At 37.8% G+C, this 72,089-nt stretch overlaps 5 protein-coding genes across 5 annotated transcripts in view; 4 read left to right on the top strand and 1 right to left on the bottom strand.

Moving 5' to 3' along the window:
* dchs2 (dachsous cadherin-related 2) overlaps positions 1-6,818 on the top strand; it is a 27,351-nt gene extending 20,533 nt beyond the window's left edge. The window contains exons 14-20 of the mRNA XM_043257370.1: positions 33-146; positions 600-811; positions 1,032-1,183; positions 1,343-1,473; positions 1,599-1,885; positions 2,056-2,197; positions 2,367-6,818. Of these exons, the coding sequence (XP_043113305.1) occupies positions 33-146; positions 600-811; positions 1,032-1,183; positions 1,343-1,473; positions 1,599-1,885; positions 2,056-2,197; positions 2,367-4,975 (3,647 nt within the window). The 3' untranslated portion in view covers positions 4,976-6,818. The remainder of the gene's footprint in view (positions 1-32; positions 147-599; positions 812-1,031; positions 1,184-1,342; positions 1,474-1,598; positions 1,886-2,055; positions 2,198-2,366) is intronic.
* Positions 6,819-21,242: 14,424 nt separating this feature from the next.
* On the top strand, positions 21,243-24,959 carry sfrp2 (secreted frizzled-related protein 2). Its single transcript, XM_043241031.1, has 3 exons — positions 21,243-21,852; positions 21,956-22,036; positions 22,769-24,959. Exons 1-3 carry the CDS (start codon positions 21,360-21,362, stop codon positions 23,074-23,076), a joined length of 882 nt encoding a protein of 293 aa, XP_043096966.1. The 5' UTR covers positions 21,243-21,359; the 3' UTR covers positions 23,077-24,959.
* Positions 24,960-31,120: 6,161 nt separating this feature from the next.
* arfip1 (ADP-ribosylation factor interacting protein 1 (arfaptin 1)) lies at positions 31,121-39,400 on the top strand. The gene is made up of 8 exons (XM_043243358.1): positions 31,121-31,188; positions 32,140-32,245; positions 33,432-33,533; positions 34,441-34,553; positions 34,852-35,073; positions 36,434-36,591; positions 36,694-36,868; positions 37,497-39,400. Exons 2-8 carry the CDS (start codon positions 32,209-32,211, stop codon positions 37,650-37,652), a joined length of 963 nt encoding a protein of 320 aa, XP_043099293.1. The 5' UTR covers positions 31,121-31,188; positions 32,140-32,208; the 3' UTR covers positions 37,653-39,400.
* Positions 39,401-40,730: 1,330 nt separating this feature from the next.
* fhdc1 (FH2 domain containing 1) lies at positions 40,731-61,471 on the top strand. The gene is made up of 12 exons (XM_043236644.1): positions 40,731-40,884; positions 49,141-50,038; positions 52,225-52,286; positions 53,917-54,019; positions 54,722-54,807; positions 54,896-54,996; positions 55,648-55,718; positions 55,915-56,022; positions 56,162-56,232; positions 56,322-56,439; positions 56,582-56,746; positions 57,146-61,471. Exons 2-12 carry the CDS (start codon positions 49,598-49,600, stop codon positions 59,270-59,272), a joined length of 3,453 nt encoding a protein of 1,150 aa, XP_043092579.1. The 5' UTR covers positions 40,731-40,884; positions 49,141-49,597; the 3' UTR covers positions 59,273-61,471.
* A 1,903-nt stretch (positions 61,472-63,374) lies between these two features.
* LOC122346953 (protocadherin-8-like) lies at positions 63,375-70,905 on the bottom strand. Its single transcript, XM_043241916.1, has 3 exons — positions 66,324-70,905; positions 66,040-66,244; positions 63,375-65,599 (listed from the first exon to the last, which is right to left on the bottom strand). The coding sequence occupies exons 1-3, from the start codon at positions 68,718-68,720 to the stop codon at positions 65,370-65,372; spliced, it is 2,832 nt and encodes a 943-aa protein (XP_043097851.1). The 5' UTR covers positions 68,721-70,905; the 3' UTR covers positions 63,375-65,369.
* Positions 70,906-72,089: the final 1,184 nt, after the last annotated feature.

The raw sequence follows: 72,089 nt of genomic DNA, 5'->3' as shown, positions 1-72,089 counted from the left end.
TGTGTATGTGTATGCCACTTCTTATTTATAAGGTTCTTGGGTGGCAAATATTGTTGCTCATGACCAGACAGCAGATGAAGGAACAATCAAGTACAGTATTTTCAGTGGTAATGAAAATGATGCCTTCACTATTGACCAAATTACAGGTGAGCACAAAAAAGTGTTATTTAAAAAAAATTCCTATTTTATCACCATAATTTTGCATATAATATGCCCAGATATGCCCCTGTCAACAAAAATGATTATTAATAATGTAACATATTAGTAATCCTTTTAGTGATTGTATTTATTATTATTATTCATATTATTATTATTAGCGTTGGTGGTATGATGATATAGCAATACATTATATATACTTTTATGAATAATAAGAGAAATACGAATAACAATTGCCATTTAACAAATAATTGAATATATCTTATTTTAGCCATTTTGTTGACAATAGAATAAAAAATCAGGCATCCTTTATTTTTTTAGGCATTTAGTATTGAAAAAAGGAAATGTAACAGTTGTTTGTAGAAGAATCAACAGTATCGTACTGCTTTGTAGTAGGAAGGGCATTGTCAAGCCTTTTATTTTCTAAATATTCTCTTTGACAGGTGATATCACAGTTAGGGAGCAGAGACTGGTGGACTTTGAGGTACAGCATAAAATTCACCTAGTGGTTCTGGCTGAAAACAGACTCCAAACAGCCTACGCGAGGGTGGCCATCACTCTACAGGACGTCAATGACAATGCACCAGTGTTCAAGCAAAGCTACTATAAAACAGCTGTATGGGAGGGACAAATTCATAACACCTATGTCATGCAGGTAATAATCTTGCGCTTTTGTTTCAAAATGCCATGATTGTTATGGTAATTACTTTTTATGGAATTACTTTTTATATAAAACTGGCTTACACTTTATATAACTTCAGAATCATATAAGTGGTTACTGTGAATAAAGTTGAATAAAGGTTTGTTTGATCATTAGTTAAACCAAAATGATTTTCATCTTGCATACTAGTTTCAAATTAACTTTAATTTTTTAGGTGTTAGCAACTGATTCTGACAGTGGTGTGAATGGGCAGATCAGCTACATCATTGTGGATGGGAACCACAATAATGCATTTGTGATCGATTCTGTTCGTGGGATTCTTGCCACCAATGCTGTCTTGGACAGAGAAATTGTCTCATCCTACAAGTATGGCACACTTCTTGGCTTCTTCTTCGCTTGATTTTATATGGAAATGGTCTATTGGAAATTGATTAATCAATCATGGATGCACTTTAGGCATCATCATTCCATTTTCTGGTTGCTCAACAGCCTAGCAATTTCTATTTTTATTTCATATTAATACAGGTTAATTCTTAAGGCAGAGGACATGGGAAGTCCTCCCCTTACAGGCACCTGCACTGTCCGTGTCCAGGTTGTGGATGTGAATGACAATAGCCCTACGATTCCATCCATGGAACCAGTGACCATTGCAGAAAGTAAGTACGCCCACCATTTTGTTCTGCTACAATGCCAGCATTGTGACACTTTTCTTATTTAATTGATTAAGTTTCAAAATGTTGAAGAACAACATTAAATGTGTTGTTCCTTTTCATCTGCACAGATCTTCCTGTTGGCTACATCGTCACCAAAGTGACTGCAAATGATGTAGACCTTAGCCCTTCTGCAACATATAGATTCATAGAGAAGAATCAGACCAGCAGATGTTTTGCAATTGACCAGTACTCAGGAGTAATTACCACAACTAAAAGCCTTGACTATGAAGATCAAGCTGTCTATATATTGAGAGTGGAAGCATCAGACTCTGTTCATCAAACTGAGGCTGAAATCTCAGTCAAGGTTTTGGATGTCAATGATAACCCTCCAGTCTTCTCTCAGGAGTCATACCAGGTTAATATTTATTATATTAAACTATTGTAAGGGGCATTGATTACTTTGTGTATGTTTATCTTGCAATAATGACCAACTGGTTTTGCATTATATAATTATGCATATTAGTATTGTTAGATACTATCATGCTCTTTTTATAGCATTGACCATATTTTGCTACACACATCCAGGTTGCATTGCCAGAGCGGACATTAGCAGATTCGTATGTTGTATCTGTATCAGCAACTGATAAAGATTCTGGCCAAAATGGAAGAATTTCTTATAGGCTTCTTTCCTCCCCTGCAAGAGGGTTCTACATTGATCCTGAAAATGGTAATTTTCTACAAAAATTATTTGCTCACAAAATACAGTGGTACAAGGCATTTTAACTCACTAGATAACAGAAATAGTATAAATAGTAGTATTTAGTATGTCTTGATGTAAAAATAAAACAGTTATTTGTATAAAATAAGAATTAATGTGAATTTTATACCGCCTACAGGTTCAGTGTTTACCAACAAGCCTCTGAACTATGTTTCAAATGGAAACATGTTACGGTTACTGGTGGAAGCACGTGACAGTGGTGACCCAAACCTATTTAGTGTCACTTCTGTGGACATAGAGGTGGTGGACTTTAATGATAATGCCCCGTTCTTTACTCAGAACTCATACGAGGTGAGTGTTCCTGAGGATGCATCTATTGGAAGCACTCTCCTCACTCTCTTTGCAGAAGACAAGGATTACTCAAATAAAAACACCCATTTGGAGTATGCAATCGTAGGTGGAAATGATGAGAGGAGGTTCTGTCTTGAAGTTGTTAGCGTTCAAGGTGAAGCCCAAAGCCAAACTGTTGGCCAGTTAGTGCTCTGTGATACTCTGAACCGCGAATCCACAGATACTTACTCGTTAACTGTGACTGTAACAGACAGGGGAACCCCTCCTCTGAACAGCTCAACTGTAGTATCAGTCAAAGTCCTTGATATTAATGACAATGCACCTGTTTTTAGTAGCCAAGAATACCATGCACAGGTCACTGAGAACAGCCCCTTAGGTACAGCCCTTATCTATGTTTTTGCCTATGATCCTGATCTAGGAGAAAATGGAACCGTAACGTACAACATCATCTCAGGCAACAGCAGGGGTCTGATCAGAGTGGACTCTGCAACAGGCATTCTTGAAGTTAATAGTACACTGGACTATGAAGAGGATAGCAAATTTACCCTAACAGTTCAAGCATCAGATGGTAACCCAATAGACAACAAGATATCTTTTGCCATTGTTCACATATTGGTACTGGATGAGAATGACCATTCCCCATTCTTCATGTTTCCCACCCACAACTGCTCTGTGCCTGAAAACTTGCCAGCTTTTACCCATGTGTGCACGGTACATGCTATTGATGAAGATGCAGGAACCTTCGGACTTCTTACTTATTCCATTTTAGCCCCCTGTTTCGTAGATTATGACAGTAGCAACCCAGAGAAGAAAGAAGCCTTTGGTATTGATCCTCTTACTGGAGACATCCATACAAAACAGACTTTTGACTATGAAGGAGAGAGTGAATTCTGCTTTGTGGTAGAGGCACGTGACAAAGGAGATCAAGTGGCAACTTTGCGAGTGCGAATCGAAATTGAAGGCATTGATGAGTTCAGCCCCATATTCACACAGAATGTGTATCATTTCTCTTTGCCAAACAATGTAAAGGTTGGCCAAAGTATTGGCCAGCTGATGGCTATGGATCATGACGGTGGTCTGGATGGCTTGGTGGAGTACTCTTTAGTCAGCCCATCCCCTTTTTTCAGTGTCAACAAAACAACTGGCTACCTATATATCTCAAACTCCGTGTATCAGAAAAGAAACCCCATCTCAAATGAGACGACCGAGGACTTGATTGTTCTAGCAAGCAGCCCCAAACTAGACTCCAAGACATCAATCTGCCATGTAGTTGTGAACATATCCAGTTCAGCAAAGGCTCTGACAAGTGTTGATCTCAGTGTCCACGCTGCCAGTCTCACAGTGTCATTGATAGTGTTCCTCCTACTTTTAATAAGCTTTATTTACATTGTTCTAAGGTACAGGTTCAAAGAGAAATCTGTAAAGAAAGCAACATCCTTATCTGCTAACCTCAACCATGAGTCTGACTCTTTAGGAACAACAGGTAAGAACCTTCACTGCAGTATCAGCGGTATTAACCTCCAGGATTTACAAGAACCATTGGACATGTGGCAAAGAATGGATATCCCAAACCCTTCAAGAAACTCAAACTCCAAAACCTCGAGTGGAAGAGGATCTACAGAGGAAGAGACTACTGAAGATCAAGAGATTAAAATGATCAACAAGTTTGCATGTTTTAAACAGCTCAGCTCTGTCACAGCACAACAGGCATCAAGAGTCTCAGACTCAGGGATTCCTGGGGACTCAGACCAGCTCTCCTTTCACTCAATAGATGAAGACCCATCTTCCAGTAGTAATATAGGTATAGTCCAAATAGTGGACATGCCCAGTTCTGAAAGTCTCCATAATTTCAAGGATGAAGGAGGGGGCGAGGGAATGCTCCCTCAGGTGGTCAATATGAAGGAAGTGGAGGAAGTCATGAGAAGGTGTATGTCTATGTCTGATGACCAAGGTTCAGTTGAGGGCTCACTCACCAATCTGATTTCATCTGAGGAACAGCTACATGGAAGCTACAGTTGGGACTACTTTCTCAACTGGCAGCCACGCTTCCAATCTTTGGCTTCTGTTTTTACAGACATTGGGATGCTTCCAGATGAAGGAATGAGGGCCAAAGGTGTGGAACCAGAGTCTCAGAGTCTTCTACGCCCACCTCCTCTCATCACAGCAGTTGCCCAGCCAGGAATACGTGCAGTGCCTCCCAGAATGCCCTATAGAAGATCACCACTGGTCAGATTGCCCACATACAACAACACTCACACTAGAAACACCGAGTTGACCCATTCAGCAATGACTCCTAGTTTCTCCCCCTCTCTGTCTGTACTTACCGTTAGGACACCTAGTACCTCTCCGGTGGTCTCAGAAACAGGTTTGGGATGCTACACAAAAATTGCAACACTGCCAAGAGACATCTTGGATGAAGCAGAGATTCAAGTCTAATTTTGTATTTAAAATATTTTTGTTTTTTCCAAAACAACTGTAAAAATGCTCACTATTTTAAATTACAATGTGTTTTTGTGTTTTGTGTTGGGGGTTTGTTGTATAAATCAAGATGACTGTAAATACTTTATTTTTGATAAATAATGCTAATAACCAAAGTTATAATCATAATACAACACACAAACATTTGTATATTTTAGGTTTTTATTTTGTTTTATTTTATGTCTTTTTTTTTTGTTTGTTTGATAGTTTTTTGCTAATTCACTAAATTAGATGTTGTTCTCTTTATCTCGTTTTAAATTTGCCAAACATTTGCAGAATCCTGAATTGTGGAGACTAGGAAACAGAATGTTATGCAAGGATCTCTCTAAGTACACTGATAACGTATGTGTGTGTTTATATGTTATCTATGAAGAGTTCAGATGCAAAAGCCTAGTGTTTGACATTTTTTTCCTTAAAATTCCATGTCTTTCTTTCTACAAAATATAGGCTTCTATGTAAGTGCTGGCACTTCTGAATGGGTTGAGGCTGGGATTTAGCTGTGTGTGGAGAGCATTCACTCAGTATCTTTATCTGCACTGAAACTCTTCATATATATGTGTGTGTGTGTGTGTGTGTGTGTGTGTGTGTGTGTGTGTACTAAAAGCACCCAATAAGATCAATACCCATAAGATTATGTTACAATGCACCAATGTATTAACCCAGAAAATGTCCTCAGTAATCATAATTTGTCTTTGTTCTTGCATTATCAGTATGTTAAAACATTGAGCGAGTTAGTGAATGTACAGAAAAGGCCTTAAGCAAAGTATGAACCTCAACATCAAGACTCTTCAAGCCAGCATCTCAAGCTGACCAAAATATTGTGGCCAAATATTTTGTTTATGCGTTCCTTTGAAGAAGTGGAACCAAGGTTTTGTTGGAACGAAGAGACAGATTTTTTTCCCAATAGCTGAGTTGTTAAATGTGGCCACCTGTTTGCCAATTCGAAGTTCCAGAACCATGACAAGGGTCTCCAAAACCACGAGTGAGGTAGCAGCTATGGCTTAGCCAGTTTAACAACTCCTATAATCCAAACTCAGTAAAAGCCTATGACCACATTTCCCACAAATCACCCCACCCCCCACCTCTTACCATCATGTTAACTTACGTGTGTGATGTACTATACTTTACTTCAGTGGCTTTAAGCAATCAGTCTTCTGTCCTTATCAGATCTGTACATTAACAATAATGAACAGCTAACAACAAAGTAACCATGCTGTCATAATATGTTTGGAATATGTTCAATTACTGTTATTTATTTTGATTTGCTTGGTTTGCAGGTCCTTCTTTGTCTTTGTGTGTGTGTGTGTGTGTTCATGGAGCACATCAATAAATGATTTATCATGCAAGAGAAAAATATTATCACTTTCTTGCGCGTTTTAGCAATTGTGTTGAAAGACAGGAAATAAACTTTACTGAAAAAACTTGAGATCTATTTTAGGATGCTACATAGTGCTTAATGTTGCGTCCAAACAAACAAAAAAAACTATGACGCAATACTCTTAAACATGTGCAGATGTTCTCCAAGGTGGACACCATGGATAATTTTCGGTCTTGAACAGACTTGAGAAACAAGTTCAAACATACAGAAGCATCAAAACAAACCATCTGCTAATGCTTCCTATTTCATTTTCCCACAATCCATAATTAGCATTATGCACTACTTCTGAATCTTCTATATTTCTTTTCTTGTTTATTTCTGTGCTTAATATATTGACTAAAAATAATCAAATATTGCTTTTAATAACCAGTATTGTCCCAAAATATTGTGTGATTCTAGAAATGTGTATTTTTTATTAAAATAATAATAAATAAAAGGCCATGGGCAGTGCAGTCTAGATCTTAAACGTGGAGGAAAAAAAATATGCAGAGCTTGGATAAATATCTTTGGCCATTGTTCTGAAAAAAAAGATGAAAAGGAAAAAAGTGTAGAAGTGTGTAAACCCCATACTAAATAAACTTTTTAAACATTTGCTGTCCATCCAATCCATCCACTGAAAACTCAGATTTAATCTGTCTATTCAACCCTTCCTGGAATACCCTGATTTCATTTCAGCTTGTGCAGAAGGCATCAAAATGTATTACACATGAGCTTTGAGCCACTTGCCAACACTTGTTGGTAAAAATCAAATCTCACTATCCCAAATTATTAAATCATTTCATTTGTCGACAAAACTCCTGGGCCTTTAAGACAACGCAGCCAACTTGAAAAGTGGAAACTACACATCTGTGTTAGATTTCAGCCAGCTTAGAGTGATGCGTTAAATGCAGATAAATGACAGACAGCAGACTTTACAGCAGCTCCAGCTCTCTGTTTACTGTCTTTCAGCACTACAGTAGAGCACCGCATAGACGACGGCTGTCTGGTCATCACCACTGAACAGACATTTGGGGAAATAAGGACGGGTCAAAGGTTTGCCCCACAATCCCCAAGTTCATTTGAGCTATATTTTTGTTGGTGCTCTTTGAGCCCACTGCGTAGGACTGCTGGGCTCTGGACTCATTTTGAAGCTGAAAGAAGTCCATATGTAGCCTATTTGTGTGTGTGTGTGTGTGTGTGTGTGTGTGTGTGAATGGAGGAAAAGTTAAATGAAAATTTTTAAGATATGGTTCTTCAAAAAATGTAAACATACAGTTATAAATAGTAATAATAATGCTATTAACTTTTCTTTGCGTCTCATCCTATAATTTACATACTAATGATTCTTGGAATGTTTCTACATTTTATAACCCTTTTTTTGTTTTGTTTTTATTTAATTTCGTACATAATATACATGTATGATTATTACATAAGTTAAAAGCTTAAGGACTTTGGATTTGTGACTGTGAATTCAATCTCTCTGCGTATCCTTTATGACTTTTTGAATGTATTTTTGTATAATGTGAGCTTCTCTCACATTCTGTTGTTTGCATCAGGCCTTATCAAAAACATGTGGAACACCAACTCTATGATTTTCAGATGTGCTCCAAATCACTCTTTGGACCTTGGGAAGATGGCAAGAGGAATGCCTTATTTTTATGCACAAAAAAGGCTTTCAGATTATTTTTTCACATCCAACCCTCAAAAGTGTTTGTCAAACTTGGAAACTTTGGATTTGACAACTAGAAAGAACGTGGACGTTTTCAGATTACATTGTTATAGATTTCATTGTTATCTAAGAGAAGTTTTTCATTTCTTGTCATTTATAGACTGACAGCTATTAAAGACCATCAAGCTATCAAATGGAAAAATGTGATTTTTGTTATCTTGTTTTCTGTGTTGTAAGCTAAGGCCATTTTAAATAGTGGCCAATCTACAAACTGTTGTAAGAAAGCTGTTTTAATGACTCAGAAATGTTTCTTTACGGTTGAGACTCAAAAGACCAGAGTGAGGGTTGTAGACCTGTAGTTAGTCACTGATGATCTGATAAAGTCTGCATCACAGTTATGAATGAGGTGCCGACAGGTTTAGAGATAGAGGAAGATTCAACATTTTCAGCTGTCTCGGAGTAGTCCTGGTCGGCAGCTCTGATTTACTTATCTGGTCCACACTTGTCTCCTCGTTGAGGTTTTATCTCTGTTTTCTGTTTTTGAAAACTAGGGACTGCAACTGTCTTCACGGGAACCTTGATTTATGACTTTATGAAACCAAAAACGTAATAATTCATCTTGTCACTATGGTAACAGTTAGTTTGACAGATTTTAACTTCTGGCTGCATGCTGGAATGAAATGAATTATATTGTGGTCAGAATGTCTTGACAGCATTGCAATAAATAGTGCAATATGGCTTGGTTTATCGGGAGGTTTAGCGGTTGTTTCTCCCTAGTGCCCAACCCAAAGAATCTAACTCAAAAAAGGTACAAAGCTGGAGGAGGTACAAAAGATAAGAAGTATATATTTGTACCCCTATATAAAAGTATCTTAAAGGTGCATACAAGTACATATTATTAATATTAGTACTTCAAGCATATGAACACCATTTGAAATGGTATTTGCCCAGCGTCACTTTTTCCCTTGTGATATATAATAGATTAACCAATACTAAAAATGAGACACATATGTCAAACTGACCTCTGCTGAAGAGCAACTTTTTGGGGTCAGGCAACCAGTGGGGAGGTAAGTTTGGAAAGGTGGGGTATTTGACTTTGAGGAGGCCCGCAAACATTTATCACAGTCGTTCTGTGCTCAATGGAATTCCTAGACTGACCCATGTACTCCAGCCTTTAGCAGTCAGGACGCATTTCAACCAGGGCTTCAGCAGGTCAAGGCCATCGAGCTTTTGATTTACATCCCGGCAGTCTACGGTTCAAAAGGCCTGCCGGGTTGAGCAGAGAGCTGGAGTGTGACTGACAAGGGTAATGACTGCACTGGCCCACAATGCCTAAATTAGGCAGGAAACAATCCATACGTTATGTTCTACGGAGGGTCACAGACTCCATACAGTAGAGGTCAAGTTGTCCCAGTTCTCCCATGGTGACTCCGGGAATCATTTGCCAGATACCGATTGGGACCTGGTGCAGAATGAGGAACCGGTTTCATCTTCTAAAGGCATGTGGAGGCATCAGACCGCAGCTGGGCCGGGATTAATCACTTATGCAAATGCATCATAGAGGTTTTGTTTGAAGTACCATGTGCAATTTCAAGCAAAAAGCTGCAATTGAAAGCAAAGGCGCAGTTATCGTAAGCAATTCATGGTATACTTGATCATTAATAGCTTCTGACTTAAGCAAAAAAAAAAAAAGAGGGTGAAACAAGGGCTTAATTTACCACATGCTCCAGAGCTCAACTATATGGAGAGGAAGTTCATTTTTTGATTGGTTACACATGCACTGTGTTACATAAGCATGGCTTAGCGACCCCACACAGGAACCCAGATCTTTCTTTGTTCTTCAGTAACAAACTTCATATATTCCTTTACCGAATAAGTCAATTTAGCTACAGAAACCAGTGTTCAACCAATAAATCCTGTGACAGCGGACGGCTTTGATCATAATAGGAATTCGATTTGGTTCATAAACCAGGATTCCTGCTGTAAATTAATTTTCCATTAAGCAATGGAAAATCATTTTCATGCTGAACGTGAACTCGGAGTATTTATCAACACGAAAGAGTTGGATTTATTAACGCAGAGATGCAGATGAAGTTCAGCGCATGTTCTCTACATTACTCTTCGTTCCTGCACACATGAACAGCTCGAATTTAGATACGCCTGGAATCAATAAAGCTACACAAAACGTTCAGTAAAAAGACTTCGGGACCAAACGGAGCCTTGGCACACGTTATCGGTGGGTAGTGAACCTTGTGCTGCTGTGGGATCACGTTTCAAACACCTCGGTTACACTGTACAGGTTTTATGATGTGATAGTTGGTCCTCAGTGGATCCACTTTACGCTGAGTTCTTATTAAAGCAGTGTTGCGACTAAACTGAAGTATACACTAAATCAAAGCGTCTCGTGTCATCAGGCTGAGTTAATTTGATCAAAAATGCATGATTTTAAAAAATTACTGCCATTTTAAAAAGCGTTGTGCACTGTATTCTTGATTGTTTTCTGGTTTCTTTAATAAAAGTAGAAAAGAACAGCGTTCAATTGAAATACATATTTCTTTGCGTTCTACCAACATGAAAAAGTCTGTTACTTTTGAACAATTTTGTTACTTTTGATAAATCCACTGCATCTCTGTTAAATAAAATGATTCATTTCTTTAAGTGTTAATTACGTTTACCAAGCCCAAACGTCTGAATGGTATTGTTTTTAGACTATAAGGTGATTTTGTGTACTGCTGGCTCACACGCTTGAGTCATTTCTTTTTCTCTTTGCGTTCACATTGGATTTTCTTTCAGACTGATATTCTTCTTTTTGCTAGTTTGTTTGTGCAACACCGAAGCTGTGCCAGGACTGGAGCTTGTGTTGCCTTTAAAGGGAAATATCTGTCAATGTTGCATTTTATTGAACTAATAAGTTATAATAGGCATATTTATGAGCCTAAATCAACAAATGCTTTGAACTACACTGCAATTAGGAAGTGAATTCATACCACCTTAAGTTTCTGAACGGTTAAAACCAGATGTCTAAAGGAGAAAACCTTGCAGTTAATAGGTATCATTTGTATTATACGTTATACGCTGACAAGCATTTATAGTAAGTAAAAAAGACACCTGTCCCCATGCACTTTTTTTACTTTTTGTTATTTTTTTCAGATTGTGATATTTTAAATAGATTTAATTACATGTTTTAAGCCCTGAACCAGGCCATCAAGCTACGAGCTGAATTCGTTTGAAAATAAGAGAGACGTTACAAGACCATGTACAGATTTAGTAAAGGAAAGAACTACAATCCCTTGAAGCAATTCAATTAAAAACATAATGGTAAAACTTTTAAGTGTATGGAATATTTTCCAATATATTCACTGTTTTATTACAGCGAGTGTCGACTAAAACGTTGTTGGGTCACAGAATGCAGGTTTAAGAGTTTTGTAGGTGTTTAAACTCCAAATATGTGGTTTGTTTATTTGAAAATTTGCCTCAATGTTTCTTAGAAGAGCTTTAGGGTGTCAGTGTTAACACTAACATGTTCTTTTAAGTATATTAAGTGTATTTTTCCTTTCATAACTTTATATTTTTATATAACTTAAATATTATTGTTAAATAAATACAATTTTATATAAATAATAGTAAAAAATAGTATTTCGTATTTAGATGCAGTCTGTGTGTTGAAGGTGATTTGTGATCACGTGCTGATTTAAAGCAACATCACATGGTTTTATTAAAGCACAAACCATCAATTAATAATATCAGAGCACAGTTGATGACCGACATTTAGCAGTTATTGCTAAAAATCCATTCCCCCGATTCGTTCTCAATTGAACTGCTGTCTTTTTCAGCAGCGCACAGAGGGTTAAATCTGTTTTGTTCCAGCCTACATTAAAATTCTGGTGGTGAACATACTCTTTTCCTGCCAAAATGTCAGAAAATCACAGGTATTGAGCAAAACCGCAACTTAATAGTGCAAATACTGCCATGTTTCCAATGGTTTGATAAGCAGAAAAGAATGATATATAATTTATTTAAATGTTACTTTGTGATTCAGACCTAAAAATCCTCTCCAAGTCACAGTTAGAGAAAAACCACAAGATATGCGTATTGTCTGAATCATCCTGTATGTTTTCGCGGTAACACTTTATTTTACGGTTACACATATTAGTTGCTTAGCATGCATATTACCAGAATATGAGCCATTTATTAGTGCTCATTAATGACCTGATTCTACATTCTTCCAAGACTGTGTTTCTTGGCCATTAGCGGTGTATTTATTTATTTGACCTATATTGACAGAAATGGAAAAGTTAGGAAAGTATGATCTCTGTTCAGTTTCTAACCAGTGGGGTGTTAAAGCTTTATGTAAAGGTATCATTTCTCTGCAGTTGGTAGGTATGCAATAAATACATTTCATCTCAATATGATGTCATAACAGTTTTAGAGTTTAATAAGAGTTTATTGTGTTTTCTTTAACAACTGTAAAGCATAAAACACATCTGGCTGGCCGGGAACTGCAGTGAGACAAGCCAACTTTCAATCAGACAGTGACATCATTAACCAAATACAGATCACACACACACACACACACACACACACAGGCTCCCGGTCACTACCTCTGAGAATGTGATTGGCATTCTAACACTTTGGCAAATACCAGTATATTTTCAATAATGTGTTTTATCTTTTTTTATGTTTATCGTTTAGAGGTAACATGCGATTTATTTTTAACATAACTGATACAGTAAGGTTAAGTTATAATACTTTTATTATTGCAGTTACATTTTGAACCCCAAGAAACCTGCTCTAATAACATGCAGACCGTTAAATACAGCAAATTATTAAAGAAGGTTACAGTTCCTTAGAGATGTTTAAAAAAACTCTAAAAAACTAAAAAATGTTAATAATGCTTTCTTCTACCAACATTTCTCTGACCCTACTTTTGGTGCCGAGTTATATTTTGCTCCCCATATTAGACATGCTTAATGTAAAATACAATTGCTTTTATTAATTTACTGATGTAGTGTATTTAAATGAATACACAAAGTTAAAATATCTACTGTTGCTCAACATTGATGGTAATTCGGAGGAAATTTAAAGCAAAACTAAGAATAATTATCTCATCACAAAATTGATTTTCAATGACAACCGTATATCAAATACCTAGAATTAGATCCTTTTGGACTTACTTCTAATAACCACTGGTCGCTTTTTTTGTATAAAACGAGCAGCTAAACGTACAAGGCCACGAAAGTAGACATTTTACTGCTGTGTTTTATCATTTTGGATTGCAGAGTAAGTATAGTTGAATTATGTTGAATTTTAAATGACGAGAGACATGCATGAACCCTTTATCAATGTGAAAAATATCAAGACAAAATGATCATACCGCCCATGTGTACCATGTTTAGTTAAAAATGCAGCCTTCTGGCTAAAGAAAAACAACAAAGAAATTACCCAGACTCCCATAAGCCTTCATGCTGTGAGACTTCAAGCCACTGCAAAATCATTCATCATGCCTTGTCAAAATAATCAGACAGCCACTTTAGCTGAAACACTTCAACATGCAGCAGCAGCTTGATGAAAGCAAGTTTCATTACGTGCAACATTTGACTTGCAATGATACAGAAGAGGAAAAGGGTGACCTTGTGATAGCACTTAGCGTGAACATTGATTACAAAACACTGGACCGAAGATTAGAGGAAAATGTCCCGAGACCAAAAGTATTTTTACGAGTTCAGTCTGGCTTACAAGTTACAACCGCGATGAACCTCAACGTTTTGAACACATCTTGTCACCCATTTCAGCTGAATTCGTGAGCGTGTGGATGGTACAGCGGCGTACGCCGCATTTCTCTGTTTGTTTAAAGTGAGTCCATTCTTACGTTTTTGCACGTGTCTTGCGTTAAAAAATAACAGTAGAAAAAATGCTTTTTTGCTTTCCAAGATGTAAAACGATCCGCTTTTCAGACATTACAACATTTTTCTTGTATCTTCATGTCTTTCATTTGTTGGGAAAAGCTCGTTTTCTAAATTTCTTTGATTGCAATCATGCCTGTTATTTTCTGTTCCAGAGAGCGTGCCATATTCCTATTTACTTGATATAGCTGGTTCCACACAGATTTCTATCTTGAGAGCTTTTGCCTTCACTTCTGTTAGTTAAAGATATTTTTCTTTGTAAATTGCTCATACTTTCACCTGTTAAAACAATATTATCTGAAGCATAATAGTATAAAAGCTTTGCCATTATATCAGCCCGATTAATGTAGTCCTCCAAAAACAACTAAATATTGTTGCTTTAATAACTAAAAATGCATTGCATTTGTTATCCTATTATTATTTAAGTTTGTTAAAAAAAATTATAGCTCTTCACAGTTAGCTGAAGTCTGTTAAATAACAGCCTTAAATGTACAAAATATTAAAACTACCGAGATGGATGAGAAAAACGCTTGTATTAACTATGCTACACTCATAGCATAATGTAGATTTTGTTTAAAATATATTAGAGTCACTGAAAAAAAAATGTACGTGCAAGTGTGAGACAGTAGGTGGGGGTTACAGAGTGTCTGCTTTGCTTCATGTATCACCAGGTCGTTTGGCTGATGCCTGTAAACCCTTTTTGCCATCAGGCAGACTCCTATGGATGCCAGGCTTTATTTACCCACAAAGACATGCTCTGGAATGCCCCGGGTCACCTTGGGTCACATGACAGCCCCTGTAACACTCTATATGCAGCGGACGATTTTGTTGAACTTTGACATTCACTATTCCTGACTATTCTATGAAAAACCTCAGGAAACAGCAGACAGAGGAAAGAGAGAAACTGCGACGAAGCCTCCATTTAAACAGAGAGCTCCTCGATTTCTCTTACATTCTCTAAAATTGTTATTTTTTTGATTGACCTAATTTGAATATCAAGTGACACTTTAAAGAACACAGTAATTCACAGACATGTCTTATATACATATGTCTTCACCCCTAGGCTTGGGTTCATCACAATGAAAACACACAGGCGAGAGGTCACACACATTTGTGTATCAGCACATCTAACGCCAACATTTCTGAACATTGCATACCTGGTTAAAAAAGCAACACTGGTTAACAGAAATTCACAGTAAATGTGACAATGTTTCAGGCTTATTGGTGCCCGTATATTTTAAATAAATTCACTGTATACAATTATGTTAATTTACCGCACTAACTACCAACGTATGCTTTTCATCCATAAAACATTTGCACATGACACTAAAATAATGCAATAAAAAATATCGAAATAGAAAATGTAACAAAAAAAACCCTTCTACATTAATGGTGACAATTATAACAATATATATAAATATTTTTATAAAATATAAATTAACAGTAAATAATTATATATATATATATATATATATATATATATATATATATATATATATATATATTTTTTTTTTTTTTTTTTTTTTTTTTTTTAACTATACTTATAAATAATTTGTTGTTCATTTTAAATTAACTTTCTTTAGGTAAATTAATCTTATTTTGAATGTTAATGGAATTTATTGTATGGAATTTACACTTGCATACTAAACTCTACAAATAACTTTGAAGGTAAGCTAACAGTTTGTCTGTATCCGTGGGTCAAAACGAAAAATAGCTAGGCTTGGCACATATCTATAAGTACCTGTATCATTTAACGTTTACATAACTTAATACATAACTCACTAACCAGTGATCAACAGCATATACACACTTTTTGTCAGTATGGGCAGACACTGACGTAATTCAAGAAATAAGTCACTAGATCCTGATGTATAAAATTATGCTCATATAGTCCTGCTTTTAAATTGAAAAACAGACAGTTTTACTCACACATGCAGACAAAGTCTTCCCACATTAGTCACTGCCATTGGTTACATGCTGACTCAATTACCTCCCAGTTCTCTGTATGTGTTGGTAAGGGGTATTTTTGAATTACAGCATGTAAGTACAATCTGTATGACTACATGGAAGTTCAGTTGCATTAATACATGTGCTGTGTGATTGAATTCTTCGGCTCAAGCTGTGCAGAGCCGGGACTGACACTAACAAGCTTGTTAGGACTGCAGCGTTTTTCTCTCTCTAAACTGCCCTTTTCCTTCCCAGCAGGGGAGACACAGTCCGCATGAGCATTAATGCCCTCTTGCTGAATCTTTAGATTTTGTCCCCAGTTCACATTTCCTGAATGTGGGTCAATGACAAAACTTGTTCAGGAAAAAAAATAAATAAATAAAAATTATATATACATATATATATAAAAATCAATATATCGGTTGGTTGGTTTCATATGATTTTTTTATATATACAGTAATTTTGAATAGTTTTTTCTAAAATTGCATTTGTTACACCACAAAGACCGAATAGTCATGTCAAAGAAACAGTTATGAGAAAAATGTGCAATCATGAAAATATGATTGCTGTGTGTCCTTTGGGAAACAAAATATTCACACTGTAATAACAACTGCTGTTTGTATTTACAGCCAACATACTTTCCTCTTATTTGACTTTTCTATTTGATAATAGAAAAGTACTTTAATATAAAGAAATAAATGTGCTGAAGAGATAAACTTATGCTAGAAGAGGTTTAACTAGCAAAGGCCCCATGGTTCCTGCCAGAGAAAACATACATCTTCTAATTTATAGCAGTGGCCTGACCTGTGAATCTTGATCAAAACCATTTTTTTAAATGTTCTAGGGAAATAGTGAGGAGTAAGGGAGAGGAGGTTGAAGAAAAGGAGAGAGAAATGGGTTAGAGAGGTACAGATGTAAGATGCTGAACTCTTGCAAGCTGGCTCTCATTTTCTCATGGGCGCATTAATGAGAACCTGCTGTCAGCTATGAAGGCTGAAGGTGTAGGTTATATCTCAAAACTGGTCTGATGACAGGTTTTAACCCTGCACTGACTCTTAGGAAAAACACAGCTGACCAGAGCCTAGAAAATACATACAATTCACACTACAAAACAAAACATCTCGGGTTACGCATTTAATCGGTTCTCTACAGGAAAAAAGAGACTGGGTCAAAACACTACTTAGATGCCTCTGCATGACTATATTCTTAAGAGCGCATAGCATACAGCGTACAGCGTACAGGATCCATGTATGGCAGAGAGACAGCAACTCGTTCCCCTTAGGGAACTATGGTTACATGTGCAATACAAGATATTCCCCATCAGGAAACACAAGCTATGCGAAATGAGATGGGGACAAGAATGCCTATTGCAACAGAATGACCAGTGTCCCTGACCAGTGTATGCCAGGCAAACACAATTCAGGATATGAGAACTTAAGCACCTGGGGAAGAAGCCAGGTCTAAGTTGTGAAAGTGTTTGGAGAGGACAGCATGTGTGTCTGTCTGTCTGTCGGTCCGAGTGAAGGACTTGAAGCCCGCCATACCTTATGTAGAGTGCACTCTGACATCCAGAAGTAACATGTGTTATAGAAAACCTTGTAGGTAGGTGTGATGTTCTTGATTGTCTACCTGCACAGCTTCTGCTTGGTGCCCAGGGAACCTTTTTGGGACACAACGAAACACACAATAGCTGATCCAACCTAGGGCACAGGGCAGTTCTGTGGAGGGAAGCATCTAGTGCTCCTATTGGGCACAGTAAATTCCACACATGAAAACAAGACTGTGTGCTCTTAAAGATGCCCTATGCTCTTAAGGGGGGAAAAAACATTTAAAGTCTGGAACTTGCATCTCCTCAATATAGAACCTCAGGCTCAGAGTGCCATGGAGGAATTAAGTAATGAGTGTGTCTCTTCCCAATAACTGAACACCAAGCTATGGCTGCCACATACACTTTTAGATTGGAGGGAGATAAACTTGTGGAGAAACACTTCTGGGGATACTCCAGACCTGTACCAACCAAGCAGTTAACTGGGTCCTTCAGTCACTGTCCATACCAAGAAGTGAAAACCTTACACTTTAAACAGCTTCTTCACTGAGGGAGTTCTGGACTGTGGCATGGTCTCAACAAACTCAGTGGAGAGACCAGAAGCTATGAGGCGTGCCCTTTCAGAGACCTCAGAGGGGGTAAATGATGGACCCCTCCACCTGAGAGAGGAGATCCCTGGTGATCAGAATCTCCATGGGAGAGCCATCAACAAGCATATAATGGTCCTTCAGGTTTGGAAGGTCTGTTTTAATTCACAAAAAACAGCCAGCATCTCCAGGCAATGTATATGCTACATCTCTTTTGTAGCACGGAGAGAGAGAGATCCACCTCCTGACCATCATCCAGGCTTAAGCAGGTCAGCCTGGTATAACTGCATAACTGCCATTAAGTGCAGACATGCCACTGCCAGACCTGCTCTCACATAAGCTTCACCCACTAGCACTGATGGATCTTTAATTGGCTTAATGGGAAGTCCTGGAGACTCCAGAGATGATGCCAAGTCAGGGGACACATAGCTGGCATGTATCTGTTTGACCAGCAGCTCCGTCTCATATTTTGTGAGTCTCCTCTGGGCTTAACTTTAGAGAAAACTCTTGAGGTTCAGGAGACCCTTTTAGGCTGGACAGGACAAAGGAGAGAGGAAAGGGACCAGAGTGCAGTTTCTCAGTCTATAATATCCTTTTGTGAGTCCAGATGCATCTTCAGCTCACCCTCAGAACATGGTGCAGTAGGCGGAGCTCCACTCTGACCTCTAGCTGTCAAGAGTGGAGCTCCGCCTCCACCGTGGCAAGCTTTGTTGCTGGCTTTCGCATCTTGGTCTGATGACAATGGCTCTGACTCCAAGGTGATCCTCAGCTCTGTTGCAATCCTTTGCAATGGCTTGTTAGTCACGCTGGGTTCTGGCTCTCTGTCAGCAGTGGCCTTGGGCTTCAGCTCCAGGCAGCGGGGAGATGGTGGGCTGGGCTCTGGGTCCTGAGTGTGGCTGGTGTCATCATCCCCGAAGTCCATGGTCAACGAAGATTTGCACGACCCACTTGATGTAGACGACTAGGCTCTGTGGAGGACCATCCCCCAGCAGCTCGTGTGGAGGTGTTCAGTCCAGTTTGGTAAAAAGAGCAGAGGCAGCTATCCGGGTAGTGAGTCAGGTTGGGGAGGAATAGGAAGTCTTTTGTGTGGTCCTCAAGAGAGTGATCGCTCTGCTCCAGCAGAAGGACTGTGGGATCATTCATGAAAAATCAAATAAAAACTGATGAAAAAAAACCCCACAGGGAAACATGCCGCTTACCTTTTAGGTCCAGTCTTCTGTCATGGTGAGGTGCAGGAATAACACACGAAGATGAAGAAGTCTTCAATATTACACATGGAGAGGGTGGCAAACACATTTAAATGCTGACAAGACCAGACAGACAAACACTGAACAGAACACAACTTATATGGAGGAGGTAAAAGGATAATTGATGAGACACACCTGAACATAAAGACAATCAAACATGAGACAGAGACTAGGTCACACAGAGCACATGGGGAATGAGAAACGCAACAAAGCAGTCCTGGGGTGTGACAATATTGACACATACACATAACACAAACACAACAAAGGGGCAAATGAAGGACACAGATCTCCTAGAGAGCAGAACTTGTCTTATCGTCATAGAGACCGAGGGCTATTACTTTACAGCTAGAAACAAGGCTTCAAATGACTGCTTCTTCCCAGCAGGATCCCAAAGATGGGAAACCCCAGCAGCTAACCTGTATTTAATGGGGGCCTCTGAACCTCTGACCTTTAGAAGCCTTAGGGGAATTTCTCCATGAAGACTTGAATAGAAGCTGTTACCCAGTAAACCTGGTGACAAGAAAGATTCAAAGAATCCACTATGTGTGCTTTAACATTCCTACATAAACGCTCAACTTACATATTTATTATTAATTATTAAATTGCTGTAACTCTTATGAATTTAGGTTCAAAACTGCTAATGTCCAATGGCTTTTCTAGGAGGATGAAGGGTCGGGGACTGTCTTGTGATGAGAAAGGATTTGTTTGTGTGTCCCATTCAGTGGCTTAAAACTGGACCCTACAGAGTGATGAATGATGCAGAAACCAGACCCACTACAAGGAGTTCAGTTTCACTCAACAGCTCTCTCTCTCTCACTCTTTCTGCCTCTCATTTTCTCCATCATTCAATTTTTTTCTCACTCTCACTTTACACACACGTATATACATGAAAAATGTTAGACATATTGTATAAACTTATGAACTACTTCACATTTTTTGCCTTAATGATGACAGATGGCCATGAGTGTGAAAAGGGTAAATACCCCAGCATCACTCACCAAAGAATGAATTATACAGCTGCCAAAAGAAAACCTTACTACACTTCATAAATCAATGACTCTATAGGGAAAAAATAGAAAGACTAATTTACATTTAATAAAAAAAATTTATCATCGACATGTAAAAATGCATATATGCCTATGTATTTTTTTTTTTTACAAACTACATTGATTGCACTTGAGAGTAATAAAAAAAATAATTTTTAAGGTTATTTATGGTTTCACAAAGAACCTTTGACATCCATGGAATCTTTGTAGTGAATAAAAGTTACTTTATTATGGAAACAGTTTATTAGATTATTCAAATAATCTTCGCTTCAAGAAAAAAGTAATGTTCACTGAAACATTCTTTAGGGGACCCCAAAAAATTCCTCTATGGCATGGCTGCAAACCACTCGGCACCCCACTGAACTACAAGTACATTTACAAAATGTACAAAAGTATATTTCAGTTCATTTTATTAAGTAAACAGAATATTAAATATTAAGTATATTAAAATCAATGTAAAATCTATGTACAAAGTATAGGTTTAAGCATTTCGATACTTCTTGGGACTAAATTGGCACTTTTTAATGTATAAGAGTATACTCTTATTTGTACCATCGGTTTAATAGTTGTAAACCTACAAAATGTTCTCTTTTGTATTTCAATTCAAAAGTACTGTATTCACTATTTCTCTTTTGGAACAAGCATTAAACAGTACAGTCCATGGGTAAAAGCAGACACATTGAATTAAGTATAGTCACCTGACCCAGCCAACCAACTGAAAGCAATGGCAGGAATAAAAACGTGATTAAGGGGAAGGCAAACAAAAACAATGTGTCTTGATATAAACAGTGGGGGGCAATAAATACAATTTATTTTGCCGTCGAAGGTTCTATCAGCAAAAAAGCTGCAATCACAGAATCATGTTTTAAGGCACAAAACCTACATGCAGAAAGCAGCAGAAACTTCAGCAGTGGATATCTGAGCGCCTTCCCTCGCTCCGCCCAGACTTTACTATGAGAACAGGTTGGCGCAGAAGAGACTTCAGTTATCCATAACTCCGCGTTAGACGTGCGTCCTGTCTCCGGTCAACCGAAACAACGATGCTCGCGTATCTGCTCCTGCTGGTTACGCTGTCCTTACCTGCGCGTCTAAATGCGCTTCATGGATTATACGCCTTCGATCAGCCCGAGCTCTTTCAGAAAAAGAGCAACTGCAAGCCCATACCTGGAAACCTGCTCCTGTGCCATGACATCGAGTACACGAACATGCGTCTGCCTAACCTCCTCGGACACGAAACCATGAACGAGGTTCTTCAACAGGCTTCCTCCTGGACACCTCTGGTGCAGAAACAGTGTCATCCGGACACCAAGAAGTTTCTCTGCTCTCTTTTTGCACCGGTGTGTCTGGATGATCTGGACGAGCCAATTCAGCCGTGCAGGTCGCTGTGTGAGAGCGTAAAGAGCGGCTGCGCTCCGGTGATGGCCGCGTATGGGTTCCCTTGGCCGGACATGCTGGACTGCGCTCGCTTCCCTCTGGATAATGACCTGTGCATACCACCTGCTGGCGCAGATGTAGCGCCAGTCACCAAGGAAGGTAGACTTTTTATTTATTTTATTTATTTTTTAACTTTTAAGTGCACGCGCAACCTTTATCGTTATGTTATCTGTTATGTTGATTTTTTTTTGTTGTTGCCCAGTTCCAAGAGTGTGTGATGCCTGCAAAGAAAAGCCTGAGAATGACAATGAAATTGTGGACAGCCTGTGCAAAAATGACTTTGGTAAGGCTTTGTTTTGTTTGCTTTAAACTTATGTAGCGGCTTACACTGCTTTACACTCTTAAAAATAAAGATCACTTATAACAAAAAAGAGCAATGCAGTCTAATGTCACTTAAAATAACCTTTAAAGGGGTCGCCCCCAAAAAATGAAGATCATTTACGTACCAACGTATTGTCCATAATTGGTCCGAAAACAGCACTGGAACCAACTGACTTTCTTTCTGTAGGAAAAAAAGAAGAATTTCATATGAATATGCATAAATACTGTTTCCGAACAACTTGAGCATAAGTAAATGATGATAGAAATGTTATTTTAAGGGCAACTTTCAGGTTTTGTTGTTGTTCTTGTTCTTTTGAAAACAGTCTGGTGTGTAACAGGTTACAGTGTAACATCGAGAAAAGCTGTAAGCTTCAAATAATCAAAACCTAAATCCTGTTTAAACCAGCCTAGGCTGGTTTGCTAGTGTAAACCAGTTTAGGATTATCCTGGCAGAGATGGCGTTTAACTGGTGTTTATCTTGTTGATTAAAGCCAACAAACCAGAATAACAAACCAGCTATGATTGGTTTATGTTCTTAAGGCATATAGAAATACAATTTAGTGAAAATGATCTGCAAAGAGGTGAGGAACATTTATTTTTAAGAGTATAGAGAAAGCCAAATTCTTCAGATTATTCGTATATATATAGTTTTTATATCCATTGTCCTCAAACTTCAACTGTGTTTTCATACCAGCTTTAAAGATCAAAGTTAAAGAGATCTCCTACATGAATGGCGACACCAAGATCATTCCAGAAACCAAGAGCAAGACTATCTACAAGCTGAATGGTGGTGCCACTGACCGTGACTTCAAGAAGATGGTGCTTTGGCTGAAAGACGGTTTTCAATGTCTGTGTGATGAAATAAATGACATCAATGCTGCTTATCTGGTGATGGGCCAGAAGATGGATGGAAATTTTGTCATCACGTCACTGAAGCGCTGGCAGAAGGGTCAGCGGGAGTTTAAGAGAATTTCTCGTAGTATTCGCAAGCTTCAGTGCTAGGATTGTCCGCTGATCAGAGCACTCTAACGGTCCTGAAAAGGAAGACCCGTAACCGTGACACCATATATAAATGAAAACCGTAATGTCCTTGACCTGGCCAGTCAGAGCTGAGGATTGGGGGGGTTGTCACTTGTAGCTGGCAAAAAAAACACCTATCCTAGATTACAACTTTACATTTTCCTCATACGTTTTGTCCATTTACAGTACCGGTTATTTTTACTATTTTACTAAAACTCATTCCTCTCCTCTGACATTTTTGACTACAGAGCCTCAAAACTGCAACAGAACAATTTTCTTGGAGAACATTTTATTTTTGATTTTTTTGCAATAAAATCTTCTAGCATAAAACGTATGAATGTGGAAACCCCTTTTAGTCCCTTAACGACTTCTGACATTATTGACAGTGTTAGCTAGTTTAAGTATCTCCCAAAAAATTTAATTCCAAATAAAACGTCTTTCGAACACAAATTTTGACATTTTTATGAAACGTGAGATTTCTGCCTCTCCGTTAAAAGTGAGAGACAATGAGGTTTGTTCTTGTACATCAAGCAAATGCAGTTGAGCTTCCTGTTTACACTTTTAGAAGATGCTTCATTAAACATAACTTCATTCTTGTGTGTCAAAGGAGAGTAGAAGTCAGATTTAAATCATGAATTGAAATTTTTAGCTGAATCACCCCTTTAACGCTATATTATACAACGTCATTTCAGAGGTTTCTGTGCTTTGTTTCAGGAGTTTGGTAAGAGTCCTTTTCTGTTTCTGAATCACAAGTGCCCTGTACACAAGGTAACGTTCAAATATAGTTGATTTACTGAGTCTTTGATGTGGAAGAATCCAGAAATGAACCCTATTGAATATCTATGTGACGATGTCTATTGCAAGTGAAAATCACATTTGCCATTGTATGCCATTTCAAATCAGACCCATTTATTAGAAAGGGGGATCGTGTATTTAGGACATATCTGCATGTTGAAATTTCAAGGAAGTAATTTCATTTCATAGTTCCTCTATCAAATATAGTGTTTTCTAGCAATGCATGGTCAATATGGACTTGAATCTGCCACAGTAAATACGTGAGAGTGCTTAAATGGCTTTTATCAGCGCAATGAGATAGCTGGCTCTATTCTCAGTGTTTAAAAATATCCCATGTGACGCTAGCCTGTGAAGTGTGGTCATATATGTTTATGTGAATATTTTAATTTCTCCCCAGATAACGATTAGTAGGCCAACAAATCGATGGTTTCTTTAGCCCAGGGTTTTTGTCTTCTTTCTACTTGAGCCTAAATACTGCACTGTTCCTGTATTATATTCTTTAAATCACAATCAGCAGTTTTTTTGGTTTTTCTTTCACGTGTCGGTTATATTAACGATGTTGTATGGATCTGTGTCTTGTTTGCTGTTTTCTTTCGTTTTGGCATATGAATATCCAGTGTTAAGTAAAGTCAAAACCACGGGTACATGCTTCTCTACGTGTGCACCACCGTTACAGTGATGTTGTCTTTTTGAGTTTTATCGTGCAGTTGGTTAGTAAAAATCATCTCAAGATGAAGTCCAAGCCTTTTTGATACTCTGTAAATAATCAAATGTTTATGCTTGTACATACATTTCATTTGTGCGTCACAGTAGCGATGTGTGTCATTTCATTAGTGTTAAATGCATTTATTTACACCCACCGCCATGTAATGTAATTTGATAAATGATGATTTGTATACATACGCAATACATAATAAGAGCAAATACATTTCAGAAGGAAATCATAGGATGTGTGTTTTTATTCCTAGAAAAATGTCTGCTTTTAACGATATGCATACAAAGACTGTTTAACTTTGGATGATATTATAGTTTTCTATTGCTAACGAACATTAAACAGACTTTCAGAAAGATGCAGGTATTTGTGGTCTTCAGTTCCCCCTAGTGGATGGCTATGAATATATATATAAAAAAAAATAAATATGCTTTTTCAGTGCTGAGACCAAATAAAATCTTTTTTAAAAAGCATTAGTGCTCAAACTAAACATTGCATTTTATCCGATAATGTTATATTAAAATGTAAAATGAAAATTTCACAATAACATGACAATGAAACTGAACCGTTGGCTGGTTTGGTGTTCTTTGGCTGTAAAAACATGCCATCAAGGCCTGAAACTGTTCATATGCGTACGTGAACTCAAAATAATATTACAAATCAAAAATAAGACAAATAGTACCAGTTTACCAAGATATCTACTGCGTTTTACAAGACATACACTGTGATTTTTATTTCATCATTTTTTTAGTTTTAGAAGGATTACTGAAAAGAGCAAACATCTAGTATATATATATATATATATATATATATATATATATATATATATATATATATATATATATATATATATATATATATATATATTGTCGTCGATCTAATCTTTATTCGTGATTTAACCTATTTTCATCAATTATTTACAATTTGCATATTTACCTTTAATTGAAATACTGCCTTTAAACTTGAACGAAAATGAAAAATGCTTCCTCGTCAACTTACTGAAACACAAGTTAAAGTTAAATATATAGACAAAAGCACGTAAAAAAAGACAACATAAAATTGTAAAACCAGACAGATATGAATAAATAGGCTGCTAATAATAGAAGACGACAGTGGGTTTGATGTATATGGTTGATTCTGTAGTTACAGTATGATGCTGTGTTATTGTTTGTCGATGTTTCATTGTTGGTTTGACCACTAGGAGACAGACATGCTGTGGCTCCGATATATCTACTGACACACACGTCCTCTTCCGGGTGTGTTTGAAAAGACTTTCACTGAGCTGTGGAGGGACTCGCTGTGTGTCGAATGATACGTACAGCAGCTCAAACTCAACCCAAGACCGTTTTTATGAAAAGATCCGTGCGACAGGAAAGAGAACAGTTGTAATCTGCGTGCAGGTGAGTGTCGCTGAACGATCAACTGTTGCTTCGCTGTTCATGTATGTGTGATGGCAGGCATGATGGCTTCGGCGTGCAGGGTCGATCCTCTGCCTCCCCTGCCGCTGGGAAAAGTGAGGAAAGGAAATTCAGCCGGGCTGGCAGGCAGAACGACGGACTGCCAGACGAACTGTTTATTCTGTTCGGATCGTTTCACACCTACTTAGACGAGGAAAAGAGTATTGGCAAAAAACCTGAATGTCACCCACTCGTAATTTTGGTATCAGTTGCGTTCATGGTTAACGAAGGTCGCATCGCTGATACAAAAGCGGCGTAGAGCGTGAAATTGCAGCTTTACTGCGTCTTGCAACGCATAACTCGAGCGAAGCGCTTCAGGCGGAGGAAGTAACTCAATCGCAACTTTGTGACGTGCGGGTGCAACAATGAGGCAACGCTGGAGATTGAATTCCAGGAAGGAATAAGACAATTCATGAACACAACTTTTTTTAAATAAAGCCGACGATTTTTTTAATATACACTTTGTATTGCTCTGGGGTTGTACGTGTTGTTCCGTTGCTTAACAGTGAAAAGTAAAAAAAAAAAAAAAATCCGTTTACGTGTCCATGACGCGAAATTACGAATCCTACTATGGGTAAGGGTTAGTTCATGAATATTAATTAGGTCATGTGACCTTAGTGAACCGTTCGTGTGCGAAGCCTTGACCGTAGTAGGTTTCATAATTTTATTGTCCATTACTTTTTTTTGAAAAGTTAACTTCTTCCTGCGTTTGTCAACTGTCCCTCGTTTTATTAAAACTAAATATGCTTAATCCGTAAACTTTATTAATATTTTATTCCACTTATTGACCGAATGACTAAAGTATCACAGTTTTACTCGCACGTAAACGTTTCCTTGTACAACAGTCTTCAAAACTAGGACACATTTTCATTACATGCAATAAACGTATCTTATTTGACATAGTGTAAATGTTACTGATGTGCCAACATAATAAAAAAAATGGAGTTGTCTTTGACATTGAAATGATAATTTTTGGTATTGTCATTTGCTCTTTATGAAAATGTGTAGAACTCAATAATTAAATGACATATGGGTGTTGGTTTGTAAAACCTATCACAGTGTGTAACTGGAGCTTTATTATACAAACCTATAATCCCAGTTTCTAGGTTAACTAACCTCTTACTGATACATGAGCATCATGGGAGAGTCTCTGTATGCCAAGACATAGTTACATAGACATAGAAGACATAGATTTCATTAAACAGCATTGTAGCTTGTCACAAAAGAGTTTTACTAATTCTTCTCCTATGAGTTTAGCTTGCTTCATAAGTAACTATTTTTTTATTTATTCATGAGCATTTTTAATTTGTGTAGGTAGTGTAGACTGATTCAATGAACTGAAGCATTTATTTCCTGTATAGGCCTGAATTTGTACTCCTTTCTGTAAAGGAATGCAGGATGCCGTCTAAAGTTTATAAGTTACACTGTTTATGAGTTTCTGTAGGAAACAGAATTCTAAAACTAACATTCGGTCAGAAAGAATCTGCCTGTGCTGATTTACTAACCCATTTTTTTTTTTTTTTTTTTTTGCAAGCTCTTTCATTCAAATTTTCAGCTGTCGTTTGTTCATCGGTTTCTGGGTATGAACTTGAAACAGTTAAAGGTCTTTGGTACCGTGATTATAAGATGTTTTTCCGTGATGTACAGCCTGAGACCCGAATCCCTTCCCAGAAACTTTAGCCTTAACTGAATTGCATAAACAACATTTGAATTCAGCACAAGGCGGCAGGAATGTCGGTCAGTCGCTCACATGTATGTTTACTTTCAGGAATGTCAGAAGCTAGTTTTGATTCTGGGAAGAATGCCTCCCAGGATAATCAATCGGACCCTAATGAACAGGGCCCTCAAAATACTGCTGACTCTGTGAGTCGATCAGAGGCCAGAAAAAACAGCCTGGATGAAGCGCACATGACTGAAATTGACATCAGTGAGGACGAGGAAGTTGGAAACCACAATTATGCTCACAGTGAGGATGAGGAAGATGGTGATGAAGATGAGGATTCTGAGGCCCAAAGTAAAACTAGTGGAATTATTGGGGATAATGCTGATTCTGAAACAACAAGCGGTGTGGCAGCAGAAGCTAATGTGAAGGTGACAATAACGACATCGTGAGACCTGTAGCTTGGCTTTTCTTGATCTCGCTTACACGTGTTGCTCTAATTTCAGCTGGGGTTTTTTCTGATTTTTATTTTAGAATCTGAATCAGCCGTAATCTGTGACTTTTTAAAAGAGCTAGACCTCTACCTGAATGCTTCAGCATGATTAGACACACATCTTTTATTCTGTGTTTTTCTGAGGTGTCTTTTTTGGTTTTTAAGGTGACGGTGCATCTCTTTAGCATATTCTGGTAGGTTTTGCTTGGCTGTTGCTGTTATTACTGCATTTAAATAATTTACTTTTTTGCGCTCTTTGGTTTTCTGTCTGGTCATTGCTGGTTATACATTACACACTTTTTGTATATAATTGCATTATATATTTTTGTTTCAACATATAGTATAGTATAAATAACAATTTATTGGTCATCAGCCATAACATTTAAAAAGAAACCATCTCTAATTACTTATGAATAATTGTCTCAAAGTATACAGATAATTAGTTTGACCAGTATGTAATTTGATTTGCTGCAACATGTCACAATTTTTTAGTTGTTTTTTTAAGTTATTTTTTCCACTCTACTCATATGGGTCAAGAACTATATGTATACCAATAATTAAAAATAATGCACTTGTATTCACTTTTGTGCTGCACATTCATCTACAGCATTAGCATGTTTCAAATTGTTCTACAGCCTGTCCTGATAAGGAAGTGGTTGCTTGATGCTTTATCTGGTTAAAAGTCTTTTTTTCTGTTCTTCTGATAGCGGAGAGGTTTGTTTAAGAAACCTGCGTCTTTGGGCATTTATTAGATTCACGAGCACAGCTCCTCAGAATGTCAGATTAGATTGCAGCTGTGTTGGTCTCTTTGTTAATGTCTCTAAGCAACTGAACTCTAGGGATCTCCTCTGCAGGGCTTGACTGAGGCACTGTTCATCAATGCCCCTTTAATCATCAAATCTGGTGGTGACAGACTGTGAAGCGTTTGGAAGTTGGCTTTTAGAGTTGTGCCTGCAGAAAGATAAACCTGACCGTCATTGGAGGACAAACAAACTCGCTTAAAACCGATTGCGATGCCAGATCTTTCTAGATTTGAATCGTTCATAAGAGTAACCAGTAAGCATCACAGTTGTCATTTGATTCATTTGAGTCGCTGACCTTCTGGCATGGTGGCATCAGGTGGCTTTGAAAGATTCATGTGCTGTTATTGGACACTGTGAGCTGTTTTCACCGGCCAGACAAACAAGCAGCTTCAAATCACTGAGCCGCTCAGAACACAAACCTAAATAGCCTTTTTTTTTAGTGGTTACATATTAAGCCTAATGCAAGGGCACCAAAAAGTCATACCACTTTAAAATAAGGAATTTTTCTTAAATTGCAACCTGAAACCAAATAGTGACAAAAGACTTCTTGTGTCTTGCTTTTACTGAAGTAGGCACTTTTGGATATATTGATGGTATAGATTTGTACTAGGGAGGTAAATCTATAATACAGCCATTATATATTCAGAAATCAATTTATGAATGCTCATTTCCATTTTTTTCATTTACTTCTGCTGTTGTGTTGCAAACTATTACATTTATTTGTTTTTTTTTTTTAAATATAATATAGGAGCAAAATAGAAGCTATTACCTGTCATCGACCATAAATAAAAAAGAAATAGTTGCCAACTTATATGTAATTATTTGTGTGTCAGTAAACAACTGTTCGATTCTCTGAATATAACAGTAATAGCAGAAACCTACCAGTCAGGTGTACTCTACCTCACGTCAGTATGTAAAATATGCAAATATCATACTGTTTTGTAAGTATAACCATAAAACCGAATTAGACCATACAGGCCCATCCTTTTAAGCACATGCCTTCTTTTCAAAACGGCGCAGGAAGTAAATGTGTCCACTCTCACTCCTGCATCTGGCTCCGTCTTCATTTGGTGGCTACGGTTTGACTGGCCAGTTTTTTTTCTCCATCTCAAACATTTTTCTCGTCTTTTTGAGAAACATTAAATGTAAATTAAAATCTCAACTTTGTTTCATTTAAACCACCTTTGGACTTTGAGCATTTTATTGGCGTGTTTAAAGCCTGTCCACAAAGCTCATCAGCAATCTCCTTAACCCTTTGGCACTCAACCTTCTAATGCAGCTCTATCTTGTTAGTGACTTTTCACGTGCCATCCCTCACATTCTACTCTTGTCATTGAATAAAAGTTTAGAAGTGAGGAAAAAATCATTTTTTTCTAGCGAGTCCAAATACTGCTATTTATTTAGTTTTATTTTAATTTGGGTTGTCTTTAAAGGGAGGTAGGACCTGAATTGTCAGGGTTGTCCTTGGATGTCCGCTTAGCTTTTTCTTAAGTCCACCATCCGTCACATTGTATCGCTTAAAGGATTATTGATGAACTTGTGGTCATCACTTATTTCTTTGTGATTTCTACATAGACAAACTAAGAAAAAGATCAGTATTTCTTTTACTTATAATACAAATTTATATCGAAATTGGTGATTATTATTATTATCATTATTACAAGTCATTTTTCAGATTTCTTTGCCTTTTTTATTAATTGAATGACAGAAAAAGAGTCTGAGTCAGAGAAGGTGTGGTTTTGGAAGGAAACGCATCAAACAGCAGCAGACACGATCAGTTGAATTATTTTCTCTATGCATTTTCTTTGCCTGTGGTGCTGCATTAAAAACCTCACAAGTCTTAACATGCTACGGGTGTGCAAAGCTTTCTGGTGGTGGTAGCGTCTAAAGTCTCAGCTTGACAGCTTTAACAAAGATATTTTCCTAGTTATTGATAGTGTGTGTGTGTGTGTGTGTGTGTGTGTGTGTGTGTGTGTGTGTGTGTGTGTGTGTGTGTGTGTGTGTGTGTGTGTGTGTGTGTGTGTGTGTGTGTGTGACACAAGTCACGAGTGTGTGTTTCACAGGTGGACATCCTATGGCAGAGAAAGGCCCATCAGCACCAGCCACTGTTTCTCAAATCTCTTGCCACCAGAAACGGAGAAGCAGACACAAGTCACGAGGAAGTGTTTCACAGGGTAAGACATCCTACATAGAACAAACCACCCATCATGCACCAGTACCACTGTTTCTAAAGTGCTCTTGCCCTGAATCGAAAGGCAACGAACAATGGTGCCATTGGAACACAGAATATTGGTGAATGTTTCCAAATTGCTGTGTACAATCATATAAGTGTCCATGTGTCTCATGACATTTGTTATGTTCCTAATTATCTAAAATATTTCACAGACTACTGTATTATTCGTCTAACAGCTCTCTCTCTCTCTCTCTCTCACTCTCTCTCTCTCTCTCTCTCTCTCTCTCTCTCTCTCTCTCTCTCTCTCTGTCTCTCTCTCTCTCTCTCTCTCTCTCTCTCTCTCTCTCTCTCTCTCTCTCTCTCTCTCTCTCTCTCTCTCTCTCTCTCTCTCTCTCTCTCTCTCTCTCTCTCTCTCTCTCTCTCTCTCTCTCTCTCTCTCTCTCTCTCTCTCTCTCTCTCTCTCTCTCTCTCTCTCTCTCTCTCTCTCTCTCTCTCTCTCTCTCTCTCTCTCTCTCTCTCTCTCTCTCTCTCTCTCTTTATTTGGGGATGCCAATCGTAAGACAGACGACCAATCATGAATTAATTAGTGCTTGCTGCATTAAATATTCATGAACCTTGTACAGTCACAGAAACTTTCACACACATGCACACACACTGTATTTAGTTTCAGTGTCTGAGGGGAAAAAACATTTTGTAGTGTTTTTATACACACGTACATTATTTGACAGAGCGGAGTTACTTGGCCACATTTTCATAGATAATATACTTTAACCCTGCGATTACAGAGTTCAGACGGTTTTAAAAAGTGAAAACTTGTTATTTGAACAAATGATCCTGTTTTAAACTGAATAATTAACAGCTTAAACTAAGAGAACATCATATTGCAATTTATACATCTTGAATGTCATTCATTTTCATTCTTGTTTCTTGTTCTCTCTGTTTTTCTTTCAAGGACGTGCCACATAATGTCTCTTCTGGACCAAACACATCACACTCCCACAATTCACCTGAAAACTATGCAATGAATGAGGGAGTGGTCCAAGTGGGGCCATATACAGGTACAACACTAAGCATGCATTGAACCTGAATATAATTAGCCTTTGTCCTTCACACAAACGCAGACAATGACCCTGCATACTACAGTTAACACACAAACGATTGCGCTTGCATACGGTTACATGCAGATTTGCAATTTGCTCAGAGACAATGGCAGAATGTCATTTTAAAAACACTGTCATTTATTGTAATATATGAGAAGAAGACTAGGGTTTTTTTAGGGTTTAGCAGACTACAGCAGTAGAATGGCTCACTGTCTAATTCATCTAATGTGAACCCACTTTTGTTTGTTTGTGTTTCTCTATGAGTGTGTTGTGGAGAGAGGGAGAATTTGAATTTGAAAAGAAAGGTGTTCCTGTCTCATTACAGAGTCGTCTGTGATCTTTTTTTTTTTTTTTTTTTTTTTTTTTTTTTTTTTTTTTATACATCTGCTTCCCCTTTCATTATTTCATCCTCGTCTACTGCATGAATTAATTAGGACGGAAACATGGCAACCTGTCATTAGTTGGGTGTAATTGCTGACCACTCTTTTTATAATGCCTCTATATTTCCCTTGTCACTTGTTAGCTCAGGAGACTATGGAGTCTACTTCACCAGTTCGCTGCAGCAAACCTACTGCCAATGAAACTGATATGAAACCTTTTTTTTTATGTTAACACACACATTTAAGACTTGTGCATGTAAACAAGCTGTATAATAATTAGAACCCGGACATATGTTGAATATGTTTCATTAAAAGTGCGGTAATATCATAACATATTAATAAAATAAAATATTTTTTTCAGGATACTACCATAAACTGATGGACAGACAGTATATATATATATATATATATATATATATATATATATATATATATATATATATATATATATATATATATATATATATATATGTACAGTACAGTCGCTTTAAATAATTTAATGTATCCTTCCTGAATAAAAGGAATAATTGTTTTAAAGTCTCACTGGCTCCAAACTTTTGAATGGTAGTGTAACCACAGTCTGATTGAATTGTTTTTGCATTAAATGCTTTTCATACTTCATGTGTCAAGCAACCAATTGATTTTTTTTGTGTGTATTTTGTATTTATTTTGATGGATGGATGCTTCCTCTGTGGCAGTAGTTTACAGAAATAATACCAGGTCCGTTGTATAAAACATCAAAATTCATCACTGACCGTTTTTAGGGTCGCCATCTCAAGCCACCACACCTAAAGTTGCCCCCAGTCCTGCAGCAGCCAGCCGGCTAGCTCGCAGCATCAGTGATAGTCAGGTGGAGACACAGAGAGGTACCACATACCGTAACAGATGACGTCCCGCATGGACCTGCACTCCTTCATCTCTTCCTTACTAACGCTGCACTGTCGGTTTCAGGCTGAACCATCATAAAGACACGTTTTTTTTCTAGTAGATTCCAGTGATGTCTCTTAAAATCTTCAACAGATGGACATCACTTTCCACTTTTGGGTAGTTGTAGTGCATTAGATTGGTAGGTTGTAACTTTATGATGGTGTTCTGTGAAATTTCACCACCTCCAGGCCTGTTTTCTTCCTCCTTGTTGCTTCTCTCTTTAATGTCTTTAGAGTTGGGGCTTATTTAATTCATCTTGGCTGACCACCCTGTAACCTTTTGCCTTCCTGACTGATCGCAAAAGACAAAGATTTAGATTTATCAATAACTTCCACTTTTTCCCTCACAGGATTGCAATCATGCAAAACAACACACTGCTTATGTTGTTTCCCACTGTTTCTGCCGCCGCCTGATGTTTTAAATGAGAAAAGCTTCCATTTAGTCTAGAGTTACTCCTGTACACGTTTTAGTATTATTTTAGCATATTCGTTTATTTTTATCTATCGAATTAGCTTAAATTTGATCAGTTTTGTTGGTCTCAATATTTTTCTCTATTGTACTGATAGTATGTCAATTTAGAACGTCTTCCAATTACTTTAAAGCTACGTGCCTAACAGTTTAGGTTTCTTCTTATATTTTTTTTCAGTTAACAAAAATGTTTCTCGATGGTTTTCGTTAATGACTACAAAACTTCTTTAATAAGTAGAAACGGATGTGATTTGTCAGACGTAATTATCTGATGTTAATATTGGAAGTTCCTCTATTGATTTAGGCAATTAGGATAATTGTATCATATAAAATGAGTCTCAATATTGCGTCAGTTAACAGCTGTCATCCTGTCACCAGGTGCTTTGAGAGAGCAGCAGATGGGAGGAGCGGTGGTCCTTGCTGATGATATAAAGAGTCCTGCCATAGAGAAACTGGAGCTGATGAGGAAGTGGAGCATCAACACTTACAAAGTGAGTAACAGTTGTGTTCATTAAAAAATAAGGTCTCAAGCATCCGTGTCTCACAAAGGTCTGGGTTTGAGGGGCTTGAAACGGAACAAAGAAGAAAGCTTCGTGGTGTAGTCTGGTTGGGACATTTCTCAGTAATGATACCTTTGATCAATTTTCCCCAAAATTTCATATGTTCTCTGTATTATTGCTAGCAATATAAGAGACTGGGTTCTATGTACCTTTGTGGCCGTCTCGATCTTTTGTGACCTATTTTTCTTATTTTCTTGCCCGTTTTTGTATGTTGTACTCCCCTCCACAGTGCACTAAGCAGATTCTGTCAGAGAAGTTAGGCCGTGGATCCCGTACAGTTGATCTGGAGCTGGAGGCGCAGATCGAGGTTCTCCGTGACAACAAACGAAAGTATGAGCATGTTATCAAGCTGGCGCAGACACTTTGCGCTCAGCTAGCGCAGATGCTGCAGACGCAGAGACAGCTGGGAGACGCGTTTGCTGACCTTAGTCTCAAGACGCCTGAGCTACATGTAAGTGCTCCTGATTTTATAGCGTGTATTTAACATGGATGTTAAGTGTCTTATATGCATATTTCCCCACGGTTATTTTTGTTCTTAAAATTTGATGTACAGCACATTTCAGTGTTCAGTGACGCTCTTCACACTTTACATATTTAAGTGGCAAAATTACACTGTTTAAAATAAACATCAGTCCACACTTTCTGGTTGTCAAGCTTGGTCCATGTGCTTACTGATAGACGATTATCCAGAAGGATAACTAACCATAGTAATAGATTTTCTCAAGAAAGAAAATGTCTCCTTACTATTGTTGTTCTGCAGAGAACCCTCTTATTTGGTTCATTACTATAATATTAAATGTTCAATTTATAATCATATCATAAAAATTTGAATATGTGTGTACAACTTTGTTGCACACATCAGTCTTCGTAGATTAATGCCAAATTATTGTAATGATGTATATTTTTTTTTACTTTCTTATTTCATTAGTCACACAAATGTTTTTATGGCCAGCAGTGTTGTTTTTGTTTAGATTTTTATTTATTTATTTTTTTAATCAACAATGGTTATCGTCTTTTTTGTTTCTACATTTAGTTAGGCTCTGACTAGTTAGCTGTTTGAATAAGACCACCTCAGAGTTCCCGGTTTCCCCTGGTAGGGTAGTAGCTTTGACAAAGTAAAAAGGATGTTGTTACTAAAGTTTTATGAAGACCCTAATGAATCATATCAAGCTCTGGCAAAAAAAAAAATGGGCATCCGATGTCCTTTCTGTGAACACCTGCATGGACAGAGAAAGTCACTTCAGACAGTGCACCAGTAGACAAAATTATTTATTTTTAATCATGAATATTTTTAATAACACTTATTATTAAAGTTACTTTATGTGAAGATTGTTTTTAGGTTACTCAAATTAAAATGTGTTCTTTTTCAAAGCCTGTTAAATGTTAAAAATAATGGCTTTCGGTTATAATATATATTATAATAGCCGAAAGTTGTATAAAATAAATGCAGTAATACGGTAACATTTCACTCTAAACCAGTAAAAATGCTTTTGAAAAGACTGCGTGGCGTATATAACATTTCAGCTGTTTTAGTTATAACTTCCATACAGTATCACTTATTCATGGACTGTTTTGGATACACTTTGTTATTGATGTTTCAAGAATCACCATTAATACTAAATACTTTACAACTGGACTGTAACCAGAAAGTGAACTGGTCTCTTGGGGAGGAACGTTTCGTTTTAATTCATTTGTATTCAGAGAGGGTGAAATCTCAATGCTTTGCTACCTAGCTGTTTCTGAAGAATTCATGTCTGTGTGTTATTTTAGTTGAATCAAATATGTAAACTCTACTTATTTATGTGTTTTAGGAGGAATTTGGCTACAATGCTGAGACCCAAAAACTAGTGGCAAAAAATGGAGAAACTCTGTTGGGAGCTATCAACTTCTTTATCGCCAACGTTAAAACTCTAGTAGATAAAACTATAGAAGACACCTTGATCAACATTAAGCAATACGAAGCAGCAAGGTCTGAAATCTGAATGCATCTTCGCAAACTATTGTATTACTCTTCTATTAATGTATTGAGCAAAACCGTTCTCGTTGCCTAACGTTTGTGCTCTTTTGGTAGGATTGAGTATGACGCGTATCGCACAGATTTAGAGGAGCTCAATCTGGGTCCCCGGGACGCCAACACGCTCCCCAAGATCGAGCTGTCACAGCAACAGTTCCAGATCCACCGCGAGAAATATGAAAAGATGCGTAATGATGTCTCGGTTAAACTCAAGTTTCTGGAGGAAAACAAGGTAGGTGAATGTATCTTTTATTCTTGCATGATAAAATTCATCTTAATTGAGTTGATATGTTGATATTTGGTATGATACACTGTATCACACAAATGAAGTATAAGTTTAATGTGAATTGCCATTTAAGGAGCAAACATAATCACTGAATTAATGCTACTGTTAACTGGTTATATACTGGTTAACAGGTTGTATGGGTTATTCCGTGCTTCTAGTGCTCATTTTAGCTCTTACGCTCTGAAATGTGGTGCAGGTGTTTCTTCAATATTTAAAAAAAAATATTCATTTGCTTCACCTCTGAAACAACTTTCTGTCTGATCCTAACCCAACTCTTTTGGTTTTCGACATTATCACATTACAGAAGCAAAGATGTTGCAAATGCCCTTTCAAGTTGATTAAGCTTAAACCGATTGAGACATACTTACTGTTCAGATGTTGCACTTATTATTAAAGTTTTTCCACTTAGTTTGCACTTTACCCTTTTTTGTCTGGGTGCACCTTCTAAATATAAAAAATGCCATGCTTGACATGCCCAATTGCAAAAGAAAAAAAAGTGTTGTTGTTTTTTTTATATACTGCTGAGTTATTATTTATGTCCTCAGGGTGTGAGTTTTCATTTCCTTTTCGTTAGGTGAAGGTTTTACACAACCAGCTGATTCTCTTCCACAACGCCATCGCAGCGTACTTCGCCGGCAACCAACAGCAGCTGGAACAGACCCTTAAACAGTTCCACATCAAGCTAAAGTTACCAGGAGGAGAAACCCCGTCTTGGCTGGAGGAGCACTGATTGAATCGGATCCACTCCAAACGGAAACCAAATCCATAAAGCAAAAATGTCTCTCTATCACTCCTTTCCCTTTAAGTTTCAGGACACTAAAACCTGTCAAAAAACGCATGACAGGAAACCGTTTTGATAAAAGAGAAATATTTAGCTCCTCTCTTTGTCCTTGCCGTGTCTGACTTTACACTTGAAGTTTAGTTTTTAAATAAATGCTTTTTCTTTTGTCTGAGAGTTTGCACGCTCTTGCGCAACAAAACAATCTTGTTGTTTTTGAATCAAGTTACCAGCACTTTAACGGTAGACGAAATACAGACAAATAAACAGGAAGCAGGAAGAAATGAGGGGCCTTATGAATGTCCTGAAGACTTTTAAAGTAGTTTAAAAATACAAATTAAAAAAGATTACTCCAATTAAAATGGTCTACTATTGGACTAAAAAGCAGTCTACTTAAAATCTTTTTCTAGACTTCACTGGTGTCAACTTCTCCGAACCTCTTTTTATGTAACTGCACTGTTATATTCTTATCAAATATATTTACAAAAATGTCTATACCGCCACCTTAAAGGGCATATTGATCTGAAAGGTTGGATATTTTATTTCAAACTTTGAAGTTTTGTTATGCTGCAGTTGCTGTCACGAAAAGGGCAGTATAATCAAGTTATAAACTCAATTTCTGGCTTTTTTGCTATACATTTTTAAAGACGACCTTTTATAGATCCCGTTGAAAGGGGATGGGGCTTCATTTCTGACTTGATGTGCCTTGCTCTTTGTCAATCAACAATTTGAATCATTTTTAGTGTTGCCAGGAGATACTTTCATGACCACAGAATGGACCAATAAACACACAATTGCTGTCTGGGATAATCACACAATGCATATATACCAGCAACTTGAAATTAATAATCTGTTTTTTGTATTTTTTTTTTTTCATTTGTATATTTTTTTAAACATCCTTACTTTCATTCCATTTCTTCAATAACTAAGTCAGGAAACTATTTTGTGTAAACCAAATTAATTTGGCATGAAATATCATGTCGGCTGCCTCAGCTGTTTATATTGGTTTGGGTTGTATGGTTTTTCTCTGTGTATCTCTGTATTCTTTATTTCTTTTTTCAATTTAATGATTTATTTATTTTTTTTTTTGAACATGTCAGAGGACTAAACCAATCTAAATCATTCCCCTTGTAACTCTTCAACTAAGTGTAACATCAAATTTGATTAACCTGGTACCAATCAGAAGATGGAATATCACACCAACCTGGAAAAAGCTTTAGATTTGGGCATTTAAAAGAAGAAAAGCTTCTACCATTGCAATATATACACGAGTGGATACTATGTCAAAAGAAAATGAATGTAGAATAAATAATATAAAAATACGGATGCCAAATGGAATGTTAGGTTTTTTCTTAAATACAGAATACTGCAGTTGTATTCTTGGAGACGTCCGCCGTCTCGCCTCTTTTCATCTGATGTACAATAACTACCTTTAGTTTCTGTGTGACTTTTCAGTTCTGTTTTAGCAGCAGACAGACAGACAGACACCAATGTACAGTAAATGTGTGAGAACTGACTGACATGCATAGTCACATCTATATATATATTTGTAAAATCTTGTATTTTACTTTGGGTATAAAATAACTTTGCCGTGTGCTGCTCTTTTTTTGTTGTTGTTGGTAAACGATGGATCAGGTGTTTAAGGGCAGACAAGATCTTGAATGTTGAATCATGGGAGAAAATAAACTTTACATTCTTAAGTCTCGCGTATAACTTTTTTATGAAAAAGTATTAAATACTTTCATTGCTGAGTATTTGTGCATAAGTATAAACCTTTTCTGGTTCCTGGTGTAATTAAAACCTCGTGGCGTTGTTTCAGTTGCCAGGATCTTTTATATCTTTCTTCTAAAGTTCCTACAGAGGGCGCTGTTGCCTTTCTTTCTTCTAGTTCACTTAGTGTTTTATTCTGTTATTACATAATCATTGAGTGGCTCTTTAGTTTTTGGAATACAAAGTCACAATTTGCCCAAGAACACATTTACAGACCCTTGTATTTGAACTGATATGTACCTACATTGCTACTGTTGTAATGCAAATGAACTAAAAATATGACTAGTTTTCTGGGCTCCCTAGAAAGTTTATCAATGTCTTCTAGTAGTCCTAGTATGCTTTTAAAGCTCATTTTAGTCGTTATTTAATGATGACGCTGTGAATGTGTAGATGGATTTTAAGTGAGGGAATTTTTTTTTTTTCTTTTGCTAGGCCTCATATAACCTGTCAAAGACTTTATGTAACTGGTCTGAGTACAGTGTGTCCAACAGTACACATGAGAATTAATCCTCATAGGGCTTCTCATCTCTGCATGACACAGCATTTTACATGTTATTTATTATTATATATTTTTAATTAACTACAAAACATTTGATAAGCTATATTCCGTATGTCTGTGCCTTGCAGAATTAAATTTCTTCCCACAGTCGCCTCTGGTACATTAAGGGATTTTCTCCTTAAACTGTTTGGAACATTTTGTATTAAAAAAAAAAAAAAAAAAAAAAAAAATATGCTGATACAATATATTTGTATCAACAAAATAAATATTCGTGACAGAAATTGAAAACCTATATACAGACATTTAAAAAGTATTTTTTGTACACAAAGGAATATGAGAATGCTTGGCTCTAGAGCCTAAAAGCACCTTGATTTTGTTTCCCTAAAAAGCAAAATGCATGCAAATAACTACAGCCCGGCCACTGGATTCGGAAAAAAGGTTAATGAGATTCGTGCTCGGTATTTGAAAATAGAATACGTTTCATGGTTTTAAAATGACCCTTAAATTACTATTTGTATCCGGACAGTGCTCCATCATCTCCATGGTTGCCGAATATACCTGCTTGTGTTTAATAAACAGCCAACGGCGCTGTATGTCAATATTAATATTTGTGCCTGTGCAGTATTATGTTACACTCGTCACCAGCGGGTGACACAGCCCACGTCACGCCCTGTAGCGGTCCTAAAGATTCACCTGAGCCAGTCAGAGCGCGCGCTGAGCATGCGCCGCAGCCCGCCACACACCACACGCGCGTGCGCACAGCGTCCTCGCGCTGTAACGCGCTGCATCTTGGAGCGTCGCTGCAGCGCCGGACGCGCAGAATGTCGGTGATACCGACACACACCTACCCTCGGATACACGCACCTGCCACGACAGGAACAAAACTACTACGTCCTTTCCCTTAGTTTCTACGCGGTAAGTTCTTTAACCTAGTTTAAATTGATCGTTTTCGTAAAATACGTTTAGGTTTTTACAATTATTTGTGATACTGAATGATTTTGTTATTTCTAGCAGTGTCCTGTATAAGACAATGCATTCATTGACTCGTTTTAATATTCCCCCTGCGACTCTCTCATGGTGGTCGCACATCATGATTATTTATATATATGTATATATGTGTGTGTGTGTGTGTGTGTGTGTGTGTGTGTGTGTGTGTGTGTGTGTGTGTGTGTGTGTGGTAGACTGACAGCTGTAGTCATTTATCGATTCTACATTTCGCCCGTCTTTCTCCCTTGTCTTTCCTGTGGGTATAATCGATCCTGTGTTTATCGTTTCATTGACACTCAAGTTTTATTTCCGTAGGCTTCCGTGTGATTTCTGTCACGCTATAGGACGCGTCCCTAAAGATTACACTATTACTCGTGTAACCTCACTGGTCCCGTGAGTCAGCTCCTCTGTAATCTCAACGTGTTGTTCAGACTTTAATAAGAAAACCGTAGCCAGGTTCCTGTTCAAAAGCCTTCCCTGCCTCCTTTATTTAACTTTATTGTGTTGGACCACGGTCTGTAAACATTACATCATCTAAAAATCTGTCATAGTCACGGTATCCTATAAAAATGTGAATTGACAGGACCACTGTAAAGTGTAAAATGTATGCATCTGAAGGTTCCTGCCGCCGACCAGCTCTTTCCACCGCCCCGTAGAGACCCTTAGGGCTGTTAGTAGTGCTTTTTTGTGCTGCTTTGTCACAGGCTGCGATGTGCTTTATTGTAATCCTCTGAAGCCAGCTTTTTAGTAGCCCATCCCATTTCTCATGGTGAGATGAATTGGACACAATCCATTCAGGAGTCCTGGAACAAAGCTTAGGGAAAAGTTTTCCCTCAGGGTGAGGTCAACGGGGGAGGGTGCTTGTCTGTTGTCACATTGCCACGGTAACACACCCTAAAGTGGGGGAACTCAATTGGTGCAAGCGCCCCCAAAGCACTGACCTGATAGATTACCGTGGTAACACTATCTGAGAATGACTGTGAGTTTGTGGATGTTCCGGGTTCTGACAATATAGCTTTTTTCCTTTTTTATGGTGAATAATTAGTGATTCATGTTAGTTATTCCTAACCGCGCAAAGAATACCGCAGCGTCTATTTGCAATCGATAACAAGCACAGATTTCTATGCACAAAAAAATAACAGAAATGCGTCTTAACAGAAAACATCTACTAATATAGAACGCTGAATATTTTTAGATTTCTCGTGTTTTCAGTCAAACTCTTAGACAATCGTTGGTAAAAGATAAATATCTTCATGCCAGTTACCAAAAAATAATTTTTAATAAGCCTGGCTTTAGTTTGCAACAACACTGCCGTCATCCCAGTTCCAGTTGTTGTTTTACTTAATCTGTCACAATGCTTCTAATGGGCTCTAAAGGGACTAGCTCTCTCATTTGCACACACGTAAACATCAGGTGTTTGGACTTCCCCTCCCACCTGCTGTCATCATGACAACCGAAGCGCGTCCTTCCGTCTGTGTCGTTGGCTGATTCGCTTCCCTGTATAAAAAACGCTTCGGAAAAAACAACATGAATCTAGTATTTCCTCTTCTGTTGTATCGCGCAGCCGCTCTACGTGACCCGAATGTCATTTTGCTATATATCAAGATGTTTTTTGTTATTCTGAGAGGCTTGATTTACACCGGCTGATTTACACTCTTTGTTTGCGCATGAGGCCATTTATATTTTATTGCGGTCATTTCACTGTCTGCTATTACTAGTTGTTCCTATGGGGACTGAACCACTTAGTGGAATTTGTAGTGACTGTGGGAGACAGAAAATCTTGTTTGTAGTGGAGAACGAGACAGAGACATGTATCGGCTGTTAGCAATATGAGTATTTAGCTAGTTATCCTCTCGGGTCCATTTAGCATACGTGTATGTGACTAAACACTCATTCAGTTCATATTAAAGTGAAGCATATGTAGAATTAAATGCATGCCCACGAGCCAGTATGCAGTTACAGCGATTGACGGCGAAGGCCGTTTACGTTAGTGCAGCATCCCAGTCAGCGCACTTTTCAAGCTACGTTGAGTCCTGGTCCCGTGTGGATAAGATCTTCACGGCTCAGATATCTTTAAAAATGAACCCTTATGGATTTCCCAGAAACTTAAAGGACACATACAGTTTGCCCGATGCTTTAGATCATTCTTCTGTGTGCGATGTACAGAAATGGTTGCACTTTGTGAATGAGATGATCCTGGAACTTGGTTCCTTTGAGCTTTAGAATTTAGAAAGTGTTCTAAAGAATCCTTGAAGATTTCCCTGAGTTCTGTTTGATTACTGTGTTGTTGCGTTCGGCCGTCTTTGTCGCTGCTTTATTTACCTTCTCATGGCCCTTCGCTATCAATAGAGATCACTAAGCTTTGAGAAGCAAGCTTTCTCACTTCAACTCCGAGCAACACTGCTTCAGTTAAAACACCCGTCTTTACATGCATACGTTTATAAATTGCAACATTATTACACAGTTGACTGGATGCCCTGATTTAGTGCTTTAGGTTCACTTGTGTTCTCATGATGTCTTTTTGAACGTGTGTCCAGATGTGTTTGATCTTTATATCTTTACATCTTTGTGTCTTATCTTTTCGCTATAATACCATCCTCACACTCTGTATTTGGGTCAAGCCTCACCCTGCCCCCCAGCTGTGGATCAATTTGATAAGCAGAAGATTCATTATAGCCGCTCATTGTGCTATAAAAAAAAACCTGTTAAAACACGTTACGTTAAACATTACTTTTTCTAAGATCTTTTCCGCATTGTGAATGAAAGCAGGATGAGTAAACATGTCCGTAGCTTTTGTTCATGCAGAACACTTTGATGCAGCCAAACCAGCATGTGCACAAACAGACCAGCACCTCACAGATAAAAGAAGTTCTGTAGTGTCCTCATGAGAGAGAGTCATGTCAGGGCACAGAAGTAAAGATATTTTTGACTAGCTGTTTTTATGTAACAGAAATGCTGATACAAATATACAATCTAAATATATAATGCAAATATAAAATATTGTTATATTTCATGTTAAAGGAAAAGTTCACCCAAAAATGAAAATTTATAAATATATATATATATATATATATATATATATATATATATATATATATATATATATATATATATAAATAATATATTATAGATAATAATTATAATAATAATTTTGGCGTTTGTTGCAATACATATATTTTTTAATTAACAATAATATCTAGACATTTAAGTGGCTATATAGTGCATGAAAGCCATATTTTGAAACAATTTTCCTAGAAAAATACGTTAAACTTATTCTCTTTCAAATGATTCCAACATTTTTATTTCAACAAAACTCAACTATGTCTGCTGGTTTTACAGTATAACATATAACATTACTTTTTATCAGCGTTTACAACAATAGTAATCCATTTGTAGTCATTTCTGTTTTTAGAGTACTAGGTAATTGTGGTCTCAGTTAGTGACTGAGTACTTTGATGACCTCACCGGTGTTTTACACACACACAACATACAGACTACAGTTTAGGTTATAATGACCGTAAGATAGTATGTATAAGTATGCAGGAAATTAAAGAGAACTTGAAGCAAACTGTGCTTCCACATAGAATGCGACGGCTAGCACTGCAGATGATAAAAGGCCGCATGCACTGTAATATTTCCTGAACAAAATTTAGACGGTCAGCCTTTCCCTAGCATAGAAAACTGCAGCCCAACACAAGACTCTCACGCTTTCTCAGAGAGCCAGCACCTGCTGATCACGTTATGCCTGCAACAGATGATGATTCCCCTTTAATTAGCCTTTTTAAACCATTTGCAGCTTTTAACCATCATCGTCAAAAAACATCACACTTGGCAATAAATGAATGTTTGATACAGAAACAGCCTCATGATTTGCATACAGCAGATGATGTCATACTGCGGGCAATGCATGTCTGGGTCTCAAACAAAACCAGCGGCTTCTATCACTGTTCTTTTAGATCATTTAGCCTTTCCTTCGATTATGAAAGCAGCTTAAGCTTCTAAAGACCCTGTGGGTGTTTGGACTTTGATATGAGGCTGGCTTACAGAGACACTTGCACCAAATGCTGAATCCAAAGCACAAGCACCATTAAGACATTAATGCTCGAATCTGATTAAGTATTTCTTAATCTCCGTGTTTCCTCAAAGGTCCTTTGTCTCGGTGCTCGCACCCAAATATTCCACTGAAGGTATTAGATATCTAGTGTGTGGGTTATTGCCTAGGGCCTCATTTACCAGACGTACTGGAAATCAATCTACAAGCAGAGCGTTTCAAAGCGCAGTATCAATTGAATCGGGTAACAGGGCAAGACTTTGTCTCAAGAGTTGTGGTAGGGTAGAAGATGTACACTTGTGTGAGAAAAAGTTTCTTTATGTGTGTGTTTGTGCATAGACGGACCCAAGGGCAAGCAAGTCTACTGTTATGTTAGTTGAAAAGGAATACATTTTTGTGCCCTCTTCTGCTTCTTGAGGGTCTTCTGAAGAATCACTGGCAGATTATCTTTCAGTTTTACACTGTTGTTTACTTCAGTTAAACAAAAACAAAAAAAGACGTAAAGTAAAAATATTGCATATAGTAAAATCTATTTAAATCAACAACGTTAGATAGAAATGGCTTATTGTTGAATGTCTCAGAAATAGTATTTTTCCTGGGGGGAAATTAGTTTTTTAAGACAAAATTTAAGCGTTTGACCTACACGCCATCTACTTTATTAGATAATTTTGTGCTGACATCTTTTCTAAACAGAAGGGCTAATCACTAACAAACAAACAATGAGACATTTTAGGGGATTTTCACCTAAGGAGGATTAATTTGCTAGGCAGCCAAGCATGTGAACAGATGTCTAATGGTCTGGGTACAGCGTACCAGTGTTTATTAATGCTGTCCCATTCTTTCCAAATATGCTCAATCCATCAACTATACTTAAAAATGTCTGTAGCAATCAGATTTGTGACTCGGTAGATTTTAGTCCAGCTCCCAGTTCTGAATTAGAAAGAGGCTTAGGTGGAAACACAGCCTCTGTTTTTATGGTAAACGCAAGTATTCTGCTATCTACATCATGTAAATGCACCATAGCCCTCTGCATTATTTAATGTATTTTAAAATAATTCTACATGGAAACACGCTTCGTTGTTTTAACAATCTAAAAAAGATGTATTCTCTCCGGTGATCTACTGTCACGCATCAAGTAAGCATGTTTAATAGGCTCTATGTATTTACATTGATCAATGTGTGTATATTAATTAAAGCTGAGATTAAATTTGTATAAGATAGTCGTGTCTCTTTAGAAGACCATTGAATTTAGTGTTAGTTTTGTTTGTTTGGATTTGGGTACTTTCTGATTCATTAACATTTCGGTTGGAGTTTCAACTGATGAACAAAAATTATATCTATTTATGTTCAAGATGAACAGTTTGGAGTGAAGATCCATATATTTGTCTCTCTCACAAGTGGCCAGTTGAATGTCTAGTGCTCTGAAATCCGCTGGATTTGAAAGTGTTTGTGTTTAATCAAGTTATTATAGCGTCTGATCCTAATATTATAATGTTGCTTTAATATTCCCTCGAATGGGTTTTCAGCATTCTGTAACGCTTGTAAAGGTCATTTTGGTTATAATCGTGAAGGGGTTTGGTGCTGTGTATTTTGGTGTGTTGCTGTAGACTGTCGCTGACATTGCAGCAAAGACACCACTGAGGTGAGATAGAATGTGTTACAGAGTGTTAACCCTATACTCTCTTTTCTAGCCAACACAGAGCATGTACGTTTTGGATCTGAACGCTCACGCAGTATATATAGTATATATTTCTATGCTATTATTCTTAAAAAAAAAAAAAAAAAACATCATCATACAGCATAACCCTTATGAAGAAACAGACTTTAAAGGAAAAACACACCTACTTTAACATATGAATAAATTATACATAGTAGCTTGTGCCTAACTCAGCTGAACCTGCACGGAAACAGAGTCTTCCTGTGACGTCAATCGTCTTTTAATAAGTAAAAACCTGGAGGATCGAATGAGACCCTGTTGCGGTATGATGAGCTCTGGTTTACAGCGCTCGGCGTCTTGTATTATCTGTTTCCAGAGCATCCTTTCACCCCAGTCAGCTCTGTCAGTAAAAAGTAGCATGTTGTACTAACATCTTTGAACCTTTGTGTCTACACTGCATTAAAGACACCTCACAAGTAGCAATGCCACTTTTGCTTTTTCCCTGAAATTAGACTTTTATGACCCTCGGCCGCTCTGTGAAATACACGTTACGTAACAGAATCGGATCCAAAAGCGCTGTGGCGTTTTTCCTGTGGCCTCTCCCAGCAGACGGCAGTGTGTCATTCCTGACAGTAGTACATAAGATGAAGCCCAGTGCCATTTACTGCAGTCTCTGCTCTCTCCGTGTCTGAGATACAAAGACACCTGCATGACCTGAGACATACTGGCCAATGCGAGCTGCTCACAAGCCTCTTGTGCATTATATATATTGAAATATTAGAAATAGAGCAATTCATTTTTTTTTTTACAGCTTTGGTTGTATATCTTTGCCAGTTTTTATGCGAAAAAGCTGCTTTTTAACGGATTGGTTGTTGGCTGGTCTCCTTGACAACCTCACTGTACTTTGAAGGCTGTTTGATGTCGGCTGCTTTGCATATTCAAATAACAGATGTGACACGAGTGAATCACCAGTAGGAAAACTATTCTAATTATGTAATTCTGCATTAAATGGCTAAACGTTATGAAATATTTAATCAATTTATAGTAATGTGCACTGAGTTACCAGAACTGAATCCACAAATAAACAAAAACAGTTTTTTAATCATTGAGCAACATTGTTATTTAGTGTTCATCACGACACACTCTACCTTAAATATTAAAAGGGGCATTCAGTTGTATTTTAGCTGACATTTGCATTTCTGTTTTTTACATATTTTAAATACCAATTCCATAATGGTGTTAGCTGCACTGCCATCTATCGACGTGGATCAACATGATCATGTTTTTTGGGGGGGTTTTTGCTACAGGTTTTTACACTAAAAATAGCATGTTTTCTAAGCTATATATGCTATTATGCAAATAGTGAAAAGCAGCATTATGTATTGATATGCTATTTACACTAACTCCACCCACCAATGTGTGATTGGGCCAGTCAAGCCTTTTTTATGACGATTGACCCGGGTTCGAATCTGCCTTTTGAGCTTTTTTTCTCTCTTTTTAAATTTCAAATTACTTGGAAAAAGGATTTATTTTCAATAAAAATGAAAGAAATCAAAAAGGAATATCAGGTAGGGTTAGGGCAGGTGTAGGGAGGACTTTATTGCATCTTTTAATCATTTGAATTAAAATTAAAATCAAAATTTACACTCAATAAGTTTTTATTGCATGCTGTTTTATATCGTACTACAATACCAAAATCCTGACAATTGCAGCTATTTGCAATAAGTTGTGAAAAGAGCAGAAAATCATGCTATTCTAACAGTGTCGATAGAATCTATAGCTGTTTTAGCTCTACACGATAATTCTTTCCCTTACTTTATCTTTAAAGGTGACGTATCTAAATCCTGTGTTTAAGTTCTATAATAGGTTCCTCGGAGCATTTATTATCACAAAAAATGTGAAAAAGTTTTGATAAGGCTTTTCTCTGCAAGCTTGTGAAAACAGTGTGATATAGAAAATGGATCTTATTATAATATTACAGCGGAGCAGTGGATTTATTGATTTATTTACTGTGTATCACACTTCATATAATTGACTATATTTACACCATTTAGTTGACTCTTCACAAAAAAAAAATCATAATATTAATAAATATTAGTACTTTTTAACTGAATGAATAAGTACATGTTATGTAACTGCAGTATGTTATGTAAAGGTAATTAGTGGTAAGTTGCCAATTTTTTTTTATTTTTTGCCATGACATGTACAAATCCCTTGAAAGTTCCCTGTGTGAGATTTCATTAGTGAAGATTTGATTCATCTGTCAAGATCATTTTTGCACATAGCAGGCTGGCCCCAATGAACAATGGCATTTGGCGTTTTCCTACTGGGGCCTTTCCTTAAGTGTACAGCCACATCTCTTTTGTTGTCTGTTACTTTCTCATTTCCTCTGTTTTTAGCTTCCAAGTTCCTTCGCCTGACTGAACCCCAGTAATTTTGATTTTGTATGTGTGTGTGTCTTTTGTCCTTCTTGCAGTTCCAAGGGTTTAACCTCTGACCACACAGCAGTGGGCAAAATCTTGGAAGCAACAGCTCTGCATTATGAGACTAGGCTGAAGAAGTGAAGACGAAATATGTGAGAATGTCAAGACATCGGCCCAAAGGGATTGCTAAACAACTTCGTCCATCACCTCTCGTTATTGTTAGAGCCATGACGCAGTTGAAAGTTTGGTGAAAACATTCCATTCTCGATTCCATGCTCTAAATTCTGTTTAAGAATGATCTCGACACATATTCTGCTAGAGGAAAGACTCATTATTTACCCAGCTGTCAGTTGTATAATCGACTATGAGTGAGAAAGACCTTTGGGACTTCAACAGACACCACCTAGAATCAAGCAAAGAGGCTGTCCCAGTTTGTTAGGTGTTGTGGGAAGCAGGGCAACACTTCCTCTTACAGCCTGGCCCTCCAGGACTGGTGTCATTGCTAATGTAATGCTTGTCATGGCAAGTGTGGCTACTGCGGAGGAGTCGGCAAGCGACCATACCACACCAGTAGTAAATCCGCTGCTCTTTGACCCCTCCACGACCTCCTCAAATGACCCTAGTCTCGGACACGACGGCACTTCCTGCCCTCCAGCAGCACCTCCACCACCGCCTCCACCTCCTCCACCACCACCTCAGGCACCAGGCCATCCTCATGCTTCACGCAAGAAACGACGGGTACGGAGCTTCTTCTGGAAAACCATTCCTGAGGAGAAGGTTCGGGGCAAACCGAATATTTGGACTCTAGCGGTGAGACAGCAGCAGTATCAAATTGACGTGAGGACAGTAGAGGAGCTCTTCGGCCAGCAAGAAGAGGTTCGAACCCAGACAAGCAGCGGACATCCTCGTGCTGGAAGGTCCAGAGGTTCATTTAAAGAGAGCAAGGATGAGGTGAGTCAATATTTCTGCATTTAATGCTTGTGTTAATGCTTTATTTTGTCTCTACAAGGTAGGCAGCTTTTTTTGCACTCCCAGCAGGCTCCCAAATTGCCTGTTTTAGTTGAATTGATTTTTAAAAATCACTGAATAGCACAACTTGTGTTAGGATTTCCCAAGATTTTTCCCAAGATAAGGATGCACCAGTTTGAAAACAGAAGTCAATACAGATCAATACATATCATATTAATCAATAAAATAATCAATTATTGCTTATATGGCGATATTGAATATTAGATATAAAAATGCATTTAGGCAATCAAATAACAGATCGTATAAAGTGGATTACAATGGCAGATAAAAATCGTATCCCCAATTATCTAATGATGTCGAATGATTACAAAATTGTGAGATTTTTATGTTATTACTATTATTATTAGTTATTGTTAGTATTTGTACTTAAAGGGTTAGTTCACACAAAAATGAAAATTCTGTTATTAATTACCACTATCATGTCATCCTGACCCATGAGACATCCGTTCATCATTGGAACACAAAACAAAGTTGAAGATATTCTGAGAGTTCTCTGAGGTCCAGACATTTAATAAAGACATCAATAAAATTGTGACGTGGTTATTAATTTTATAAATTTTTATGAAGCTATGAGAATACTTATGTGCACAAAAAAAAAACAATGAGAACATAATTTAACAATTCTTGTCCCAGAGGTACTGTAAAAGATAATTTTATATTGATTTCATTTAATGTATAAAGCTGCCGATACTGTAAAGGAAATACTTAGTCTTTATAAGTTGTTAAATATGTTCTAATAAACATGTTTTGGTGTCTGTGCAAACAAAACAAAATGTATATATATATTACAGTTGCCTATAATGTTCAATGCATGTACCTATCACATACGATAGCATGTTTTGTCATGTACAAAGCATCTTTTTCACTAGCGTATAAGATTATTAGGTGTGTGTAACTCAGTTTTCCACCTCTACATAAAGCAAACATGTTGCTATTATCCAAAACATATGCTCCCGTGAGCTGGTCGTTTTGTGTCTAAGCGACCAGCTGTGTTTTTATGTTGTTTTGTGTGGTTGCTGCTGCTCTGAGTAGCTTTGTAATTATCCACGAAGGCAGCATATGTACCTGCGCAGGTCTAATGAAGCTATGTATTGTTTGTCTGAGGTGGCATGGACCATGAATGTGGTCTCGTTTGTAATTTCAGACACCACCCAGCTACTCCTTTGAGTTTGTGAAGCGTCACAAATTACACGTATCACACACACATGGGTCATGTAAATGTGTGCGCTAGAGAGAGAGAGAGTAACAGATTGTGTGTCTGTTTAATTGCCACTAAAATGGCAATCTCATTGGCTCAAAGTCACTGCTACTAAGGGTTTCCTGGTGCTGACCTTAATGAGTATAAACAAGTATAGCATTGTGTTCTTTAAATGGACAGCTCACCCAAAACTGACAATTCTGTCATCAGTTACTCACCTTCGTGTTGTTTCAAATCCATGAGATTTTCTTTCATTTTGGAAACACACGTGAAGATGGTTTTAAGGAAACTTGAGAGATTTCTGCCCATACATGGAAGATCCATTGCTCTAAAACTCGGATGCTTGAAAAAGTTGTAATCAGTGCATTCAAGTAATTCAAGACTTCTGAAGAAACGCAAATATTTTATATGATGAAACAATATAATCTAGAAATAAACATAGCACAAACATGCTTGCTTGACACGTGAGAGCCAGTGAATCTTCAATATTGATAATCAGTTGGTTATATTGGTAATAAACCAAACAAGCTAATGTTATTGTTGCTAACATACAGCAACAGCATTGTGTTTTTTTTATCATGACGAATTTATTAATGACTCAGCATGTAATAAAGAGAAAAGGATCACTTCATCTCATGTTCAAAGTGAATAATATAGCCTAGACTGTTGTTGCTATGTAAAGCACACTGTAAAATAAGGTATACCTCACTTTTCTTTTGCCTGTAGTAATCTTTCAACATCAGAGATACCAGTTTTACTTTTTTGGAAGCTGAATTCAAATCAACAAGCCACAAAATCCTGAAGGCCAAAAATTTGAATGGAATTACGTCTCTGTCCGAACACACAGTCTGTCCTTTGTGTATCTTTCCATCCATTTTTAATTACCATCTCTATTTCACTGTTTTCCCAGATCAGCATCTTAGACTCCAAGAGAGGAATGAACATTGGAATTTTCCTCAAACAGTTCAAGAAGTAAGTTTCTCAGTGTCATCGTGCTGTGTGCAGGTGCTCCAGCACAGAAATAGGATCTGGGGGTCAAGGGAAATCCGATGCTCTTGTGTAAAGATCAATAGCTTTCAGGTTCTGATTGATACTTGGAAGTTCACATGAGGATGCCATATACATTCACTGTGACAGGTACTAGGTACAGACCCGATGCATGTGTGTCGGTGCTCAGTAGACAATTTAAATTAAAAAAAAGCATAAAACAAGAGATTTTACGTCAGACCTGTTGCAATGTAACATTGGCGAACAAAGGTGGATGTGTCCTGTGTAAACAGGATTTTTGTTTATTTTTGAACTGGTATTTCAGCATACAAGGCTGCATGACTTTAAACGATTATGCCAAAAGACAATACTTTCTTCTGTGATCACTTAGTTATATCATATTTATTTTTGTCTTCAGTGTTTGTGTGTATTCTGTGCGTTTGTCATGTGTAGTTGAGCTTATCAAATACTGAGTCACATTCACTTTGCTGAGTCACTCATGCAGGAGACGATGCTGCAAGTAGTCCTTATTACAAATTACAAATGCATTGAAAAAACATCAATGCACTTCATGTTTGTGCAACATTTTCTCACCTTTTTGACTTATTATTTGTATTTGAACGTGTCCTTTTTTTTAGCTACATAGTCATTTAGTGTTTCATTAAGAGAAATAATCGAATAAACCGAAGATGGGATCACTTTTGGCAATCAATAAATCAATAGCTGAATCATTAAAATTCATTGTGTTAGCATGTATGTATGTATGTGTGTTTTAAAATCTGTTCCCATGTGTTTTACTCTACATATCCTACCAAAAGTGAAAATTCTGTCATCAATTATTCACCCTAATGTCATTCCAACCCTCATGCAGTTGAAGATGCTGGTAACCATATAGCTCCCCTTTAACATACATTGTTTTTAAAATGTTTTTCCTGTCAACTCTTTGGTTACCAGCATTATTCAAAATATCTTTTTTATTTTGTACAGGATTGGAACAAATTGAGGGTGAGTAAATGATGACAGAATTTCCCTTTTTTTAGGATATTTGTAGTAAAATGCAGTGTCAGATCATTTCCCCTTGAATATAAGACGTCATGAAATATCATCTCAACACAACAGTGGTTATGGACTTATTAATCTTTTTTATCTGAACATCATCATTTATGAGATTTATTTAGTCTCAACAATTCTGAGGTTAAATAGTCTTTTTTTTCATCACTAGATAGTGATCAATGATTTTTTTATATTGAATATTACACATGTCTGTTTGGTAAAGAGCATTTGTGCAGTAACTACTAAGTAGTTTGATTATTCTTTAAGATCTATAGGCCAATTAATTGATTTTTGCTATTAATATATACATTAAAAATACAGACTTGCATATTGTTCATTGTGGAGATTTACCTTAAGCTTAATATAAGTGTATAGAGATTAAAGCCCCCGAATATATATATAGTGGAACCCAAAATACCTGCATTATATAAGTACATAACATACATCCTTGTATGCTCATCCTTGTATGCTCATGTACTGTCAGAAATGGCTGGTTACATGGATCAGGCAAGGTCAAAAAATGATTGTCTGGTTTATACTTTGTATGTATCTTCTCTTTCAGGTCCAATCATGCAATAGTAGAAGACATTAGTCTGGGCAACAGTAAGCAATATGGAGCTGAACCACTGAAAGAACTTCTTAAACTTCTACCTGAAGCAGAGGAGGTGAGAATTTTGAACCCATGCCATATTTGTGTATAGGTTTGCATGGCACCTGCTATTAAAGTCTGCCTCGTCATAAATAAATGTATACAGGAATAAATGAAATACAGTTTGTATTATAAACACAATTATTAAATCTCTCAAACCCTTTTTAAATGTAGTGTATGTTTTAGTACTTTTGTTGGGTAATTTTTTTAATTTTTACATTTAGCAAATTTTTTTTATCTCTTTACATTTTAGTAGTTGTAGTATATTTTATTAGTAAATTGTTTAAATTCAATTCTATTTTTTTTTTTTTCAATTAGAGATGCTTTAAATATCTGGTTGTTACACTTTTTTCTAACAAGTGTCCTCGTTAGATTGTATTTATCCATATAAGTAATTAGTAATATTAATTAACTACATGTACTTGCTATAGGGTTAGAGTTAGGATAAGAGTTTGGTTTAGCATTAGCTGTATGTAATTATTCAGAATTTATTATGCTGCATGTTATTATAATAGTACATGTAGCAAAAGTTCATGTAACATGTAACAAGGACACTGAAAGAAAATGTTTGGCCAATACAGATGCTAATTTATAAATTGCAAAAAAATTCAATGTATAATATGTGTACTAGTTTCATTAACATTGAGTGTCAGATGACTCTAGGTTAAAACCTCTTCGGATTTAAATCACACATATTTAAATCACATTAATTCACTAGGTGAAGAGATTGCAGGAATTCAAAGGAGACCCAAGTAAGCTGACACTGGTTGATTCCTTCATGTTCCTGCTGACTCAAGTGCCACGGTAAGAGCTCTCATAGATGACATACAAATCTAAGATTTCATAATACACAAAAGGCAAGTCAATCAATATAGTTTGTTTACTTTTAAAGCTTTGATGTGCGCATTGAGGCCATGGTGCTTCAGGAGGAGTTCCTGCCATCCTGTGCAGTCATGAGTCGTGAGATTAACATTGTGCGGCAGGCTACTGACGGTAAGAACATACATCTGTATCATATTTTTGAGAATTTTAAGTCATCATTTTTCATATTAACAGGCAAAACATTTTGACAATCATGTCTTTTACGTTCTGTGCAACATAGTGGGGAAAAAACTAATCATCTCATGCTCGCTGTCTTGTACATAAACTCACCATCCCCTGTAATTTGATACATTATTCCGCTACTTTTAAATGTTCTGCTGTCAGGTATGGACTAATAAACAGTGAACTTTTAGCAGCATTCAGTTTTTGTGGAGTGAATTTTGCTGAGTCATTTTCTGTCACTCAGCTGTGCCCATATTAGCCTCAGAAACCAACGGCTTATGACCTTTCAATGCTTCAACACTACCGAAACGTAAAGATTTGGCACTCCATTAATCATTACATTAATGCTGGGAGCCTTTAGCAAAACTCAAATTAAGTTGTATTAATCTTGCATTAACTAATCCAAGCAGTCTATTTTGATCTACACAGTAGATCATGCTGTCAGCACTATTTTTCTAATTTAAACGTGGCTTCAAGTGCTCAAAGTTCCTTTAAATGTCATAGTCTGTGGACTGTAGGAAGGATAGTAATAGCATTTAGAGTGTTGTGTAATTTAACAAATGGCCTGTAATTATTCAGTTTCTATTGATTATTCCACAGAACTAATGACTTGTGAAGAGCTCCATGCAATTCTACATTTGGTTCTCCAAGCAGGAAATATCATGAATGCAGTAAGTCTTTTTTTCTATTTGTCTTTCCAGAGTTCCTTACACTTTACCCCTCATCTTCCCCCTTTTTGTAGACATTTCCCTCAATTCTCTTTTCACTACTTCTCCAAAACATTCCCAGATGATTTTAAATCAGAGCGGGTTGATGCCTTTTGCAGCACTGACCTGACATTGACTGATGTTCTCTGTGTGTTCATAGGGTGGCTATGCTGGCAATGCTGTGGGCTTCAAACTGTCTTCACTTCTCTCTCTGGCTGACACGAAGGCCAACAAGCCTGGCATGAACCTGCTTCATTTTGTGGCACTAGTAAGTGGGACAGAACTAGATACACTGTAGTTTTCTTCAGATTTAATGATACATTTTTGAAAATGTTTTAAGAAAAAGAAATTAATAACCTTTAAATGAACTGCTTTTAATTGGATTTTTCTTTAAATTTATCACAAAGGAAGCACAGAAAAAGGATGAAGCCCTTTTGAAATTCCCAGAGAAGCTAACGCATGTTCAAAGTGCAGCCAGGTAACAACAGTGTTAGTTTTTCTGATGCATATTGTGGAGTTTTTCAATACTGTATTAACTATTACTTGCTTATATTTTTATTATTGTAGAATTTCAGTAGAAAATATAGAAGGAGAGTTTTCCTCTCTCTATGTCAAAACGCGTTCTTTGGAACAGAAGATTCAAGATGACGTTGAGCTGCAAAAGCAGCTAGATCCATTTTTGCAGGTAAATGAATCAATTAGAATTCCATAGCGATTTTGCTATTTTTATTTCATTTTATTTATATAACCTATATATTTTCATTTGATTAGCTATAAAGGATTAGTTAACTTTTGCCAATAAGAATGACTTTCTTTTTATTTGTTAGAGCTCAACACAGGCCCTGCAGGACCTTAAACATCGCAGGCTGGACTTGCGCAAAGAGGGTAATGCCCTCATTGACTTCTTCTGTGAAGACAAAGACACCTTCAAACTGGATGAGTGCTTTAGGATTTTCCAAGATTTCTGCCTAAAGTTCAAAAAAGCTGTAAAGGTAAACGTCACATGACTAACATGCAAAAGTTAAAAAGCACATGAAAAATAAATCCTAGAATAATGAAGAACTTATTTGTTGCGACATAAAGGGCCATCAGCTTGCGCCAGTGCAAACTACTGTCAGGTTTTACTAAAGACACAAATTGTGAAATTAGCACTGAAGGGTGTGGACACAGCTATTTTTGCCAATCAACTTAGTGAATATGCAGTTTTCCTTTTGATCTGTAAATTTAGGAGAGTATTTGAATGAATTACACAATGTGATTTACTGAGATTTGTGCTTGTCAAATCACTGGTATTTATGGCATTATTTAGCGGCTATAAAGAAGCACTCTTAGGTAGATTGAGTAATCTTGGTAATTATAAAAATAGTGATCTCTTATCCACTCTTCTGCAGGACAACCGGGACAGGGAACTGAAGGAGGAAGCTAGACAGCGTCGCTTACGGGAACTGGAGGAGAGACGGTGTGCTTGGGGTTCAGCCAGTATTGAGTCAGGTGGTTTTGGTCGTAGCAGCAGCGAAAATGATGTTGATGTCCTTACCAAAGAAGGCCTCCTGGACTTCTTGCTTCAATCGAGACCTCAAAGCCCCCACAGTCCCCACAGTCCTTTGGGGCGCTCAGCTAGTGCCCGTCGTTACCATCACACAGAGCTGATATCTGGGTCTGCAGCAAGTGACTATACAAAATTCAGCAGCCTGCCACGTTCAAGCAGGAACCATCAGCGAAAGACCATGCCATGGCTTGTCTTACAGGATGATAATAGGGAGCTGGGTCCACAAAGTCATGTTTACCAAGAGAAGGTGGCAACTTCACCAAGGGCTGAGACTGAACCCATCAGTCCTTTGGCTAGATACTCAAGTTTCGGCTACAACATGAACAATGATCCCTACAATAATAATAATTACACTTCTCTCTCTGAAGGTGGAGTTACGCCTCAATTAAGTAACGCAAAGCATGTCTTTCATGGGACGTCTGGTCAAAGTGTTGGACACATGAGTGTTTCTGTGGAGAAACACAAACTAGTTACTGGCCTTCAACCCTTTGAGATAACCAGCCAGATCAATAATAACAGTCATGTGTCTGTGGACAACCAGCATGAAGTGTTTGTAACAGATCTGGAAAGGGAAGAAGACTCTCCTAAAGCATTTGTCCTTGACACACCCCCATCTAGCAGGAGTTCTGAGGAACCAGAAAAAGTATGGAGTGATAAAAGAATCTCATCACAGAGGGAGGAAGCTGACACAAGTACCTTTTCCTCAACAACTTGTGACACCCCACTGCCCCTGGATCCCTCTGCGTCCAGTAAAAAACCTGTGTTGTATGTCATGGACTGCACCGAAACCGATTGTTCCATTGTGTTGGACTGTTCTGAGATTGAGAGCTCTCCTATCATAAAAGAAAGATCTGAACTTAACCCAAAGTCACAGGATGCCAACTTTTCAAGAGTTATTCAGGACACCAATTCCCTTTCCTCTAATTTTGAGTCCACTGACTGTCACTTTGTGTCGACGTCAAGTGATGAACCACTTGCCGGAAGGGTCGATCAAGTATGTCCAGAATCAGTCAGCCCATCTGTAACTACTGAAGAGGCAGAGACAGATAGCTGTGACACAGCTGAAGGGCGAAGAGTTGGCGAGAAAGCAGTCCAGACCGGTAGCCCCAAAACACTTGTCAAAACCAAGACAACATCCAAAGTAATTGCTCATGCCAGCCGTCCCACAAGAAACCTCACAGCAACTGAGACTCAGAACATGCGCAAGGTGGTACCCATTACAAGGCAGAATCGCTCTAGTAGCAGTATGAGGAAAGTCGAAAAACCTTCTGGACATGAGAACATTGAAGCCAGGCGTCCACTTCGTGACCAAAGCATGCCAGCCAGGAGAGGCGAGAGGCAAGGTAGACCTGCGCGCCATTCAAGCCTCCCTCCAGAAGATCCCAGGGCACAACGAGCAGCGACACCGAGCAGCTCTCGGTGGGCAAGGGACTCGACTCAACACAGACCCTCTATCAAGAAAACCAACCCTAAACCTGTTCGTAACATTTCAAAACCAGCACCAGAGGAAAAGATGTGTCGTTCTACAATGCGTGCCTTGGCCCAAGCTCAGGCCCAAGGAACCGCAGAGGTATGTACACCTGACAGTCCCAGCAACACCCAGAAAAGTTCTTCGCCTTTGCCTAGCTTTGCTCGCAACACTGTGGCATCCTCTTCCAGATCTAAAAAAGACATGCCCTTACCAGCTGTAACAGGAACACCGTCAAAGAGCCTAGCCAGGGCTAGCTCTCAGAGGCTGCCTGGTGGTAGAACGGAATCTGTCAGTAGCGGACCTTTGCCAAGGAGCGAGGATAAACTAGGGGGGTCTATTAGGAGGGTCCAGAGTGTAAGGGCTTCTAGTCGAAGCAGTGACACACCCCCCCTGCAGTCTGGACGAGAGCACTCTCTTAAAAGTAGCAGTTTCTCTGAGAGATCCACACAAATTAGAGACTCCATCTCGAGCAGGACCAACAAACCCACATGGAAGTAGAGTGGACATACACTGTGGCTCTGAACTTTTTCTGCATATACTGAAATGACTAAAGGGGCACGAAAGCCTCTTAAATCGTTCTGAATGTATCTACAGCCTTTAAAATGTAGCTGAAGTTGTTGTCGCTGGATGCTCAGTAAGAGCTTCGAGAATAAAATGAGCTACTGTCACCATTTGACAGCACATTTAGTAGCACTTCCACATCCACACAAGGATGGTTTTGATGGCCTTTTTTAAATATAGTTGACACATCATCATCACCTGTCACAGAAAACACATCAATCACAAATTGTAATTAGTGTTAGATTAACCCTATATTTTATAATCTATATTAATTCTACAAAGATCATGTGAGCTGTTCTTACGAATTGCTGAGAACAAATAAAATAGAAGACAATTTGTCATATATACATATGCTTGCTTTGTTATTTTATATAATGTGTAGTAAATGTAAATGTAGTACTGTTTCCTAGGGTTTCCATTAAAACAGCTTCATGAACACTCAAAGATTCATCCACATTTCACATGTGCATGACAAATCAAGCTGAAGACTGTTTGATGAATATGTTTATGAATGTTATCCAAATACACCTTAGTGTAGCCGATGCAATGAATACTACAGCTAGTAGTTCGAAGATGCCTCTCCAGTGATGTTTTTGGATGTGTTCAGAATCTTTGCTGCAGAGTTGCTTGTTTTCAATTTGCCTTTTATGCAGGGTACATGCTGCTGTACACTGTCTTGCTGCTGATGACACTGTATTTGTGACTTTTCTGTGAATATACTGCTAGTTCTTTCTTTTTGAAGCCATACTGTTAACCGGGAGTGGCAAAACCTGGTGCTAGAGGAAAGGCTCAGACTTTTGAGAAAGCACATACACTGTATGCATCGAATATTCTCACAGTATCTGCTTGTAACGAAGTTGACAGGTAGTCGACGAAAGTATGTGTTGATCAAAACTAACAAATCAGTGTTAGAATAAGTGGCAACACTTTACAATAAGGTTCTAAACATTAATTCAATAGTTCACGTAAAATAATCTAATTAACATTAATGTATTATGAATAAACGTGAATTAACAATGAACATTAGTATATTAATTAACATGTAGATTGAAACTGAATTGAGTTAGACAACGACGTCTTTGCATTCAATAATGAAATGCCTTGAGCTAAAAATGAGTGTTTAATCTTGTCATTATACATTACTGACATTATTCTCCGAATTTAATACTATTCAGTGCTTTGACACAAAAAGCGCTATATAAATATATAAAAAAGGTGATTGATACACGCTATAAAAATTCATTGTTGATGTTCATTGTTAGTTTTAGATGCCTATTGCAATAATTATTTAAAACGAAGGTAACAAAATGCATTAAACTGAACTACATTGTAAAGTGTTACTGGTTAAGAATAATTTAGTGGTGATTAATACAGTGGTAAAAGATGTGCAATATGAAGTATTCGGTGCACAGGAAGGCTTTTTACATGCTTTTACCTTTCTACGTGTGGGTATACTCCTTCTCAAGCACTCGCCACGCTGGTGAGGGAGTGTGTAAATGATACACTTAAAATGAATGAGTTAAAATGAAAAAATATTAATCACAGAAACAAATGCTAAAAAGTATGAATATGTAAACAATGATAGACTGTTGTCAGCAGTTGAAATCAATACTGATGTCACACTACAACGCAAAATCCTTATTTCTACCTCTAGAATCATATTTGCCACCTCTGGTTCTTACATTCTGATGGCTCACTCATCAAGTGAATCATTGGCTTTTCACAAAGTTCTGCAGGTGTACCTCAGTTACAATGTACAATGCCTTTTTTTTCTTAGAAGGGTATATGTATTGACATTCTGTATCTGTGTATTTAGCACTGATTGGTTAACATGCTTTAGAATGCATCCATGGCAACGTGGTCTAGTCTGTCACAACGGAATCCTTGTTCCAGCTGTAGTTTAACCTAAATAATGATAAATAAATAAATAAATAAACTAGCAAAATTTGGAGCAAAATCGTTTTAAGCTATAACTTTGAAATTAAACCATATGTGCATTTGTCCAGTCAGACAGCTGGGCATATATGTCAATGTGTTGTACCTTTTATTGATATTGCTTGAATTTTCTATTTTGAATGTTATTTCTGAGCCCTGTCCTCTGTGATTGTAGAATTACAATCAATATAAGCTAATCAATAAAAATACATGTGAAAATGTATGAAGAATATTTCTATTTGCTGATAATAATAGTAATAATTGTGTGTGTGTGTGTGTGTGTGTGTGTGTGTGTGTGTGTGTGTGTGTGTGTGTGTGTGTGTGTGTGTGTGTGTGTGTGTGTGTGTGTGTGTGTGTGCGTGTATGGAGTGCTTATTTCTTTAGCATGGTAGGTTTTTGACAAAGGTAGGTTTTTTTAACCACAGTTGAGTTGAACCACACCTAGTGTTTAGTTGTGTGTGTGTGTGTGTGTGTGTGTGTGTGTGAGAGAGAGAGAGAGAGAGAGAGAGAGAGAGAGAGAGAGAGAGAGAGAGAGAGAAAGAGAGCATGCAAATAAAGCATAGCGATACAAACAGAAATAAAGAATCCCAGAATCACCCAGATAACTGCAAAAGATTGGACAGAACAAAAATATCACATTATGTACCATCTTCTTTACACATTAAAGCTCTAAAGCTCAACACTTTTTGTCAAAATGTTCTTTATAAACGTGTCCTCTGCTGGAACGCCCCCTGCTGGTCATTCCTTAAAGACGCATAAAAAAGTTCTGGCTAAAGCTGGCCTTTCCCACCGCCTGACTTTTATGGTGGTCTCTCTTTTGGCTCTTAAGTTGCCATGGTAATGGTGTTTCAACAGAGAACCATTTACCCTCAAAGGCACTTTAATTTGTATTACTCTAAATATCAAACTATAGCTTAACACCTCTTTCTCTGGCGCTTAAAGTGCTAGTTCATATATATATATATATATATATATATATATATATATATATATATATATATATATATATATATATATATATATATATATATATATTTTTTTTTTTTTTTTTTTTTTTTTTTAAAAACATTATAGGAATAACTCACGCAGAAGTTAATGTAGATAACTTGTTTGAATGCTCATGTTGTGTATCATATATTACCAGTATGCAATCAGTTTGTGTTTGGCCCTGAATAAATATACACCGTCTTAAATTAAATCGTGTAATAAAGGTCTGCTTAACTATATAATTGCTATTGTGTTTAAATGCGATATTCCTGCAAGCACAGTAACTAGCAATCGGTTTGGTTTTCAAAGATAAGAATCACAACATAGAAGCACTGAGTCATTCAGTAGTAATCTAAAGAGAAGTGCTTGACAGAAGAGCTTATTTATATGCAATACGCAAGACTAAAGCATAAGCAGTGACAGTTTTAAGTGTCGTTCATAGTCAATGTCGATGTGTTTTATGTCCAGCAGGGGGCCCCACAGCGTAAGATAACAACACAATCCGAACTAAACTATATCCAGTCCACACCATCCCATAGAAACAGCTCAAAAACAGTCAAAGACTAAAGAGGAGCGTCTAGCCTACAGCATAAATCAGATGAAATTATTACAGTAACTAAACCGAACATCGACTTGAAGTGTGCCGGCCCTCCAGTAGCATCAAGAAATAAAATATAGTGGAAATTGATTACTCATGGTTTAACAAGTCGGTCGTGTAAACAAAAATCTAACCGTGGTGACAGCAATTTAATGTAGGCCAGGCTAATGTAAAATGAGAAGTTATAACAGCCACGTATCACACGACAGATCACAGAAGAGACTTTTAAGGGAATATTTTTTTATTAAATGTGTCTGTTCTCAGCCAGCCCGCCAGCACTGATTGTATTCTTTCAAAACATCCTGCAAACATGAAGGCCTCATCTATGATTTATCAACATTTTCTTCCCCGGCTCACAAAGAACTGAATAATTCACGTAAGATTGGTCTAACGTGAAGCGTTTTAGTGGGAGTGCTTGAGCGCTGCGTGCTTATTCTCTCAACAAGAACGTTATCGTTCCGCGTGAAGAGGACTCCAGGCTGCTGCGTATCTACATAGCGACAGTAAGTCTGAACCGTTTCTAACGCCGTTTCTCAGCCGTCATCCATCACATCATACAGATGAACTGCGGCTTGACTTTGTCGTTGTCTTTGTCAAGTCACAGATGTTTTATCCTGAAAACACACAGCACACGTAGTAGTTAATGTTCATGTTAAATTAGTTAATGCTTCTCTGGTGTGATTGGTTTATTATAATAAGTATTGTGAAATGAAAGAAGAACACTGATTTCTCTTTCTGGTTTTATGGTTTGTTTGCTATTGACCGTTTCTGGGTTCATTTTGTGATTGATGTTAACGTCAGTACCAACTGATTAAATGACTGGCTTTTATTTTATTCTCATTAAAGCGATAAGATTGCTCCAAGGTGTATGTTTGTAGGCTATGCATGTATGTGCTATCCGTGTTACGTGTGTGAAGCGGCAGATGCTTGTCTCCAATGCTTGTCTGGCTTCAGTCTTACATGTTTTTCATAACTGTGATTCATTAACATTCTTTATAAAAAATAACACAGTTTTATAAATTGCATTTGATTTAACTATTGCCTGATAACTGAGAGACTAAAAATAACCGGCGAAGTAAAAGCCACATCACGTTCTGGTTTAATATTGAATGAACAGAAAGAGCTTTTCCTGTTGCACACTAGATCTCGGTCAGACTAGGACTGTGCAGTCTTCAAAAGAACTTTAATATTTTGTTTACTGGCAGAATTATCCACTATTATGCCTGTTATGGTATACGGTCAGTGTTTATTAATAGTTGTCTAAGTCCAAGTGCACGGTACAGAACAAAGCTGTTTACTTTTACTCACAATAGGAAATATTACAACCGGACAAAGAAGTCATATTTAATAAAGGCACAAGCGGCAATTATCTACATCCAGCACCCAACAGTATTACTGGTAAATTACCGAGAATGACATGAATAATAAATCCATGAATGATAGGAAGTAAATATCATTCTGGATTGAATGTTCAGAGTCTGCTCTAGAGCTTAAGGACAAAATGTGTGTTTAAATCTAACGTGTATTTGTAGAAGTGCATGTACGAGGTAAACTCCTAAAATAATTAGATCAACCGCTCTAAAGGGTACACTAATTCAGTGTTTCTATTTCAGTTAAATAAACATTTAATGATCTGTAAGCATTTCACAGATTTCTTTGTATAGTCGAGGTGATATGTGCAAAATTTGAGGTGATATTTGATATTTGTGTTTCATAAAAGCATGAAACTTCTCGCAATAGTCCATGTTAGGGTCTATCCTGTGACTGCTTCGGGCACCACTAGGTGTCGCTGTTACCTTAAAGTTTATCCCTCGATCGCTATTCCTCATTAACATTTAAATAAATACATGTAGAAATACATAAACATATACACAGATGTGAAAATAAATAAAAGTGGAAATGTAGAAATAAAAAAAATGTGGGGGGCAAAATACATAAGGAAATAATATTATGTATTTTGTTTTTTTAACTTTTATTTGTATATTTATTTATGCTTTTCTTTATTACATTTCTTTGTGCGTTTATTAATAATTATGTCAGGGATGGCCTTCCATATTGGCAGGTCTGAAATCAGTTACGGACTTTAAAAACCATTTTTATTTACAAGTAATCAGTACATCTTCAGCTTTGACTGCACATTTAACACATTTTTCACCCCCAAAGTGAATTGCCTTCTGCAAATTGAAAAATGTGAATAATTAAAAGACAAGTGCAACACAAACATTACAGAGACATTATACGAATAAATACATGAACACACTGCTTGATTAACAACTATTCTGAACAGTGAAAAACCAAATCAACATTATTTTAAAATCAAGTAGGCTATATAATTTAATCAAAATATATCATCTTCAAAAAAATCTGTTGCATTATAAAAATATGTTCAGTATGTACAAAAAGGCTTAAATAATTATTCTCTGCAAGATCAGCCGGCTGTGTGAACATCTTAGCTGGTTTGGTTCATTTTAGAAGGGTATTGAAATCATGTTAGAGGTTTGTGAAATGAACTGTTTATATATAGTCGTATTCTCTACGTAATACTTTCTCACAGACGCTCTGTAGTCCCACAGTTTTTGGAATGTGAGCTTGGTTGTAGTTTTCTCTCCTGAGAGCGTCTTGTGGAGGTGAACCTGACTTGGCGAATGAGCGTGTTAGACTGCAGTCGGTCCTGGAAGCGGTCGGGCTCCAGCAGTGATCGGAGTGGCCCAAAATCTTACACTCACTTGTACATGCCCAGAGACCTTGAGAAAAAAAACAAAAGAATATCATTATTGATAAGTATAACCCTTTTGGGTCTTTTAAAACAGACGCTATGAGTAGAGGTGTAATGACAAATGCCTTTTTTTATAAAAACACATTTCTAATAGAGACTGCTGTATTTGCTGTGTTCTTATAACTTATGTAGCCTATATATATATATATATATATATATATATATATATATATATATATATATATATATATATATATAAAAAGCATTTTCCACACTAAACTTATAAATAAAATAAAATATAAATATATATATATATATATATATATATATATATATATATATATATATATATATATATATATATATATAAATATTAAATCCCACAGTGATAAATATCCATGCACAATAGAAACCTTTGCACATTAAAGGTCATTTTAAAAATGTTAAAAAGTCCTGGTTTCGACCTACCATCCTGACTGCTGCTCTGATGCTCGTCTTTCCTCAAGCCGTCGCCGCTTGTATCTGAATCGCTGTCGTTGTAGTCGCTGTCTCCGACCCCGCTGTCCTTTCCGCTGTGAGGCTCTCGAGCTGATATGGTCGCGTACGAGGTGCCTTTCCAAATTTTCATTTGTCTCATCGCGTCTTTGCCGTAGCTAGGCACAGCGGAAAACCCCTATTGAGATAAAGCACGATATTTGATTAGGACCGGCGAGGTGGAAAGCAGAGCTGGCGTTGTAGGGCGCCGGGCTTACCTCGTCCTCCGGGTCACGCGGGCCATCTTCAGAGACGCGCGCGCTGTCCTCAGAGCTGCCTCTCTGGATCAAGCCGGGAAAAGTCGTGGCGCTCGAGTAAGGGTGGATATCGAAAACGATGTCACTGTGAACCGAAATAAGCGGGTCGATGTGGTTTCCCTTGCCCTGAACGCCGTCCTCCTTTCCAGAATGGCCGCGACTGTCCGCCTTCCGCTTATTACAAGTGGACGCTATTATGATAATGGCTAAAAACAGAAACGCGCAGCTTCCCGCCAGCACGACTATTATAATGAGCGAGTGATCCCCCTCCTGGGTCTCTTCGACTGTTTTGTGCGCGAACACATTGCGCCTGCGTCCACTCGGGAGAGACGCCGCTATCAAGAAGTGGATCGTGACCGTCGCGGTCAGGGAAGGTCTCCCGTTGTCGCTGACGGTTACCGTTATTCTCGGGTTTTCGTAAAAGTCGCGGCTGAGTTCACGATTCAGATGAACTTCTCCGGTGGCGCTGTTTATGGAGAACTCGGAGGCGACAGCTCCGGAGATGCCGAACGACAGTTCCGCGTTGACGCCTTCGTCGGCGTCCCTGGCACGCACCTGCGTTATAACGGAGCCCGAGGGCGCGTCTTTGGGCAGCAGGACCTCCGCGGAACCGTTGATCGGCGCGGGCTGCGTGATGGACGGAGCGTTGTCGTTCTGATCGACTATTTTAAGATGAACGACGGCGCTGCTTCGGAGCGGCGGCGCGCCCCCGTCGCTCGCTTGAACGCGCAGCTGCAGCTGTTTGAGGACCTCGAAATTAAAAGTTCTGAGCGCGTACAGAGAGCCAGAAGAGGGGTCTAGAGAGACGAAGCTCGACACCGGAGAGCCTATGATGTTGTCATCCATGAGCTTATAGGTGATTTTGCTATTTTGCCCCAAGTCAAGGTCTCTGGCCACCAAAGTAGTGATGTATGCCCCCGGAGCGTTGTTCTCCATCAAGGAGACCTCAAAGACCGGTTTGCTGAACACAGGAGCGTTGTCGTTCTCATCACTCAGTCTTATAGTATACTGCTTAACTGTTCTGAACGGAGGCGATCCCAGGTCCTCGGCTACAACAGTCAGGTTATACTCTGAAATCTTTTCTCTGTCCAGCGAAGACGTCGTTACAATCATAAAGCTGTCCTCGTAGGCCTGCTGGAGTTTGAAGTGATTGTGCCCATAGAGGGTACAGTGGATGTCTCCGTTAGCGCCCGAGTCCTTGTCCGAGATGCTGACCAGAGCCACGAAGCTCTCTTTAGCAGCAGCCTCCGTGATGTACGCTATCCCCGCGGTGACTGAGGTCATGGGGGTGATCGCGATTTCCGGTGCGTTGTCGTTCACGTCCTGCACTTGAACAACCACTTTGCAGACGGACGGGATCGGGTTAGGACCCAGGTCGGATGCCTGTACATCGAACTCGTAGGTTTTCTTGCTCTCGAAATCTAACGGGCTCTCGAGGGTCAGCCGCCCGGATTTTCGGTCAACGCTGAAATGCTGGCGGATCTCCGAAGGCACTTGATTCCCGAAGCCGTACACGACCTCCCCATTCAAACCCTCGTCGGGGTCCACCGCGTTGAAGTCCACGAGCAAGAATCCCACCGGTGCGTCCTCCAGTACATCGACCGAAAAACCGTTCCGGTCGAACACGGGACTGTTGTCATTGAAGTCTTTTACTTTGATGTTGATTTTCGTGCTGCTGGACCTCGGTGGATTTCCTCCGTCCGTTGCATCGAGCTCCAAAACATAGGAGGCGTGCGTCTCCCTGTCTAATTCTTTCAGCAGCACCAACTCTGCATATTTAACCCCATCAGCTCTGCTCAGCACGTCGATGGTAAAGTGGCTGTTCACTGATATTTGGTAGCTCTGTATGTAGTTGGAGCCCACGTCCTCGTCCGCGGCGACGTCTAAGGGGACTCTAGTGCCGAGCGCTGCATTTTCGGAGATCTCCAGCGTGCACTCCTTCCTGGGGAACACCGGAGCGTGGTCGTTGATGTCCTTCACTTCCACTTCGACGTGAATCAATCTAAACTTCTCATTCGAGACACTCACAACGTCGAAAGCAATGAGACACCGGATCGTATGCTTGCATATTTTTTCTCTGTCTATTCGTTCTCCTATCGTTAGCTGTCCGTCTTTTTCTCGCAGTCTAATAAAAGACGCATTGAACCGATTCATCATTTTGAAACCGGTCTTAGAGCCATCTGACAGATTCGAGGCCGTGTCCGTCGCCAGGTTTCCGATGACAGTGGACAGAGCGTCCTCTTCGTATATCTGATATTTGATGGTCATTCCCGCTGCTGAAGTGGACAGGAAAGACAGTAACGCGACGTGCGCTGTCCACCAATGCCACAAAACCCGACCGCTAAAAGCCCCTCTCATGATGTCAAGGTTCACAGCTGTACGCAGGCTAACTTAAACCGAGGAACAACTTAAAGCGACGGCTGTCCAGCTTCTCCTCCGGTCATACCGGGCTCCGCGCGCGCTTCGGCTGAGCTGCAGCGCCTGGGTGCTTTATAGACATCTTCATGCAAATGAGATCGAGTGTGACCAATCCCTGCTCGCAAAAGGAGGTCTTTTAGAAGACGTCTAAGCTCGTTAAGGAACACCATAAATCACACGCTCTCATGCCAGTGCGCTTGCACCGCTTCTGTGTTAGAAACTTAGAGAATGTAGATATATTTTAATTCTGGTACTTGATTACTGAGCTAAACCAGTTTATATTACTAAACCAGTAGCTTACAGCTGCAAGTCATCGGATTAAAAACAACCATTGGTCATTTTTGATTCGATCGCCGTACGTACATAGCATACTTATGGCAATGATACGCGTTATACTGCGCGTCACGTGCGGGATCTTGTTTAGCGCGCACATCAGTGACGTCGAGGCTTTTTTCTCCGCGATCTCGCCTGCTGTGGCAGGTGTAAAGGTCCTTTTTAAATAGGATTTATTCGAAGCGATGGGATATTTATTAAAAGGGGTTTCTATAGCCGGATTATATCGCAGGCTTATGAACCCCTCGTTAGGCACAAGTATACAATGGCTTAGTGGGGTTCCCCAATGGCGACGTCGGCGCGCTCTTTAGCACTGACAGACGGAGGGAGATCAACTTCCCGGAGTTCTCAGCAAAGCGCCATGTGCACTTCTTTGAATAAATTAAGCCGGCCAATGAATCGCCCTCTACTTAAAGCTGCTTTTAAAACGCATTTAAAGTGTAAATGAGTTCTTCACGGCTATTTAAGAGATTTTCACACTCGTTTGTTTCCCCTTCATTGAGCAACACTTGCCATTTAACTGAGCCACAAAGAATCGGTTGATATCCATCTGTCACTACTACGATCTAGGCGAGAGATATTTTCACCTTTTAAAGATAATATTGAAACTAAAATGATCATATGATACTCTGATATTTACAGGTTGTGAATTGGGGGCCGGTTGCATGAACTTAGCCTCTTTGTTAAGACTATCTTAAGGACTGGTTTTAGCCGCATTTAAGGGAAAAAAATAGACGAATAACTCTAAGACAAGTCTAAGTAGTTTATTAAGTCTGACTACATATCTATAAATATAAATAAAAGTGCTTGGGGATAATAGTTATTATCTAATAATAGTTATTATCTAATAGTTTAGATAATTGTAATTACTTAAACACATTATCTTTTCAGTAATACCTATATTTCATGTTTTACGTCCGTTCCAATTGTAGCTATCTGAAACATTACCATAGTTGAAATCAGTTTTTAATGCTTTTCATTATTACTACCATTAATAGCTGTACATGTTTTTCTTTACGCTCATAATAAGTGTTAAACCACAGTTTATAGGTAGCCTATACACTAAAACCCACGAAGCATTAGCATTACAAATCTAAAGGCCTTCTGATGTTTATTCATGTTTATTTTATAAGAAATGATTGGTTCACCTGCCGCTTGAACTGAGGTGCTGCAGCAAGCTGTCATGACAAATTAAAGAGCCAAAAAACAGTATTTGTTGTCTGGCAATAGTGGCAACAGTTCAACTCTCAGACTTTTGCTTAATTACTGTCATGTATTTTCACTACATGAGAACATGACGCGTTGCATAAAAGTGCCGTAGTGTTTGTGAGAGGTGTTTTAGAGTGCTTGCTGGCTCAGGTTCGGAGATGAAATCATAAACATCTTCCTTACAGTGGAAAATCTCAGGAGTATGTGCTTGACTGCACTTTTTTCGTTTCACTTTTCTTGGCAGTAGAATCTGGTCAAATAGATTCAAATAGTTCTATAATAAATATATAATATATAATTAATAAATGCACAATTACCAAACTAAAATGACATACTCAAAATTTTTATGAGCGTTTTTCTCATTTTGCAGAGACAGTAAATTGAATATAAAAGCACAAACTGCCAATCTGGGACATTTAACAAAGTGGAAAACAAACTGCAGTGGTCGCACCACATGACATTTTGACATTTTGTCAAAATTTACAAGCACAGAACTGGCATCTAAAAGAATACAAGCTAGATTCCCATAGAGGTCAGTAGAAAACTGTGTGTGTAAACGTGTTTAAGGATACACAAACATGAAGCTTGGTGCATACCTTGTTGTTATTTAGATTGATAGATTTTGAGATTTTGTCTTTAAATCTCCAAAACTAAACCTAATTAAAGATAAAGTTTTATTTACATAAGTAAATAAAAATAAAATTATATATATATATATATATATATATATATATATATATATATATATATATATATATATATATATATATATATATATATATATACGTTTTCATCAACCTTTGCTCTAAACTAAAGGGAGCCCGTGTACATTGCACATGCTCCCTATCTACATCAGAAGCAATTTTAATTGAAAGGGGAATGCCACGTATTTTAGTGCTTCTTGCGCCAAATTGTTTATAAATTTGTAGATTTTTTTTTAATATGGGACAGTACATGCTCAAATCTGCTAGACTATGTTTTTGCTTATAAATAGTCAAATTAAATTAAATAAATAGTCAAATGTGAATACCCACGTTTGCTTAATTAAGTCTCCATAAGCCTATATGTCTAATCAATATCAGTATCAATCCAATTATATAACACAAATTTTATATTATTTAAAAAAAACATTAGGCTATTTTACAAATGTCAGATGTCTGGCAGCAACAATAATAATAACCATGTAATGAAGTCACAAATGTCAATACCTTTATAAACATTATTATATAACATTATTTTTTTAGAAAATGTGGAATGCATTTAAAATTTTGTTATTAAACTTCTAATACTACAATTCTTTTCTTTTTTTTTTACAATCTTGTTTTAAGCAGACGTAGTGAATGACAGAAGTTCACCGCTCTGGTCAGTGGCCAGTCATGGACACGTCGTGGTCCAGGGTCCCATTGTCCTTTTTGAATCAGAATCTCAAAACAATCAGTACTGCTCTATTATTAAGACAAAAACTAACAAAATAACATGCATGGCATTTAAGTTTGTCAAGTTTTGATGTACACATACATCGCAAATATAATATGAAAGCAATTTAGAACATTTTTACAATACATTTTTATAAGGAACTTTATAGGCTATCCTATAATCATCGCTGTCATTGATGATTGCCACATTTCTGACATAATTTCCAGAAAGTCAAGTGATTCAGCACTGAATTTAACACCAATCATGTTCAATTGTCGTAAAAGAGGAGATGCAGGCATTACACTACCCCTCCCTATATAGCATGACATTTAGGGAAAGGCTCTTCTCTTC

This window comes from Puntigrus tetrazona, chromosome 1 (assembly GCF_018831695.1).
Source record: "Puntigrus tetrazona isolate hp1 chromosome 1, ASM1883169v1, whole genome shotgun sequence".
NCBI classification, from domain to species: domain Eukaryota; kingdom Metazoa; phylum Chordata; class Actinopteri; order Cypriniformes; family Cyprinidae; genus Puntigrus; species Puntigrus tetrazona.
The sequence above is the reverse complement of the archived record's forward strand: the minus strand, read 5'-3'. Positions and strand labels throughout refer to the sequence as shown.

Bases quoted from the DNA above. Each gene is read 5' to 3' on its own strand.
- sfrp2 (XM_043241031.1), top strand. From the start codon at position 21,360: ATGCTCGCGTATCTGCTCCTGCTGGTTACGCTGTCCTTACCTGCGCGT. The intron at 21,853-21,955 runs GTAGACTTTTTA...GTTGTTGCCCAG, and splicing joins AGCGCCAGTCACCAAGGAAG to TTCCAAGAGTGTGTGATGCC. The intron at 22,037-22,768 runs GTAAGGCTTTGT...TTTTCATACCAG, and splicing joins CCTGTGCAAAAATGACTTTG to CTTTAAAGATCAAAGTTAAA.
- arfip1 (XM_043243358.1), top strand. From the start codon at position 32,209: ATGAATGAGGGAGTGGTCCAAGTGGGGCCATATACAG. The intron at 36,592-36,693 runs GTCTGAAATCTG...CTCTTTTGGTAG, and splicing joins AAGCAATACGAAGCAGCAAG to GATTGAGTATGACGCGTATC. The intron at 36,869-37,496 runs GTAGGTGAATGT...CCTTTTCGTTAG, and splicing joins AGTTTCTGGAGGAAAACAAG to GTGAAGGTTTTACACAACCA.
- LOC122346953 (XM_043241916.1), bottom strand. From the start codon at position 68,720: ATGAGAGGGGCTTTTAGCGGTCGGGTTTTGTGGCATTGGTGGACAGCG. The intron at 66,245-66,323 runs GTAAGCCCGGCG...TTATCTCAATAG, and splicing joins CGCGTGACCCGGAGGACGAG to GGGTTTTCCGCTGTGCCTAG. The intron at 65,600-66,039 runs GTAGGTCGAAAC...TTTTTTCTCAAG, and splicing joins TCAGAGCAGCAGTCAGGATG to GTCTCTGGGCATGTACAAGT.
- fhdc1 (XM_043236644.1), top strand. From the start codon at position 49,598: ATGCTTGTCATGGCAAGTGTGGCTACTGCGGAGGAGTCGGCAAGCGAC. The intron at 50,039-52,224 runs GTGAGTCAATAT...CTGTTTTCCCAG, and splicing joins TTAAAGAGAGCAAGGATGAG to ATCAGCATCTTAGACTCCAA. The intron at 54,997-55,647 runs GTAAGAACATAC...ATTATTCCACAG, and splicing joins TGTGCGGCAGGCTACTGACG to AACTAATGACTTGTGAAGAG.